The sequence below is a fragment of the Schistocerca piceifrons genome, unplaced genomic scaffold (assembly GCF_021461385.2).
Source record: "Schistocerca piceifrons isolate TAMUIC-IGC-003096 unplaced genomic scaffold, iqSchPice1.1 HiC_scaffold_576, whole genome shotgun sequence".
Taxonomy (NCBI): Eukaryota; Metazoa; Arthropoda; class Insecta; order Orthoptera; family Acrididae; genus Schistocerca; species Schistocerca piceifrons.
This window is the reverse complement of record NW_025728817.1, coordinates 1-72,089: the sequence shown is the minus strand read 5'-3', so window position 1 is coordinate 72,089 and position 72,089 is coordinate 1. Positions and strand designations below refer to the sequence as shown.

General features: G+C 39.8%; 1 long non-coding RNA gene across 2 annotated transcripts; it reads left to right on the top strand.

Moving 5' to 3' along the window:
* The first annotated feature begins 33,215 nt into the window (after positions 1-33,215).
* Positions 33,216-72,000, top strand: LOC124761248. 2 transcript variants are annotated; one of them, XR_007012399.1, is made up of 5 exons: positions 33,392-34,338; positions 42,088-42,139; positions 58,170-58,285; positions 68,275-68,306; positions 71,903-72,000. It is a non-coding gene; the product is annotated as an uncharacterized LOC124761248 (long non-coding RNA). The 2 variants fall into 2 exon arrangements; XR_007012400.1 differs by lacking the exons at positions 33,392-34,338; positions 58,170-58,285 and adding an exon at positions 33,216-33,370.
* The last annotated feature ends 89 nt before the right edge of the window (positions 72,001-72,089 follow it).

The following is a 72,089-nucleotide window of genomic DNA, read 5'->3' as shown; positions in this document are numbered from 1 at the left end:
TAGTGGTTTGTAAGCAGTGTCTTCTGAAGTTGTTGCACCTTCCTATCATACTCCAACTTGTTTAAGATGACCGTGGAGTTACCCTTATCAGCTGGCAGAACTACAATGCTGTCATCCTCCCGTAGCTGCCTGAGTGCCACCCTCTCCTCACTCGAGATGTTGGATTTGGGGGGCTTCGTCCTGGTGAGTGCCCTGTAGGTCTCCCTGCAGATCTCTTCAGACACGTTGGAAGGTAGTGTGTTGACGACTGGCTCAACCAAACTGATGAAGGCTGCAACAGGTACGCTTCTGGGAGTCGCTGCAAAGTTGAGGCCCTTGCTGAGTGCTTTTGAGGTGGCCTCATTGAGCTGCTTGTCGCTCAGGTTGACCACTGTCCGTGTGTCCCCATCCTGTTGTACATTCTTGTTAAGGTGCTCAAACTTGGCCTGTTGACATGCTGTTGATTTCCTCATGGTGCATTCAGCCAAGGACCAGGAGGCACCATCAGCCTGGTCCCAGTCTTCACGGGTCAGGGTGGCTGCTATGGAAAGGTGGAGATACAGCAAATCCTTGGACGTGACATCTAGGTGGTGGCGCATGTCATGCACTCTTTCTCTTACCAGCGCAAGGCTGGTTCGGTGTTTGATTCTGTTCGCCATTCTGGTGTTAACATGATGCTTGAACCTGGAGAAGACAGGAACTACATCCCCCTCTCGGAATCTCAGAAGGAAACTGAGAGAACTCAGCATCCTCCTTTAACATTTTTTAAATGATAAGGATAATAAGTTGTCGTCTCTTCATCAAAGAATAGATGATGAATGCAGCTAGCCGCTAACTTTGTGTAATGTGTTGTCTGTATAGACGTGTATCTGTTGCCTTTAAGATCCCTTCACCTTTACACATAAATCTATACAGTAAAGTAAGGACCTCCCATTTGTTGGCTGACTTGCTGTAAGAGATCTTTACATTTATTATTACTGTTAAACACTGTATTCAGTCGGGAGAATCAATCGTGTGGACAATTTGTTCCTTTTATGAAAGATTGCGAATTCCGGATGTGTATGAAGCCTTTTTGGACGATTTAACACAGACTCAGTGATTGCAGGCTCTCTTTGACACAGCTGAAACTTCCCCACTAATTACAGGGCCAACGTGATCATCAAATTATTCAGAAAAAACTCATTCGTTCATGCACTCCAGAACAAAAAAGTCACAAACCTTATTTATGAAGGAAATTGTGTATTCAATCCATCTTCATTACATGTCCAGATCTCCGGTGATTCCACGTCTTAATTATTTTCCGTTTACAGTCTCTTTCTCTTCAAGCAAACCGCTAGCGGCACAAATGTTGATTGGCTTGCTTTAGCGAGATTAAAGCAGAATATGTATCTCTCAGAAACACGTCAATCCCTCAACAGATACTCCAGAAGCTCTCCTCGTTACCACTCTGACAACCATGGAGAATGCATACATGCATCTCTGTTATTTCAAAGAATAAACGTACTAGAAAATACTTTGGCGTCGACGAGCTGTCGCTGCATATATTACGAGAAAATCAAATCAGATACTTTTCCAAAGTGAATGAATGTGGATGGTTTGATTGACAATGATTAATTTGTGCGTGGTAGAGGGTATTTTCTGTGGGGACATTACAATGCCCCTCGCAGTGAGCGAAGTTTGTGAGCCTAATTTTGATTTACCGAACACACTTCGCGAACTATCTATTAGTGTGGGTAACCCGGAAGTGATGAGTGTCAGTCCTCCGACTGAAAAAAAAATAATTATGTTTAAGACAGACGAAGAAAAGAAACATTTAAAACAGAAGAAATGAAGAGACAGGTACCGCGGCTGTATTGCTTTTACGTGCATCAAGGTGTTATGTTTGCTGTGCACAACCAAGGAAGATGATCTTTCATGAAACTGTTATCAGGGTCTACCCATTCGGGAACTTTCTTAAGCAGGAAAACCTTGGAAAACCTCTTAAACCTAGACCCCCAGCGTACGGTACATAGAAGATAGGAAAGCCTACAGAAGAGAAAAAATAATTTTGAAATTGATCTCTAAAGGAAAGATAGGGATCGATTTATATAACGATTTGGAGAAGAGTGATTTGTGCCTCAAATAAAAAAAAAATTTACAATAAATAACTCGAGTCTTTTTTTTTTTTTTCTACAATCTTGTTCCCAGGACAATATCTTGTGGTGCTGAAACTCCCCCGGATCTTGCATGTCCCCGACGTCCACATTTGTAGTCGGTCTTCTACGTGGCCCACAATGGGAAGAGTAGATGGGACAGGGATACCAGATTTCACATGCAACATTCATTCCAAAAGAATTAGCAATGACCGAAGGGGAAACTCTTCCTGTAAAAGAACTGGTTAGGTTGCACCGTCCAAGATTCTCCTTTTTGAAAACAAAATCCCTATGGCTTCATGCATCCTTTTTCTTGCGATGTACTGCAAGGAATTTAGCCATTGACTTAAAGTTTCCATTTATCCATTGACTAATGCTGTTGCCGAAAACATCATAATATTTACTCTAGTTTGAATTTTCTTTTGGACTTCGCATCACCACTTATGCTTGTAAGTCCAAAAATTCTGACACGTTTTCTGTCAATGATTTACAAAGCATATCTGTGTCGTCTATATCGATTCTAACTCTCGCGCCGACGTCAATTGTTTTGCGCGGGAAATTATCTTTGCGGCGTTAAGCGTCACTCTTGATTCACTGCCTAAACACATCACTTCACACGTTTACACATCTAAGCGTGCACTTGAAATTATATATGAACATTCTCTGGGAACCCCTTTTGATTATGCAGCGTCATTTTCGGGAAACATTTCTTTCTTCTTGAAGGGCATTCAGATCCTTTATAATTCTTGATGACATTAGCGATGCTAAAGTTCCATGTTTACCCAAACACTATCTTCTTTGCAGCACTCGATAGTAATAGTTGGTCACTATTTCTACAATCTGTGTCACTGATTAATTATTTCAGTTTAAAGTTTTCTAACACTAAACACACACAGTTTATTGTTATGTTTTTACGAGCGTTCATCTCTGTCACTCGCAACACCATTCCTCCCTGTCTTCTAATCTTCATTAAATTTTTTCAAGTCGTTATGGGAAAATAACCCTTTAATTTTGTTAGATCCTGGGTATGTCAAAAGATAAGCCCCAGGGTTCGGAATTTGTAGAATGATGTATGGGCCAGTATATAACAACTCCCATTTCTTTATACTCTTCTTTATTAAGGATGATTTGGTATGTCTCTTGACTAGTACCTTCTCTCCAACGTGGTACGCATGTACCCTCATGATTAATTTGTCATATTGTTGTTTTCTCTGATCAGCCTTTTGCGTCATATTTATGATGGCTTGTCTTATTTTTTCTTCCCAAGGCATCTCAGTTTCCTGAGTTTTGGGCATATGTTCAGTCCAGAAGTTTTCTTCTTTTGCCTCGAACATCAATTGATGAGGTGTATATCCAGTGGAGAAGTGGGGCATGTTGTTGTATATCTGCTCAAATTCTTCCACATAATTTGCCCACGCAGTCTGCTTATTATGGCAATAGGTCCTCATAAATCGATTGAACTCTCTAAAAATTCTCTCAACCAAATTACCTTGTGGGTGGTAAAATGATGTTAGTATGTGTTTCACACCGACTTGAGGCAACGCCTGTTTCCATCGGAGTCCCGTGAATATCTTAGCATTGTATGTTATTATCGCCTTAGGTATACCAACATGTGGAAGATAATCCCTTGTCAATCTTAATACAATTACTTTGGCTGTAGCCGCCTTCATCGGGTATAGCTTTACGTATTTCGTACACACATCGAGAAATGCCAACACATACCTAACACCACCTCTTGAAGTAGGTAACGGTCGACACAGATCGCACGAAATTAATTCTTTTGGTTCTCGGACTAATATAGAACATAAAGGGTGCTTACTCCCTTTTGAATCCGGCTTTGCTTTTTGACAGATTATGCATTTCTTCAAGACCTCATGCACTCTGCGCTTTATGCTGGGAAAATAACAGTGCACACTTATCTTGTCTGCACATTTTGTCGCACCAAAATGTCCCCAGGTTAAATGGGTGAACCATACGAGTTTCTCTATTTGCGCCTCAGGTATACAAACACACCAACGGACTTTGTTTGGCCTTCCACAGCGGAAAAATAATACGCCATTTACCAGCTTGTAATAATTTGCCATCTGATCCGAAGGATGCTGTTGTAACCTTTGAATGACACTTCCCCATTGAGCATCTCTTTTCTGTAACTGTGCCATATGCGCACACAAATTGACGTAGTACGTCTTATATGGATTTTCCTGCAGCAGCAATACAGGGAATTCTGAGTTATTATTTACTTCAATCTCTTTGGTCAAACCCTGTGGTGACCTTGATAGAGCGTCAGCAATAATGCTTTGCTGTCCTGAGACATGCACGATCTTAAATTGGTATTGTTGCAGAGCGAGAGTCCATCTAGCTATAGTCTGGGGTGTAACAGTTTACATGTTTGTAAAAACGTTAATGATTGATGATCGCAATATACGATAGTCTTTGACCCATATAGATAATAATGAAATTTTTTAAATCCCCAGATGACCGCAAGGCCTCTAATTCTGTCGTCCTGTAAGTTCGTTCACAGTTGGACAAAACACGACTAGCAAACGCAATAGGACAGAAGGTGAGTTGTCGATTTATCTTGCGTACTTGGAAAAGGCACGCTCCAATACCCACATTCGAAGAATCTGTTGACAAGTAAAATTCTTCTTGCATGTCCGGATGGTACAAAAGCGGAGCATTTACTAATTGCTTCTTTATCTCTTCAAATGCTTCTTGACACTCTAATGTCCAGAGCTAGGGCACATCTTTCTTCAACAGACTATTTAGAGCTGCTGCGTTCATCGCCTGATTTGTTATGAATCTTCTAAAAATGAGGCAAGGCCCATAAACCCTTTTAATTGCCTCCTATTCCTGGGTGTTGGAAACTTACTAATCGCAATGAGCTTCTCCTCGGTTGGTAAAATTCCCTTTTCGTCAATTATATGCCCCAGGAACTTGATTCTGTTTACTGCAAAATGGGATTTCTGTAGGTTAGCAGTTATTCCCATGGTTTTGAACACGTCCAACACTCGGTTCAGTAAGGTAATATGCTCCTCCCAAGTTTTCGATGCAATAAGCAAATCATCAACAAACACTGTTATCCTGCTTCTGAGTTCTGGGCCTAGTGCATAATCTAGAGCTGCTATAAAGATTCCAGCACTAATGTTGAGTCCGAAAGGAACTACAGTAAATTGGTAACTTCTTCCGGAATAAATGAAAGCCATATACTTCCTTGATGACTCATTCTGCTTGACTTGCCAATAAGAGCTCCGCAAATCAATGCTCGTCAAATATTAGACATCCTGGAACCGTTGTATAAGTTAGTCTATGTTTTCCGGATGTGTTCTCACTGGAATTATGATTTTATTTATTTCTCTGGCATCGAGTACCAGTCTAACAGTCCCATTTGCTTTTGGCACGACTAACAATGGGGAGCAGTATGGGCTTGTAGAGGGTTCGATCAAACCCCATTTCAACATGCGATCTATTTCCTTTTGAACTTGAGCCTTTAACCTCCAGGGATAATGATAGAAAGTTCTACAATACGTTTCGTGCGGCTTAACGTAGAGATGGCATATGTATACCTTAATAACTCCTGGCCTTTCATCAAAAACGTTTTCATGCATTAATAATAATTCATTGAGCTGCTTCTTCTGATCTTCGATAATGCAGTTGGATTCATTTAACTTTTCAAACACTAATTGACCGAAATCTTCTTTGACTTGGAACTCATTAATTACATGCTCTTTTGAATTTTGGGCCGTCCTGATTACTTGCACATTGATCCCACAATTATATTTTCTCGTAAGGCTTTTTTTTTCTCAACAACTCCAACTCGATTTCTTGTTTATTAACATTCAACCAAATTTTTCCTGTTTTAAAATCTATTCTGCATCCATATTGACGCGGGCTGTCGACTCCGATAATGCAATCTACCACCAAATTTTTCACAACATGGAATGTGCTTAATATTGCTACATTTCCGAATTATACCAAGTAGTGACTGCACCTTTACATTAGCCGATCGAGCCCCAACGGCGCCTATTATTCTGCAATTTTGAACTGAAAATACTGGTACTCGTCTTATATTTCTGATCCTGTTGAATAGTGCCTCCGAAATAACATTTGTGGTTGCAGCTGTGTCTAAAACCGCTGCTATAGGTATGGTCTCCATAATGACTTGCACTTCGGCTACTGCCACCTGTTCCTTATCCTCATCTTGTGGTTCTAAGTCCTCGGTCAGTTCATCTGCCAGTAAACGTCCATCATTATACGTTAGCATGGGTACACATATCCTGTTGCCCCTCAACCAATTGTTGACCGCTCCTCCGGGGCACGAGTAGGTCCTTACAAGTTTGTTGGATTTTGATTTGTCTGCTGATTGACATCATCCATCACTTCGGTAATTACCGGTTGATTCGGAGATGTCCATCCCCACTGATGTTGGCTATTTGAATTCATTCCTCCCGGTTGATTCCACTTTCTATTATCGTTATTATTCCAGGCTTGGGGTCTGAAATTTCTTTCGTTCCCCCACACGGGATTGTATCTTTTCCCGTTTCTGTTGGTCCTTGAATAGCCCCTCACAAGACCATTGCCAGGATTACTATTGAGATTTTGAGGGGTTTCTCCATTATTTAACGATCTCTGTTCATTCCCTTTAAGTGTCGATTGATCACCATTGGTATAACACATACTTCCACCTTGCCTACCGTTTGGTGGAGGTTCTATCTCCCTATATTGGAATCTGTTATTACGGGCTTTCTGGTTGTTCTCTTCGATAATATCTATATGGTCTAACGTCGTGAGGAACGACTCCAAGTCTTTGTCGTTGCCGTAAATCAATTGATTCCGGATGCTAGTTGGTAGTCCTGCCTTAAGTATGTTTATTATGTCTGGCAAGGGCATAGGTCTGTCCCAGTATCTCGTTTTATTTATATATTTTTCGAAATACTTTCTAAGGCTTCCTTTCGAAAAGGAGAAAGGCTCTGGGTAGAGCACCTCCTGCCTTAGGCGTTCCTGTACCCCTTCTGACCAGAACTTTGCTAAAAACGCCTTCTCAAAATCGTCATATGTCGGGCAAACAGAAGTCATGTCCGAGGCCCAGATCGCCCCCGAACCTTGTATATATCCTGTAACAAAACTGATCTTCTGCCACTCCGACCAATTTCTGGGTAGCACTCCTCTGAAACTTCGAATAAAAACAATTGGATGGACCCCCCTTTTGTCAGGGTTAAAAATCTGGAATTGCCGATGCTTTATCATTTTTTCTTTGGCATGGCAAAGGCTTTCGTAATCTCCGTTAGATAAGAATTCACGCGAACAACCAGCTTGTGGCAATTTAATGTTTGAATTACTTGCACAAGTCGGTATTGTGTGCGAATGGGCAGTAACTGGCTCTATAGTCGCTGCCAACTTCTGCTGCTGCCCTGTATTCATTTGTTCTGAGCTTTGTTGTGAAGCGCGCATCGACTCTTCTATCGTTTGTTTCCAATGCTCCAAATCAGCACCTAACTGCTGTCTCACCTCCTCAAGTCCTTTCTCCTTTCGCAAACAAATTCTCTTCCTGTTTGCCAGATAAACTCTGGAATGCTGCCTTAACATTTTGCTCAACGTTTTCACACATTAGCCTTTTGTTTTCTAATGTGATTTCGGATAATTTACCCGTTAATACGTTAATTTGGTGGTCTATAACGTCTTGACGCTCTGTCAGATGTTCAACGCTTTCCTTTAGGTTAGTCTGTGTACATGCCAATTCAGGAAGTTGCGCAATTGCGCATGACATGGCGTCTTGCTTTTGTACTAATTGCGGAACCATTTCCACTTGTTCCCGTACAGTATCTATCTTAATAGCCACATACTCCTTCATTTCGACACGTACGCGGTGAGTAGATTCCTCACATTGTGCTTTCACCAATTCTATCTGTGCAGTTAGTTTTCGTTCCGTCTCTTCGGCCTGATCTTTGAGTTCCTTGGTCTTCGCCTCTATCCGCTGCTCTAATTCGGAAAAACTATCTTGTAACTGCTGCTTAATCTCAGTCTGGACTAATTTCATTTCTTCTTGAGTTTGAGTGACTGTCACTAATTGTGCTTTAATATCGGTTTTCAGATTTTCCTGCCCTTCAGTAACTGAGGCTAATTTCGCGTTAATGTCGGTTTTCAAAGTATTCATGCTCTCGGTTATCATCTGCATCTGTCTCATGATAATTACCAATGGATCTAATCCCTGCTGCGTACTTGCTGTTACACCTCCAGCCGTGTCTACAGGGCGTTCTATTGCGCTATCTGTAGCCATCGGTCCTAGAACACTTCTCACTGCATCATTATTATCAGTGCTAACAGCTGAAGGCTGTTGCGTGCTGCTTTGCTCTGCTTGACTCATCCTAAACATTGCCCTAGTTAAAACCATATAAATGTTCTGCTGTCACTATATATAACTCCCTTCTACTGTCACTAGACGTAACTCCGTTCAAATAAGAGTGCTTCTGTGTCTACTTTCTTAATGTACACATACAGATAAATGCAACAGGGACAGGCCAATCAAAACACATCAAACATGAACACAATTAATCAATGTTCAAATATCAAATAACACTAAACACAAAAGCGTATACTTCAACTATACTAACAAGCTTTAATAATAAAATATGTAGATCTGGCCTTAACTCTGCGCCCAGCGTGCTGTCTTTCGGCTTTATTTGTAGATCCAATTATATCACCTGCGAGTCTTTCCTCTCTTTTCCAAGCGTCAGTTAGGTTAGCTCGTCGTAGTTGACATGAAACAGAGAACAAAATTATTTTAGCAACGTCCAAAAACGTGTCCTGTCACGGATTGGCCATTTTAACATTTTTTAAATGATAAGGATAAGAAGTTGCCGTCTCTTCATCAAAGAATAGATGATGAATGCAGCTAGCCGCTAACTTTGTGTAATGTGTTGTCTGTATAGACGTGTATCTGTTGCCTTTAAGATCCCTTCACCTTTACACATAAATCTATAGTAAAGTAAGGACCTCCCATTTGTTGGCTGACTTGCGGTAAGAGATCTTTACATTTATTATTACTGTTAAACACTGTATTCAGTCGGGAGAATCAATCGTGTGGACAATTTGTTCCTTTTACGAAAGATTGCGAATTCCAGATGTGTACGAAGCCTTTTTGGACGATTTAACACAGACTCAGTGATTGCAGGCTCTCTTCGACACAGCTGAAACTTCCCCACTAATTACAGGGCCAACGTGATCATCAAATTATTCAGAAAAAACTCATTCGTTCATGCACTCCAGAACAAAAAAGTCACAAACCTTATTTATGAAGGAAATTGTGTATTCAATCCATCTTCATTACATGTCCAGATCTCCGGTGATTCCACGTCTTAATTATTTTCCGTTTACAGTCTCTTTCTCTTCAAGCAAACCGATAGCGGCACAAATGTTAATTGGCTCGCTTTAGCGAGGTTAAAGCAGAATATGTATCTCTCAGAAACACGTCAATCCCTCAACAGATACTCCAGAAGCTCTCCTCGTTACCACTCTGACAACCATGGAGAATGCATATATGCATCTCTGTTATTTCAAAGAATAAACGTACTAGAAAATACTTTGGCGTCGATGAGCTGTCGCCCCATATATTACGAGAAAATCAAATCAGATACTTTTCCAATGTGAATGAATGTGGATGGTTTGATTGACAACGATGGCGTCGACGAGCTGTCGCCGCATATATTACGAGAAAATCAAATCAGATACTTTTCTAAAGTGAATGAATGTGGATGGTTTGATTGACAACGATTAATTGGTGCGTGGTAGAGGGTATTTTCTGTGGGGACATTACACTCCCCTTTCTCTGTTGAAGCTTATCCAGCTTCTTGATATTAAGGTACATCCCCTCCCCGTAGAGTCTTCTGATGTAACTCTTTCGGTTTTCCCGGCGAGATCATGACATGTGGAATAATCGAGTCTACTGCCGGATGTTTGTGTCGCTCTGGCACAATATTTCGGCCACGTAACCCGTTGTCTTCTGCAGGTGCTACCTGAGACTGCAGTGTTGGAGGATCTTGTGCAGTATTTATGCCCAGAGGGCGCTGGGTGCTCTCTTTGCCATCTGCGCCCGCCTGGCGCTGCTTGTAATGTGTTGTCTCTTCCCCGGTGCTCATTCAGACGTCCGCGCCCGACTTCTGCGCCATTTCTCCGAGGCCCGTCCTGTGTCGGGCATTCCGTTCGTGGTCCGCGCTCACCAGGTGCTGCTCCTGAGGTTTTGGCCCCTCCCTGGTGCTCTCACAGACGTCCGCGCCCGGCACGTCCATCATCTCTGGTCGTGGCAGCTGTCTGGTTCCGGACCCGCGTTTGGCGTTCTGTTCGTGGTCTGCGACCACCAGATGCTGCTCCTGAGGGTTTGGCCCCTCCCTGGTTCTCCCACGTACATCCGCGCGCGGCTCGACCACCATCTGTGGTCGTGGCAGCTGTCTGGGGCCGGACCCGCATTTGGCGTTCCGTTCATGGTCTGCGCCCGTTTGACGCTGTTCCTGAGGTGTTGGTACTTCCCTGGTGCTCTGACGGTCGTCCGTGCTCGGCTCGTCCATCATCTGCGGTCATGGCGGCTGCCCGAGGCACGTCCTGCGACGGGAGTTGCGTTCTCAGTCTGCGCCCGCCTGGCGCTGTTCCTGTGGTGTTACTACTTCTTGAGGAGTTTCTTGGTTCATTTCGTTGGAGGTCACTTTTATGAGCAAACGGAAGGAGTTGCAATGGGCAGCCCTTTATCACCACTGGTAGCCAACCTTTTCATGGAAAGGTATGAAGAGGAGGCACTTGCATCAGCCACTTACCAACCCAAGTGTTTTCTTAGGTATGTTGATGACACTTTTGTCATTTGGCCCCATGGTAGGGAGAAGCTAGATGACTTTTTGGAACATCTAAATTCACGCCACCCAAGTATAAAATTTACTATGGAGCTAGAGGAGGATGGACAGCTCCCATTCTTGGATGTCCTGGTCAAGAGGAAGGCAGATGGCACTCTGGGGCACAGTGTGTATCAAAAGCCCACCCACACTGACTTATACCTTCAAGCCAGTAGCTGCCACCGCCCGGCACAGAAGAATGGAGTCTTGAAAACATCAATTCACAGGGCTTGAGCTCTGTCGGATATGGAAAGTCTGGCCACAGAGATAGAGCTTCTACAGCTGGTGTTCAGCAGAAATGGAGACTCCTCCACAGACATCCAGAGGGCACTTCGTACTACGAGCCAACCACAGGGTACACAAGAGGGGCCAGAGGAGGCGAAGAAGATGGCATACCTGCCATATGCTGGACCTATATCTGCAAAGATCAGCAGAATTCTTTCAAAATATGATATAAATAGTAATTTCTGTCCACCCTCCAAAATTGGGACAATGCTAGGGAGTGTGAAGGGCGACCTTCAGCTACGTAAACCAGGCATTTACAACATCCCGTGCCAATGTGGAAAGTCATACATTGGCCAGACAACCAGGACGGTGGACGTTAGGTTCGAAGGACACCAGATGCACACCAGACTTGGACAGACAACAAAATCTGCCATAGCAGAGCACTGTCTGGAGCTCAGCCACTCAATGGACTACAACAACACCAAAATTGTGACACAGACACCAAGATTTTGGGACAGTGTCATAAAGGAGGCCATCGAGATTTAGGGTCACAGACAACCTAATAAACCGAGACAGCGGTTTCCGGCTCTGGAGCTTATCAGGGCCAACAAAATGAACCAAGAAATCCTCAAGAAGTATTAACACCACAGGAGCAGCGCCAGGCGGGTGCAGACCGCAAACGCAACTCCCGACGCAGGACAGGACTCTGACAGCCGCCACGACCACAGATGATGGACGAGCCGAGCATGGACGACCGTCGGAGCACCAGGGAAATGCCAACACCTCAGGAGCAACGCCAAGTGGGCGCGGACCACGAACGGAACTCCAAACATGAGTCCGGCCCCAGACAGCTACCACGACCACAGATGGTGGACGAGCTGGGCGCGGACGTCTGTGGGAGCACCAGGGAGGGTCCAAAACCTCAGGAGCAGCACCTGGCGGGTGCGGACTGCGAACAGAACGCCCAACACAGGACAGGCCTCAGAGAGCTGCCACAGATGGTGCAGAAGTCGGGCGCGGACGTCTGAGGGAGCACCGGGGAAGAGAGAACACATTACAAGCAGCGCCAGGCGGATGCGGACGGCTAAGAGAGCACCCAGCGCCCTCTGGGCATAAATACTGGACACGATCCTCCAACACCGCAGTCTCAGGTAGCACCTGAAGAAGGCAACGAGTTACATGGCCGAAATATTGTGCCAGAGCGACACAAACATCCGGCAGTAGACCAGATTATTCCACCTGTCAACAACTGTATGTTTTGTCACTGGTAGTAACAAAATACCAACTAATTCTCCCAGTAATTGCTCTCTGGCAGTGGAATGTTGTGAATAGCAATGGTTTGAGTAAGGTGACCTGACATGGTCTGAAGAATGTATCTTTTTTTCTGTTGTGCAGAATTCCACTCCTCACCTCACTATTAATACATCATCTTTTGGCCTTCCTTTAAATCCTGCCGATTGCCTTCTGATATATTGTAGTGGTGTCAGATGCCAGGAGGTGCCCGACACCAAATGTATCAGGATGACCAAATGTAGCAGGAAGAGGTAGAAGGCACTGTATTAAGTCTCGTCCGAGCTTTCCAAATGATTTATTTGTTTCCACTACAGTTCCCTGTTCACCTTGGTCCACGTCACAGGGTCTCGCAATGCTGGGGCCACCACCCCAGCGACCCAGTGCAATGCGCTGCTGTGTGTCGGCCTTGTAGGACCGCGCCATCAGAGCTGTACCAGCAGCCGGCTCAGTGATCTTCTTCCCCATTGACTCAGCACTGCGCCTCTGGGAACCGCTGAGCGGCCCACTGCTTCCTTCCTTGCAGTTGTAGCAGAGATCACGGCAACCTCAAGCGCCCGCGATCCAGCATCCGAATCCACGGCCCTCGCCTCGGGATGCCTCTGGCATGTGTTGGAAGCCAGGACGACTGCCCGCAGTAGCGAGCCATGGAGTGGCCGGCTGCTTACTGGCTGGCTACAGACACTGCGTCTGCCTCAGAGGGTCGAACTAGCGATCCACCATGGACTGAATGCTGGCACCCCATCTGCTAGTGCATGTAGCTGGTGGTGTAACACGCCCCACCATCCAGGAGAGCTGCCACACTTGAATGACTCTCGTTAGAAAATGGCACCTATTTATACTTGGGTGTGCACCCCTGTTTTGCTAACGCATGGCTCGAGTCACATACTCGGTTACGCCAGTGGGCCCCTTCTGCCTGTAGCTTGCACCATGCAAACTGCTGCATTTATGCTTTTCAGTGGTTTGACGGCCCTATGGCCTCCATTCTACTTCGCAACCGCTGGTATGTGTAACTCACAGCAATCCAGCCTGCACCTGGCTGTAACTTGTGCTCAGAATATTGCACAAAAACTAACTTTTCCTTTCCTATATAGTGGTGTTGCTACATTATTCCCCTCTTCGGAAAGACCTGGTTCCCAGGTCGACCCTAAACTAGCTCTTAACTTGTTTGGGTCAGCACCTATGGCATATTTCCTTACTATTAGAAAAGTTAAATGTGCTCTAGTGCCCCTTAAAACCATTACCTGAAACAAAACTTAAAAATTCCGTAGTGGACGACCACCACTTGATCAACCCCTTACCTCCTTATCTCATGTCCTCGGTATCCAATCCAATGGGACTTGACTATCCTTGGTTCCCTCTTGGAATTAGCTCTCTGCCTGATCAGAAAGAAAACAACACATAGACTGAGTGAGGTGGTGCAGTGGTTAGACACTGGACTCGCATTCGGGAGGACGACAGTTCAATCCCGCGTCCGGCCATCCTGATTTAGGTTTTCCGAGATTTCCCTAAATCGCTCCAGGCAAATGCCGGGATGGTTCCTTTCAAAGGGCACGGCCGACTTCCTTCCCCGTCCTTCCCTAATCCGATGAGACCGATGACCTCGCTGTCTGGTCTCCTTCCCCAAAAACCAACCAACCAACCAAAACAACACATAACAAAGTTAAGGCTGTGATGACACTTGGCAGAGAGGTGCTCAAAATTATCATTATTTTCCGTTGCCTTTCCCAATCCTGAGGGACATGTTGCACGAGCTGTTCGGCTGATATGTGCCCCTCTTGCACTATAATGAACTGGTTTACGGATCTCAACAGACCTGACTCCAGAGTTTGATTTAACAAGGACAGATTCTGTCTTGGCAAAAACTCTAAAGTGGCTTCTGGCCTCTACAGCAGTGGCTGTGTAACATTCAGTTGCTTGACTTCTGAAATTGACGCTGGCAGATCGAAGGTTGGTCCTATTATGTTATACTTAGTTCCAGTGATTAAAATTCCGCTCCCCTCGAGCTCTATACGTTTTGCTTCTGCAAATACTCCCCGCTCAAAACAACTTGCTACTACAACCAAATTCTCATAGGTGGAGAAAATCCAATGCATCCCAACCCATTGCAAGCTCAATTTTGGCTCCATGATGTCCCTTGGACGGTCTATTCCTTCACCCAAGCTAAAAATAACTGCACCGTGCATGTGTCCCATATGTGTAGCTTCACAGATTTTTCTCCAACATTTACTATTTTTGATCCAAACTCAACATCGATTTTATGACTACTTTCATCCTTAATTTTACATTATATGAACTGGTGCAATAAACACGACTTACCTGAGCCAGCACAGTCGATAACTAAACATTTAAACAGGAAATCCTATGACTCTGACATCGTTCAACACAATTTATTACGGCTTTGCCGCAAAATTTACTCCGAAGCATTTATTTCTCCAGAAATGCATTTGATTTCTCCTCCAACAACACTCCACATACCCTTCTTCAGAAGGACTGCTGCCCCAGCAGGTTCACAATACTCGAAAACACACATAAAATACAATGCCTAATTAATCTATGCAAACCCAATGACACATCACCAGAAAAACTACAAATACTCTACTACTTTCTGGATCACAAAGCTTAAGGTACTTCATGCTGTATTCTATCTTCCTGGTTTTCTCTGCACTGAACACCTCTCTTCACTCTCTCTTTCTTCCTCTTTCCTTCCTGTGACATGCCTGGAATCACATATGGGCAACCCTTAAATGGCCATAACTGCCCAATGTGTACTATTGTCATTCTAGTTGGCAGCTGAAGCTTAACATTAATGAGAAATGTTGTTTCAACAACTTGGTATGGCCCTTGATACCTCGTGAGGAACTTCTTCGTTTTCCCTTTTTGCTTGCAGGGGCTGGACAGCATTACCCATTGCCTCACTCTATACCGCAGTAAACTTCCTTTCCACTTCCCTGTATCTTCCTGCCTTTCCAAAGCCTTCATATTTGCCTTTTATACCCATATCCAAACATCTCAAATTGTCCTTGCAAATTGACATACAGATTCACCAGTCCTTCCTTTCTGCAGTTTCACTAAATCAAATGGTGACGGCATTTTTCACCTGTACACTACCTCATATGGAGACAAACTGGTATTTGTATAGACTTTTGCATTGTCTGCACATACAATATGCTTCAAATACTCGTTCCATTGATGGTGATGAGAATCCACTTAAAACTCAGCATCTTCCCAATTGTTCTGTGTACTCGTTCTGTCCTTCCGTATGCCTGTGGATGCAACACGCTCATCCTCAACTTCTTTACATTCAACAATTTACACAGTTTCTTCATTAAATCCGACATGAAGTTGGTTCCTTGGTCAGTAATTATTGTCTCTGGTACACCAAACTTCAAAACCCAGTTGTTTACTAACCCTTGCACAACAATTGCTGCTTGTTGATTAGCATAGCCACCATCTCCACATACCTCGAAAAATGGTCTATTATTGTGAGAATGAATCTGTTCCCCAATGGTGTTTGCCTAAAAGGTCCTAAGACATTGATCCCCAGCAAAGAGAATGGACTTGTTGCTACCTGTAATCATTGTAGCTGTATATGTTTCCGACTTGAATCTGCTCTCTGCGAACATGGTATACAATTCTTGACATAGTGATCCACATCTGCTTTCCTACCTCTCCACCAATACTTCTCCACCACTCTCCTATTTGTCGCTCTACACCCTTCATGACCAGATAACAGGTGATCATGTGCTTCCTTTAAAACCCCATCCCTCAACTTCTCTGGCACTACTACCCATGGCCCTAACTTCATTTCCCTGCACAGAAGACCATCATACATATTAAATTGTGGCTGTGCCTGATACAATTTACAATCATTGTCTGCGGCCTGTAATTCTTGCCATACTGCTAGATCATAAACTACGCCTTCTACTTTTGCCACCTTCCTATTTAGTGCATCCACATTACTGTGCTTCTTCCCAGTCTTGTGCACCACATCGTAGTCGAATTCACTAAGCCCAATAGCCCATCGAGCGAGTCTAGTGGATGGATCCTTCAAACCCAACAACCACTTCAATGCAGCATGATCTGTCACTACCCAAAATCTTCTCCCATATAAATAACATTTAAAATATGTGATTCCATAGATTATGCTAAGCATCTCCCTGTCTGTTGTTGAGTGATTCCTTTTTGCTGCATTCAACTGCCTAGATGCCTAGGCTACAGGATGTTCTTTCCCATAAAATTCCTGACTAAGAACACACCCCAATGCTTGATTTGATGCATCACATGCTAGTATAAACTCATTTTCAAAATCCAGAAACACAAGAACTGAAATTGATGTTAACACTTCTTTCAGTTTGTCAAATGCTTTCTGACACTCTTCTGTCCACTCAAATTTCACACCCTTCCATAACAATTGCATCAATGGCTGTGCTAAATCTGCAATACCCTTCACGAACTTTCGATAGAAATTACAAATTCCAATGAACAACTGCACTTCCTTAACTGTTTTTGGTTTCCAAAAAACCCTTACAGCCTGTACCAACCTCAGATCTGTTCGCACTCCAACCTTACTGATAATATGACCCACATATTTTACTTCTTCTAATGCAAAATGACATGAGCTGCTCTTAACATTGTAAAGACCTCCCTTAACTGCTGTCTATGTTGCTCCATGCTACTCAAAAACACTATAATGTCATCCAAATAGACCAGACACTGCTGTGGTTTCAAACCGCTCAAGACACTGTCTAACAACCTCTGAAGTGTTGCCGGAGCGTTTTTCAAACTGAATGGCATTCTAATGTACTGGTAATGGCCTGCAGGAGTAGAGAAAGCAGTTTTTGGATGATCCTCTGGAGCCATCTCTAACTGATGATAACCACTTGCCAAATCCATCATAGAAAAGTACTGGCCCTGTCCTAAGTGATCCAAAGTCTCCGATACATTTGGAATGGGGTGTGTGTCCATTACTGTCTTATTATTGAGGTATCAGTAGTCACAATAGAACCCGTATTTCTTAGTTCCATCCATAGATTTTTTAGGCACAACGACAATGCCCGCTCCCCAGCAGCTATTACTATGCTCTACAATACCGTCTGCAAGCTGTTGATCAATGAAATCCTCCGCAATCGGCTGCAAATACCTCGGTATTCTGTATGGTTTATGGTAAACAGGTGATTCATTTCCTGTTGGTATCCTATGTTGAACTAATTGAGTTGCTGGTAACAGCCCTTGTGGAAAAAACAAATCCTTAAATTCCCAAAATAATTTTTCCATATGCTCTCTTTCTCCTCCTTTCAAATGCTTAATTTTATCACACAATGTAGTTTTATTGGCAGTTAGTGGTTGATCGCACCTACCTTTTGAACACCAGTCTTTATCATCTGGCACATCCAAATTTGCTACTAAAACTCCTTTCCGCAAATTCACATCTACAGCACTAAAATTATCCATGTTCACAGGAACTACTCGCCTGTCGTTCCCCTCCTGTACGCATACAACACTATGTTTCACAAAACAACCCAGTGAATCCAAAACTTCATTAGCCTCCAATGGTTCAATAACACATACTGTACCACATACAGGTAGATTTGACTCCACACTTACCCAAAGCGACTTCCTGGTGCCACTAGACACACACTCATTTGAATTAAGCATTAATGCTAATGCATGTGGTTTAATTGGTTTGTTCATTACATTGAATGCCCCTCGCAACGGCTCTGCATTGACAGAAGTTTCCCCTAGAGGAAATAACATTCCATCAAGTTCCACAGTTCGTTGTCCAAGGTCAATTTTGGCATGATGTTGATGCAAGAAATCTACTCCTAGGATCATGTCATTGCTCTCGCTTACCCATGGTACTATCTCCATGCATGCATGCATTACATCGGACTTTCTGTATTTGAAAGTCAACTGTCACACGACCCCAAAGGCGTGACCTCCTTATCCCCCACTCCACACAACCTATAACGTGGTGGGTCTAACTTCCTTCGTCCCATTATATCCCTAGTAGCCACTGACACTTGCACCCCTGTGTCCAATTAAATCTTAAATGTTTTAGTTCTTATGGATCCTACCACTGAACATTCCACCTCTGCATACATATTTGTAGCACTGAAATTAAACGGGAGCGCTCTTAGGTGGGTCTTGGACCCCCACTGCAGTTTAATGCTTGTCCACCTCCCCTATCTCCACTTCTCCGTCCTCCCCACTGCTGATTTCCACCGTTCCTCTATTCTTTGGTGACTGGGTACGTAGCCTCTGCACACATCCCGTACAACCACACTTAAAACATTTCACACCCACTGAAACACTGTTTGCCTCTTGTATATCCCTGTTGCCACGTCTATCTCCTCACATTGAATTGCCAGCTGAATGGCCAAATACAAATCTTTCGGAGTCCCTTCATGCACTTTCCGTGACATATGCACCGGTAACCCTCTCAAAAATACATAAAGTGCCCTTTGCTCAGCCTCCTGCAACAGAACACTATTAGCTTCATTGCTCTGACCCAGCTCGTAAGTATACTCATTAAATTCCCTTATCCTGCCCGCAAATTTCTCCATCGTCTCCCCCTGTCTCTATGTCATTGTACTTAACCTCTCTCCAAAGTACCGAGCACTATTTTGTTTCTTGTACCTTTATAAAAGCCCCTCCTTCAATTGCTTAAACAGTCCTGCCTTCCTTAAGGCCTCAGAACACCTTACATATGTCTCCGCCTCACCCCTTAATCTAATCTTGGCTATATGTAACAACTGTTCATCAGACCAACCATTCATCACCACTGAAGTCTCCAAGTCCTCCACAAACGAACACAAATCCTCAGATGCCTTGACAGAAAATGGAATAATCAAACTCACGGCAGCTAGATCAGTCTCCTGCTGCAGCATCCTAGGCAACAATGACTGATCCGATGCAGTTTCCCACTCACTTCTAGATGTTAATTCACTTCTTAACTGCATATTGTATGCTATCTTTTTCAGCAAAATCCGCACCGCTTCTGGTTCTGACACACCTTGCATCCCTGACCCTGCCTTTGTGTTGCTTTCATTCCCAGTTAGTCCCAAAAGAAAACATTTAAGTACAAGGATAACCTGACTCCCTACACCTCAGTATCATCCCAATCGGTAACATCATATACAAACCAATACAAAAGTAATTAAATGCCACAAAAAAATAATAAACCTTACTGCCCCAAATACACTAACACTTATACAGGAAAAAAAAAAAAAAAATTATGCCTACGCAAAAAACAAAAAAAAAAGGCAAGAAAACGTCTAATACTCATAAGAAAAGTGGTCAAAACTCACCACATCTAGTGGATGTAATGCGGGCGGTGGGCTTAAACGTCGTACTGGACAGACAACGTCTGCTATTCTGACACCAAATGTAGTGGAATGAGGTAGAAGGCACCATATTAAGACTCATCCGAGTTTTCCAAATGATTTATTTGTTTCCACTACAGTGCCCCTTTCACCTCGGTCCACATCACAGGGTCCTGCAATGCTGAGGCAACCCCCCAGCGACCCATTGCAACACGCTGCTGTGTGTTGGCCTTGTAGGACTTCGGCATCAGGGCTGCGCCAGCAGCCGGCTCAGCGGTCTTTTTCCCTGTTGACTCAGCGCTGCTCTGCTGGGAGCCACCGAGCGGCCTGCTGCTTCCTTCCTCACTGGCGAAGCTGAGATTGCAGCGACCTCAAGCACACGCGATCTGGTGTCCGAATCTGCGGCCCTCGCCTCGGGATGCCTCCAGCGTGTGTTGGAAGCCAGGACATCTGTCCACAGTAGTGAGCCATAGAGTGGCCCACTGCTGGCTGGCTGGCTATGGACCCCGCATCAGCTTCAGAAGGTCAAACCAGCGACCCGCCGTGGCCTGGAACGCTGGTGCCCCATCTGCTGCTGTGTGTAGCTGTGACATGCCCCACCATCCAGGAGAGCTGCCACACTTGAATGACTCTCGTTAGAAAACGGCACCTATTTATACTCGTCTGTGTGCCTCTGTTTTGCTAATGCGCCGCTCCGAGTCATGTACTCAGTTGCACCAGTGGGCCCCTCCTGCCTGTAGCTTGCACCATGCAAACTGCTGTATTTATGCTTTTCAGTGGTTCGATGACCCTGTGGCCTCCATTCTACTTCACAACTGTTTGTATGCATAACTCACTGCAATCCGGCCTGCACCTGGCTGTTACTTGTGCTTAGAATATTGCACAAAACTAACCTTCCCTATCCTAAATGGCGGTGCCACTACAATATAAATTGGTTTGATGGAACTACTAATTAAGTTTAGAAGCTGTTACCACCCAAAAAGACTACAAAGTACTAAAAAAATGCTGCTAGTATTTTCCTTGATCTAAGCAAAGCATGTGACATCTTGGACCTCAAAATCCTATTGGAAAGCTCCAAAAGTACAGCAGTAGAGGCACTGCATTAAAATGGTTCTCTTCATACTTAATAAATCAGAAACAGAAAGTAATAACAATACATGAACTGAATGATAGCACTAGAACATATTTTTCAGATCCAGGAAGAATAAGAAGTCGAGCTCACAAGGATCAATTCTTGGGCCTATCCTTTTCCTTCTGTACATAAATGATCTAGATCGAAGCACATAATATCAAATAAATACCTTGTTTGCAGATGACACTAGCATCCTTACAGGGAAAACCCCAAGACCACTCCAAGAAAACATAAATAAAGCTACAGACCAGCTACATGACTGGTTTGAAGGAAATGAACTAATAATAAATACATTAAAAACAACTTTTCTAAACTTCTGTTCAAAAGAGGAGGCCTCCAAACAACTCTGTGTCAATAAGCTCCAGTGGAATTATACCAACTCTGGAAACAAAATTTTTGAGCATATGCCTTCAACATTAATTTAAATGGTGCATGCACGCGACGCGCACGCACGAGCGCCCCCCCCCCCCCCCCACACACACACACAACAAAAACGAATGCAACACTGAAAGAAGTATGCTATAGCCTGCATTTATTTGAGCATTCTACAGTATGGGATTGTATTCTGGGGTAGCCCAAACTGCAGTGTGAGTCATTTTCTTAACTAAAAAAAAAGGGCTATAAGAACATTGCACCATACATGACAAAGAGGTACCTGTGGGCCCCTCTTTCAAAGGATTTCAGTTCTCCTGTTTCCCTGCATTTTTATTCTAGAAACACACAAATGTGAGAGAGAGAATTTAAGAGAGATAAATAAAAAATAATGTACATGAACATGATAGCAGGCAAGAATGCAAACTCCATGTCCAGGCAGCAAGGATACCAGCCTTTAAAACTACTACTACAATAATGCTACAAAAATGTAAAATGGTCTACAACATAAAATAAAAGTTGTTTCCTCATTTTCATTGTTTTATAAATCTGGGCGTTCTTATTAGATCACTCACTGCTTCTGCTCTGTGGCAGAATTTTTAGACATTGTGAAAATCAACAGACTTGAAGCAGGACTATGTAAAAACTGCTATTCCTCTTAAAGCAGGACTAACAGTGTTAATTTATTGCACTATTGCAATATACTTTGATGTTATATGTAACTTGTGTGTGTGTGTGTGGGGGGGGGGGGGGGGGTGCAAGCATGTGTGTACACTCATGTGCAAATGGCTTCCTATAATCTGTAGAGATTTACCGGGTGAACAAAGAATATGAACACACATTATGCATTTAGGCCTCCTTCTCACTGGAGTGCAAATTATGTACCCTTCCACACTTCCCCCAGAGTTGATCATGGCCCTTTAGTTCTGTGACGAGTGGAAGGGCTGAACCAGAGACTTTAAAGGTTCTGTGACTAGCTAGGCTGAGACTTCCTGAACATGTGCCATAGGGTTGAGATCCCTTAATGGGTCAGGTGTGTACTACACATCAGAGGCTGTTACTCAAGTAGCTGCTGACTGTGTGTGGCGTGCAAACAACTGTTTTTTAGATTAGGCAACTCTCCACCCAATCCAGATAATGATAGCTGTCAGAAACCCAGAAGTATCGGTGCAAGATCAAAACAAATGCCTCCCACAGGTGATGGTATTCAAATCCTAATGATAAACTGCTGAAGCATTCACAACAAATTGCCAGAGTTTGAAGCGCTCATCAAGAGCAATGAAGCTCATATAATATTAGATACAGAAAACTGGCTGCTGAAATTGATAGCAGTGAGGTTTTTGGGGAAAATTTAAGAGCATATTGAAAAGATAGGCAATTGGGAAATGGGAGGTGGTGTATTTGTTACAGCAGACAAGAGCTCAGATCCACTGAGATAGAAACTGAAGCTGCATGTGAGATTGTTTGGTTAGACTTGGTATCAGGGGTGGGCATAAAATAACTGGATTATTCAATTGCCCACGAGACTCATCTTTTGATGTAAGCAAAAACTTTAGAGAAAACCTCAGTTCCTTAGTACTAAGTTCCCCAATCATACTGTAATCATTGGTGAAGACTTAAATCATACAACAATTAATTGAGAAAATTGCTGTTTTGTTAGTGGCAGCCATGTGAGTCATTCTGAGAAGCTTTACTAAATGCCTTATATCAAAACTACCTATAAAAAATAGTTAGGAACACCACTCGTGATGGAAATATATTGAATCTAATGGCAACAAATAGACCTGACCTCTCTAAAGATGTCCACATCGAAACTGGTGTTGGTGACCATGACACAGTTGTGGCAACAGTGATTACCAAACTACAAAGGACAACTGAATTAAGCAGAAATACATTTGTATGTGTTCAATAAACTAGATAAAAAAACCATTATTGTCGTATCTCAGTGAGGAAGTTGAAACTTTCAGCACAGGGCAGGAGCATGTACAGGAACTATGCCTCAAGTTTAAAAGAATAGTTGCCCATGCAATGAATAGATATGTGCTCAGTAGAACAGTTAATAATAAGAGGGGACCTCTTTGGTATACAATCACTGTAAAGAAACTTTTAAAGAAATGGACACTATTACATATTAGGTATAAAATAAAGCACAGGACTGTAGACAGGGAGATGCTGAATGTAAAAAATTTGGCTATCAAGAGAGCAATGCATGATGCCTTCAATGGCTACCATAGCAGAATATTGTTGCGTGAACTTTCAGAGAAGCCAAAGAAATTCTGGTTGTATGTAAAGGCTGTTATTGGCACCAAAGTTAGTATCCAGTCCCTGGTGATTGAGAGAGGAATTGAAATTGAGGGTAGCAAAGCAAAAGCTGAAGTGCATACTCCATTTTTAAATGTTCCTTTTAAAAAACAAACTCCAGAGAATTGCCTCAATTTAATCCCTGTACCACTGACAAGATGAATGAAGTGAGTATTAGTATCAGTGGTGTTGAGGAAGAGCTGAAATTGTTAGAACTGAATGAAGCTCCAGATAAGCTGATGGAATCCCTATACTGAATCTGCAACTGAGTTAGATCCTCTCTTAACTAGATTCTATTGTAGAGTGCTTGAAAAACTTTTCTAACTGTAATCGATCATAGACCCTTCGATCCAAAAATTGTGCCCAGTTCTTGGAAACAGGCTTAAGTCACATCATCTACAAGAAGGGCAGTAGAAGTGATCCACAAAACTTCGGTCCCATATCTCTGACATTGATTTGCTGTACGATCTAAAAACGTATTCCGAGATCAAATATAATGAGGTATCTCAAACATAATGACCACCTCAATGCCAACCAGTGTGGATTTTGAAAACTCTCACTTTTCTCACATGACATACTGAAAGGTTTGGATCAAGGCAAACAGGAAATGCCATATTTCTTGATTTCTGAAAAGGATTTGTCTCAATACCACACCAATGCTTATTGTAAAAAGTAGTATCATATAGGGTGTCAAATGAAATTTGTGATTGGATTGGGGACTTTTGGTAGGGAGGACACAGCATGTTATCTTGGGTGGAGAGTCATTGTCAGACGTAGAAGTAACTTCGACTGTGGCCAAGGAAGCGTATTGGGTCTGTTGCTTTTCATGTTGTGTATTAATGACCTTGCATACAATATTAACAGAAAAATGCAGATTGTGCTTTTATCTACAATGAGGTACTGTCTGGCAGAAGCTCCATACATGTTCCTCAGAACTTGACAAGATTTCAATGTGGTACAGAGATTGAAAACTTGCTCTAAATGTTCAGAAATGTAAAATTTTGCACTTCACAAAACAAAAAAGGGTAGTGTCCTATGACTACAATATCAGTGAGTCACTGCTGAAATCATCCAAATGATAGAAATACGTGGGTGTAACACTTTTTAGGGATATGAAATGGAATGATCACATAGGTTCAGTCTTGGGTAAAGTAGGTGGTAGACTTGAAGTTATTGGCAGAATACTGGGGAAGTGCAACCAGTCTACAAAGGAAATTGCTAACAAAACACTCGTGAGATCACTTCTAGAATACTGCTCAAGTGTGTGGGACCCGTACCAGATAGCATTAACAGAGAGTATTGAACATATACAGAAACAGGTAGCACATATGCTCACAGGCTTGTTTAATCTGTAGGAGAGCGTCACAGAGATACTGAGGGAACAGAAATGGAAGACTCTTGAAGATAGATGTAAACTACTCTGAGACAGTTTATTAACAAAGTGTCAAGAGCCGGCTTTAAATGATTGCTCTAGGAATATACTTCAATCCCCTATGTATTGCTCACACAGGGATCATGAGGATAAGATTAGAATAATTACTGCATGCACAGAGGCATTCAAACACTCATTCTACCTGTGATCCATAGGTGAATGGAACAGGAAGAAACCCTCTGCCATGCACCTCACGATGGTTTGCAGGGTACAGATGTACATGTAGAGGAGAGAGTACTAGAGTAGGAGAACATAAAAGAATATTCATGCCATAAAACAATACCACAGCATACTTAAAAAGGATGCTCTACTTTATGTTTAGAAGACATAAACCTGTCAACAATTTTGTTATTATCCACTTGTTCTTTGGTGGATTAGATTAGATTAATACTAGTTCCATGGATCATGAATACGATATTTCGTAATGATGTGGAACAAGTCAAATTTTCCAATACATGACATAATTAAGTTAATTTAACAACATACTTAAGTTAATATAACAACTTTTTTTATGTTTTTTTTATTTTATTTTTTTAAATTTTTTTTTCTTAATTTATATCTAAAAATTCCTCTATGGAGTAGGAGTTGTCATTCAGAAATTCTTTTAATTTCTTCTTAAATACTTGTTGGTTATCTGCCAGTATTTTGATACTATTTGGTAAGTGACCAAAGACTTTAGTAGCAGTATAATTCACCCCTTTCTGTGCCAAAGTTAGATTTAATCTTGAATAGTGAAGATCATCCTTTCTCCTAGTATTGTAGTTATGAACACTGCTATTACTTTTGAATTGGGTTTGGTTGTTAATAACAAATTTCATAAGAGAGTATACATACTGAGAAGCTACTGTAAATATCCCTAGATCCTTAAATAAATGTCTGCAGGATGATCTTGGGTGGACTCCAGCTATTATTCTGATTACACACTTTTGTGCAATAAACACTTTATTTCTCAGTGATGAATTACCCCAAAATATGATACCATATGAAAGCAATGAGTGAAAATAGACGTAGTAAGCTAATTTACTAAGATGTTTATCAACAAAATTTGCAATGACCCTTATTGCATAAGTAGCTGAACTCAAACGTATCAGCAGATCATCAATGTGTTTCTTCCAATTTAATCTCTCATCAATGGACACACATAAAAATTTGGAATATTCTACCTTAGCTATATGCTTCTGATTAAGATCTATATTTATTAATGGTGTCATACCATTTACTGTATGGAACTGTATGTACTGCGTCTTATCAAAATTCAGTGAGAGTCCGTTTACAAGGAACCACTTAGTAATTTTCTGAAAGACATTATTGACAATTTCATGAGTTAATTCTTGTTTGTCAGGTGTGATTACTATACTTGTATCATCAGCAAAGAGAACTAACTTTGCCTCTTCATGAATATAGAATGGTAAGTTATTAATATATATTAAGAACAACAAAGGACCCAAGACTGACCCTTGTGGAACCTCATTCTTGATAGTTCCCCAGTTTGAGGAATGTGCAGATCTTTGCATATTATGAGAACTGCTTATTTCAACTTTCTGCACTCGTCCAGTTAGGTACGAATTGAACCATTCATGCCACAATATTTGAGCTTGTCTAACAGAATTTCATGATTTGCACAATCAAAAGCCTTTGAGAGATCACAAAAAATCCCAATGGGTGGTGTTCGGTTATTCAGATCATTCAAAATTTGATTGGTGAAAGCATATATGGCATTTTCTGTTGAAAAACATTTCTGGAAACCAAACCGACATTTTGTTAGTACTTCATTTTTACAGATATGTGAAGCTACTCTTGAATACATTACTTTCTCAAAAATTTTGGATAAATCTGTTAAAAGGGAGATTGGATGGTAATTGTTGACATCAGATATATCCCACTTTTTATGCAAAGGTATCACAATAGCATATTTCAGTCTATCAGGGAAAATGCCCTGTTCCAGAGAGCTATTACACAGGTGGCTGAGAATCTTACTTATCTGTTGAGAACAAGCTTTTAGTATTTTGCTGGAAATGCCATCAATTCCATGTAAGTGTTTGCTTTTAAGCAAGTTTATTATTTTCCTAATTTCAGAGGGAGAAGTGGGTGAGATTTCAATTGTATCAAATTGCAAAGGTATGGACTCTTCCATTAACAGCCTAGCATCTTCTAATGAACACCTGGATCCTACTATATCCACAACATTTAGAAAATGATTATTAAAAATATTTTCAACTTCTGACTTTTTGTTCGTAAAGTTTTCATTCAATTTGATGGTAATACTGTCTTCCTGTGCTCTTGGTTGACCTGTTTCTCTTTTAATAATATTCCAAATTGTTTTAATTTTATTATCAGAGTTGCTGATTTCAGACATGATACACATACTTCCGGATTTTTTAATAACTTTTCTTAATATAACACAGTAGTTTTTATAATGTTTGATAGTTTCTGGGTCACTACTCTTTCTTGCTGTCAGATACATTTCCCTTTTCCGGTTACAAGATATTTTTATACCCTTAGTAAGCCATGGTTTGTTTCAAGGTTTCTTACGAGTATATTTAACTATTTTCTTGGGGAAGCAGTTTTCAAATGCATTTACAAAAATGTCATGAAATAAATTATATTTTAAATTGGCATCAGGTTCACGGTACACCTCATCCCAGTCTAACTGCAGTAGGCTTTCCCTGAAAATTGCAATTGTTAAATCGTTGACTGAACGTACTACTTTGGAGGACTGTTTAGTATTGCTGAATGGAGCTATGTCATATATTCCCAGATAGCACAGTAAGCCGGTTTCAAACTTGTTTCCAGATGTAAAGTTCAAGTATATAAGCTTGAATATTCAGGCCTGTTAGTTGGATTCAAGCTTGAAACAAACATCAAAGTTGGCAGAGTTAAAGCTATATTTCAAGCTTGATTTATCAAGTTTGGCTCCAGCTGTATCTACACACGTGGAATACAGCCTGGTATTTACAGCCTGTTTTAAGCTACATAATTATTAATCTGAATTTATTGAACCTAATTAATTAAATAAATATCACAATGGAAATGGTGCGAAAAAAATTATCAAGACATGTATGTTTAAAATTTTTTATTTTCAAAGTGTTTAAAATTGTTTTATTTTAAAATTTAATTATTCTGAAGCCCCTCCAGCCCCAGCACACAGACCAGAGCAGGATCAAGTATCGCTGACTTCTGCTGGTATAATGATCCTGTAACAGGTAAAAGAAAATGTTAGCCATACCTAAACATAAAAAATGTAAAAAGTTGAAACTGATCAACCTAAATATAATTTATGCCCCAGATAAGCAAAAAACTTCAAACTCACTGACGTAGTAAGAATCATTAACTAGTATAAATGTCACTGAGCAAGCAGCTGCTTCTGGTGACTTCATTCCAAAGAGTTTTTAAAGTAATTTGAAATAACTTTTTGTTTGAAATTTTTAAAGTGAAGGTGACATTTGCGTAATTTTGCGATGACTTCATGAAGAAGCCACACATCACTATTTCTAACAGTTTCAGGGCCATTTAATCTGAATTATAAAGAAACAATTACTTGAAATCATATACACCTCATACTGTAAGCTTATAAGGAAACTACCGTTTAGAAAAATGTAGACTTTTATTCTACCCACAATTACTTTTGGTGTGTAAAACTGAATCAAAATTAAATAAAAGATCAAATCAAAATGAATTTAAGAAATTACCAGTTCAGTGGAACTGAAATGTAAAAGAACAAAAAATGTCCTCCTTGTCATATTTTAATATTGCCTTTTATTAGATTTCAGCCACATTACAAATAACAATAAAAGTAAGACATACCAGTAGGCCTTGCAGTATTATTTCACCCAGGAAACAACAAAATTAAGAGCAATTGGAGACCAGCCAAAGCTACGCAAATAAAAAAGACTGACACCTATGTAGTGACTGGTTCTTGATGCACTTTTTCCCATTCACCGTGCCATTACTATTTGCATTCGCAAAGAAACTTTTCACACTTCATGATTATTCATTCATGGTGTGACACGCGCGAGTATTTACAATTAAACAAATGTAATAGGGCGATATATATAAAAAGGCGAGATTTTAAAAAGGTAAAATAACATTAAGTTTTAATTTATTGGTGCCACGTACTAGAGTGTTAGTTTAAAATGACCTCTTTTTGCTGAACAACTTGTAATATGTTTTCTTAGCTGGTAATCCATTTCACTTTCTTTACGTTACGTAATAATATTTAACATTTGTAATATTAACGTACCACTAGAGAAAAATGCACCCGCGTACCTGTAATACACCATATATCTTCTTCAGACCCGGTGTAGCAGTAAGGCAGGGGATGCCACACACTTTCCGAACTATTTTCCAGTATAAAACAAACTTCACAACAGTCAACAATCATTAACGCACGTCACAAAAATAAAATGGCCGTAAACCTAGCAGAGTCAGTGCAAGGCTTATAAACGCTTGTGGCACTTCCCGTGCACGTCTATGGGAGCTATGCTGCGCGCGCGTATGCTGTACAGCCTTCCAGGGAAATTACAGTTTATTTCAAGCTTGGGAAAATTATTTTAATTCAAGCTAAATTTTTACAGCTTGATGTAAACTGTGTAACAGGTTGATTTTTCAATCTTGAATTTTCAACTGAACCTAAACTCAATATCCACCTTGAAATAAGCTGTGTAACAGGTTGATTTTTCAATCTTGAATTTTCAACTGAACCTAAACTCAATATCCACCTTGAAATAAGCTTGAGTGCCAGCTGGGTTGTAACTAGCTGTGCACCATGATCAGAAAGACCATTCTCAACAGGCTGAGCATTTATCTGGTTAAACTTATCTTGGTCTATAAAGAAGTTATCTATCAGTGAGCTGCTATCCTTTACCACCCAAGTAGGAAAATCAATAACGGGTGTCAAATTGAAAGAACCGAGTAATACTTCAAGGTCATTTTTCCTATTACCCTCTTTCAGAGAATCTACATTGAAGTCCCCATAAATAATAATTTGCTTCCCCCTGTCTGAGATGAAAATTTCCTGATGGGGACCTATATACAGTTACAATTATAAATGTGCCTTTATTTAATTTAAGCTCACAGGCACATGCTTCAATATGTTTCTCTACACAAAACTTTTTTGTTTCTATACTTTTTGCACAATGATAACTTTTGACATATATGGCAACTCCTCCTTTCTCCAATGGTTATAATGGGTTTTCCGTGGGCCTAATTGAATGAACTTGTGATTCGAGGTGTGTGTACATTTGCCAGCAAATTACTTCTGTGCCGTTAGTGTTTGTCTGTGCCAGAGAGCAAGGTGCAATGTCTTTTGGACTCCACGTTAGCCCGGTCCAAACGCAACGATCTGTCTGCGCAGACATCGGCGCAGATGTCTGTACATGCAAAAGATCGCTGCAAATGTGGTGTGTTCACACGACACAAACCCCAATCTACTACTCGCCCGCCATCTGTCGGTGTAGAAAAGAAATATCAGTGGCAAGCGACTACGCTCCCCGAAAACGTCAAAATTTAATTCAGTTATTTTGAAAAATAGAAATGGAGGAAGTTCTGTTGTGGTCTGTGTTTGCAACTTGTGTTGCAAAAAACATTCAGACCAACCGCAGGAAACAGAGAAAGCGGTCAAAATGGTGCAGACAGTGGCTGCTAAAGCGAAAGCAGTTTTGTCACGTAAATTTACTGCGAGAGTTGCAGGGCGAACCTGTTTTGTTTTACATAACCTCGTGTTCCATTTCCTCGCACATTGGCACTCCAATTTCATCTTCAGTTGTACTCCTGCTTGGTCTTGGCGTTTCTTGATCACGAAGAAAGCCAAGTAGATCAAAATACCATAACGTTGGCTGGTATACTTGATCTACTCCTACACCAGATCTTCTAGATTTCTGAACTTTGGATAACTCTTTTCGGTAAACAGTTCGCTGACAGACTAATTTACTTGACTTGCCTTCATGAACTCATCCTTCAGGAAAGCGTAAATAGCTTCACATGTGTTGGGTATTATTTCACTCAACGCTTGTTTCGATATTGCAGATGAAAATTCCAAATCATTGTAGCTCCTTCCTGTTGCTAGAAATCTTAATGTTACTGCCAGGCGTTCATGAGGAGAAATTTCCCTTCTCATACAAGTATTTTTCTCATAATATGAGGGGTTACATGCTTTAAGAGATAATTATAAGTTTCGACATCCATCCGCAAATAATTTCGCCAGTTCGCAACGAAATTATTTTTTTATTACCGTTTCTCTCTTTGACGAGGCTCCAACTGCCCGCAATTTTTCAATTAGAGCATTGTATGCTGCTGTCTTTTTGTCTCGGTCACTATATTCTTTACTTTTAATCTTCCACAAACATGGGTGGTTTCTGTATATTTCAATGAATTCACTTACAAACTCTCGAGAACTCTGACGAGTATCAGCCATTTTAATGCCCTGTGCACACAAATACAAACACTAGATTGAGCAAACAGCTGTTTCGCGCCAGATTTGCGACGATCTCCTGTCCACACGCTCCAACTTGTCTGCGCAGATGTGGTCTGAACCGACAGATTTGAGAGGTTTCGCTCAAACCTCCAACTCCAACTTCCAGGTTTGCACACACCTCAGGTTGGTGCAAATCTTCTGTTCACACGCAACGATCTGTCTGCGCAGATGTGATGTGCGCAGACATTTGCGCAGACAGATCGTTGCGTGTGGACTGGCCGTACCCAGTAACCTGCTGGACGATTCTCTGGTCTGAAGAAGGCAATTAATACCATGTTTAGGGCAGCTCTACAGTTTTCTGTTGGATGACTTACTGTGTTTTTTTGTGGTTTTTCCACAATATAATTGAGCACTATGCGTGAAGTATAAATGATATGTTCTGAGTCTTATTAAAGCCCGGTCCACACGCAACGATCTGTCTGCGCAGACATCGGCGCAGATGTCTGTACATGCAAAAGATCGCTGCAAATGTGGTGTGTTCACACGACACAAACCCCAATCTACTACTCGCCCGCCATCTGCCGGTGTAGAAAAGAAATATCAGTGGCAAGCGACTACGCTCCCCGTAAACCTCAAAAATTTAATTCAGTTATTTTGAAATATAGAAATGGAGGAAGTTCTGTTGTGATCTGTGTTCGCAGCTTGTGTTGCAAAAAACATTCAGATGAACCGCAGGAAACAGAGAAAGCGGGCAAAATGGTGTAGACAGTGGCTGCTAAAGCGAAAGCAGTTTTCTTACGTAAATTTACTGCGAGAGTTGCAGGGCGAACCTAACGACTGGTAAAATTATTTGCGGATGGATGTCGAAACTTATAATTATCTCTTAATGCCTGTAACCCTTCATATTATGAGAAAAAATACTTGTATGAGAAGGGCAATTTCCCCTCATGAACGGCTGGCGGTAACATAGACACTCCAATTTCATCTTCAATTGTACTCCTGCTTGGTCTTGGCGTTTCTTGATCACTAAGAAAGCCAAGCAGATCAAAATACCATAACATTGGCTGGTATACTTGATCTACTCCTACACCAGATCTTCTAGATTTCTGAACTTTGGATAACTCTTTTCGGTAAACAGTTCGCAAGGATTTTTTTTATTACTGCTTCTCTGTTTGCCGAGGCGTCAACTGCACGCAATTTTTTTCAATTAGAGCATTGTGTGCTGCTGTCTTTTTGTCTCGGTCGCCGGTCACTATATTCTTTACTTTTAATCTTCTACAAACATTGGTGGTTTCTACATATTTCAATGAATTCACTTACAAACTTTCGAGAACACTGACGAGTATCAGCCATTTTAATGCCCTGTGCGCACAAATACAAACACTAGACTGAGCAAACAGCTGTTTCGCGCCAGATTTGCGGCGATCTCCTGTCCACACGCTCCAACTTGTCTGCGCAGATGTGGTTTGAACCGACAGATTTGAGAGGTTTCGCTCAAACCTCCAACTCCAACTTCCAGGTTTGCACACACCTCAGGTTGATGCAAATCTTCTGTCCACACGCAACGATCTGTCTGCGCAGATGTGATGTGCGCAGACAGATCGTTGCGTGTGGACGGGCCTTAAAAAGACTATATCAAGTAGGAGAAATTCCTTAAGCGGCAGTTGTTGAAACAAAAGTCCGCTTGTTTAATGTACCGGAACGCACTTTAAATTACACGATAAATTTGCACTAAAGGAGTTGTCACAGCTCTAGCGGCACGTAAAAATACGCTATCTTCGTATACGACACATGATTTTCTCATAACAATAAATTTAAAGACTCAGATACATTGTCATCTGCGCGGTTACGTATGTCGACTACGGAGAGAGGCAAGAAAATTTTCGCGGAATCAAAGGTAAAGTCCAGTTAAAACATAGAAGATGCGGAAGGCAAACAAATACAAAGGGTACAGCAAGTAACAACAGAGTGGCAGATCCGCAAAGCGCAAACGTGAAGAGACAGGGAGAGTGGGAAGATAGAGTCGCTGGAACGGCTGGGCAAAACATTGGTTATGCTGCGGGTAGCGATTGTCAACATGTCCAACATGTGTGCCTGGTTTCAGGTTATGTTTTGAGGAATAAAAGTTAATAAAAGGTTCCATGATTTCTTTTTCCATGTTGTTAAAAAGAACGGTTACGTCCAGCTGCATAAGTCAGCCTGGCGTATCATGGGAACTTGCTTCGGAAAATGCCCGAGTACGGAAAGTTCGAAAAGGTATACAAACCTTCTTGAGTTTTTACCTTAGTATTATTATTAAATGTTGACGAGAAGTCATCAGTTGATTCTGTTGGTTTATTTTGGAGTATCAGTCGAACATTATATTTATCTTTAAGATTGTAAATGCCACTCTATTAACGGCATTATTGGGCAGTTATTACCCGCAAAGCGAAAACATTGAATAAGCATATTATAGATGTGTGGTTGTATTATGTCGAATTTTGAAAGAACTGTAGATAAAAATGGTGTATTGTCAGTGAAAGTGTGTTGTTGAACATTTGATACAGCCTTCAAACACATTTCATTTTAGTAAGAATAGCTGTAACATCACAAGCCCAAACTGTTGTGGATAGTCACTGAAGCATTTTGGATTAAGACAAAACATTCACCACCAACTAAAGAGAAAACAAATAACATAGAAGTGCAATAAATATACTGTCAAAATTACCATAGATAGACAGTTTTAACATTATACAGAGTTCACACTGCAAAACACTGAGTATCATTAAATGTAGTTTGTCAAGCAGACTACAGTGTTTTCTTTTTCTCCACCAGTTGTCAAAACAATCTGCTTACTGTATACAGTCGTAGTACAACAATGAAGAGGTAAATATGATTTTGTTTGTTTTTGTGTTATTCGCAGGTATACTTAATACTTTGTTATTAAATGGTTTAAAGTGCTCAAGGACGTTTATCAAAACATGAATTTTACAGGTTGTGAATCAATTTTGTGAACTTTTGATCGTTATCTCAAATATATGTATAGGACTACCCAGAATAACTCATGACACAAAGATTATCAAAAAGACATATTTTAGATGTTCAATGGGTCATTGCTTTTGTGTGTTTGTTGTATCATTTAGAGCAAAAAGCTGTGTTCATTGAATCTTTTAGTAAATGCTATCAGCATGAAAAATGTGACTGTGGACATAGCATTATTAAATGGAGATGTCATGGAAATTGAAGCAATAAAGAGGCCTTAGATAAGCAAGAATATGGCAGATGTTCTGAAGGGACTGAGAAATACTGCGAGGCATCTCGGCTCATGTCAGAAATGAGTGAAAAGGCTGAAATAAAAGATACAATTGTTGTGTATTTATTACAAGTTGTTGTTCACGCATATTCACATCCACCATGCACACATGAATGGTAGGCATGATGGAGTCACTGTGAAAGGTGAAGTCTCCAATTAAGTTGTATTGATCTGGCTGCAAGTAACTTTTTATAAACTGCAACAAATTTATTTTACGGGTACTACCCTTAGCTGATGGATTGAAAAACTGTGGGTATTCAGATATCTAGATGTGTGTTCATTCAAGAGCCACTGGCAGAACTGCATGTGTGCGATTTGATCTCGAACCTTTAACTTGTGCACAACAAAAAATTTGTAGTGATGAAGATCTTTGGCCATTTTAGCAGTGTACTTACATGACTATCTTTTCATTCCCACATGCACAACTAACCAGTGTTATTATTTTATCAAACTTTTCTGCAAGCTGTCTTTCACTTGAATTGTGGTCTCTGGTCTTTGAACTCTTTTTCAGATAGTTTACTAATGATCTCTCTAATGTTGAGGTTACATTGCCTTGAAATACCAAAAACAGGTAGTTCTTTATTTGTGCTTAAACCATTTACAAAATTATATCAGCTATGTCATCTTAACTGAAAAAGGAAACTTTTTAAAATTAACTAATTCTTGCATACAATAATATTATTTTGTGTAGATCTATGTGAACATGATACTTTTTTTCTGACTAGTTTAGATATGTCAACCCAATATAATCGAGATGCTTTGGGATAAAATTCTAATTCCAGTTGAAGACTTGGGCAGAAGAAACTACTATGTGGGTTTGTGTGTACTGAGCAGAATTTTATATGTGTACTTCTGCCTTTGTGAAACACAAATCTGTGCAATTTTTTTTTTTGGGGTGCCCAGAACTTGATTTAACATGGTTGTTTCATTCTCATTGGGTGTTTTCTGTGTATTATTCTAATAGTTCTTGTGGTGGTGTGCATGTTATAAAACAGGTATGGTTGAAGTCTAAATAATTTTATTTGTGTCCTTATGTTTCTTTAGAGCATTCAATTCTCTGATTGCACTTCCTTGCCTTTTCTCCGACCAATTTTAAGTGATAGGAGTAAGCTGCTACTGTTCGTCAAAGAATTACAACTGCAATTGATGTATTTCACACACGATAAGTTTGTGAATAATTATGTGCTCCCTCCTCCCGCATTTGCTTTTAGCTGGGTGTTGAAGCATAAAGCTTAAGGTACTTCTATGTGAATATAATTACAATTTTGTAAATTTTGTTATGGTAGAAAACCCTGATTTTTCAGTATTGTGACCTTAAGTTTGATTATTGTGCTGTTGATTGTCAATAATTATCTTAGGTATTAAGAATATTGCAATTGTTCTTTGTTTACTGCTGTCTATCATATGCAATAGCTGCATTTATTGTAAACAGTAACATAGTTTAAAGACAATGAATATGACTATGAGAAAAGAGCGAACACCCAAACAAGATTTTTTCCAAGTCTCGGTGAATCTTTGTCAGACGTTGCTCCAGCCACACAATCACCTTTTTTCTTTCCTTCTTTTTTTTCTGCAAGGGATAACTACATTAGAAACAGTCTTTTTCTTTCAAATATCTTGAGTGCATTACATTAAACAAAGCTATAATATTGAAAACTATTTAATAAAATTGAGAAAACTTTACATTTGTTCAGCCAGATGAACAAACTCAAATGTATGGCAAATGGTGGTACCCCTTAGGGAAATGGCAGCAAGGGCCAGGAATGGACACTAGATGCACTCTGTGTGTATGCCTGGAGGCCTCATTCAACGTGTTGAAGAGGCTATTGTAGTGGGTATTGATGGAGCAGGGTGCAGCCAGCTGTAGATTGTGGTACATTTTGGAACAAATGATGCCTCTCGTCTGGGCTCCGAGGTTATCCCAGTGGCTGGAAGAGAAGGTTGACAAGGCCAATCTTATAGACTGAGTTTCAACGAAGTGCACAATTTGCAGACTTGTTCCCAGAACTGATCGTTTACCTTTGGTTCTCAGTGGAGTGGAAAGATTGAACCAGAGACTTTGAAGGTAGTGTGACAAGCTAGGCTGAGATTTCCTGGACTTGGCCATTATGCTAGAAATCTTAATCGAGCACTGTAATACGAATAACTCAATAGGAGATTTCCAACATGGCTTTAGAAGTGGTCGGAGCACCATATCTGCAGCAGTACAGTTTGTACACAGTCTGATGTAGAAAATAAATGAGGGTCACAAAACGGCAGGAGTGTTTTTAGATCTTTCCAAAGCATTTGACAGAGTCCCTCATGGCTCTCTTTTAAGTAAACTTGCTTGTAATGGTGTCATTGGGAAACTATTGCTTTTAATAGAATCTTACCTTAAAGATAGACAACAATGCACAGAAGTTGTATATGATAATGGAGAAGTAATCGAAAAAAGAAGATCAAAGATAAGAAATATAAATTTTAGTGTGCCACAAGGCTCTATCTTGGGCCCCTTCTTGTTTATTTGCTACGTGAATGATTTCTCAAAAGTATTAGACACCAGTCATTGTATTACTATGTATGCTGATGACACCTCTGGGGTTTGCTGGGCATGTAGTAATGATGGCCTAAATTCAGTTATACAGAATTTTGTTGAAAAAGCCCAAACACATTTTGAAAAAGAAAACCTGAGGGTCAATATTAACAAAACTAATTTAATTTATTTTAAGACAAGTGGCTCAAATAAAAATTCTGTTGTAAATGAGGACATTCAGGAAAATACCTGTTCCCCATCTATCTTATGGAATTGTATTGTAGGGTGGATGTAGCCAATACAATATAAGAAGGGTATTTGTATTGCAGAAAAGAGTAATAAGAACTATGACAAAAGTAAGACCTAGAACTTCATGCAAAAACCTGTTTATTAATTTTAATATTATGACTATCGATGCAGTATATATGTTTAATCAATATTATTAAAGAAAAAAAGACAAAAAAGTGACAAACAGGAATATGTAAATCCATGATTACGATACAAGACACAAATCAGACTTTCATATGGTGAGCAGAAGATTGAATCTCACAACAAATACCCCATTCATTAAGGGAGCAATATTTTATAACTCTTTGCCAAACAACCTGAAACAGCTTTCTGGTAGAATTTAAAAATGAATTAAAAAATGGCTTATATTGAAGTGCCCATACAGTATGGTGCTGACATTATTTGATCTCAGGAATGCTATGTTAAATATACTTAAATGATCTTTTACTTAAGAGCATGTAATCTATTGTGTATCAATAATCTAAATGTAGTTTCTGTAACATTGCCCATGCATGTTAAATACACGTTTTGAGCTGTAAGATAAATAAATAAATAAACAAAGGACATGTAAAACGGGCAGAAAGGTATATATGTTCAGTTAACTAGATGAAAAATTACTAGTGTCTTATTTCAGTGAGGGAGTTGAAACTTTCAGCACAGGGCAGGAGCTTGTAGAGGAACTCTGGCTCAAGTTTAAAAGAATAGTTGGCCATGCATTAGATATACAGGGTGTACATTTTAAGTTAACAAACCAGAATCACTCGAAAAATAAACTTCACACGAAAAAATGTGTAGAATCCAAAGTTGATTATTTTCGGGGGGGGGGGGGGGGGGCGGGCATCTGCTGGTGCTATAATTAGCCCGCCACCCCAACCCCCTGGGGGTGGGGTGGGAGGCAACTTTAAAATTTCAAATGGGAACCCCCATTTTTTATTGCAGAATCAGATTCTACATAAAAAACTACTTACATTTTGTCTTAAACATTTGTTTTGATTCTTGGTAGTTGGCACTGTAATTCAAGAAAATCCATGTCCTCATTTTTGCGTGGAAAATGGTTACGGGTGAATAAAAAATACTTATTTACTTCGTAAATTTTGATTCACTAGAACTAAAACTCTCCGTCTCTCCCCATAGAGTGGGGTTTGACAGAGAGGAATTAGAGTTTTACAAATGTTGAGCCAAATATTAATTTTTTCCGCAGATTCAGATTGGGTCAACATTTGTAAAACTCTAATTCCTCTCTCTCAAACCCCACACTATGGGAGAGAGAGGGAGAGTTTTAGTTTTAGCGAATCAAAATTTACAATGTAAATAACTATTTTTTGTTCATCCATAACCATTTTCCATGCAAAATTGAGAACATGGATTTTCTTAAATTACAGCGCCAACTACCAAGAATCAAAACAAATGTTTAAGACAAAATGTACATAGTTTTTATGTAGAATCTGATTCTGCAATAAAAAATGGGGATTCCCATTTTAAATTTTTAAGTTGCTTCCCGCCCCATCCCCCAAGGGGCTGGGGTGGCCGTCTAATTTTAGCACCAGCAGATGACCCACTCGAAAATAATCAACTGTGGATTCTACACATTTTTTCGTGTGAAGCTTATTTTTCGAGTTATTCTGGTTTGTTAACTTAAAATTTACGCCCTGTATATGTACCCAGTAGGAAAGTTCATAACGGTAGGGACCTCCATGGTATACAGTCACTGTAAAGAAACGGACGCTACTGCATAATAGGTATAAAACAAATCATGAGACTATAGAGAGAGAGAGAGAGAGAGAGAGAGAGAGAGATACTGAATGAAATGAATTTGGCTATCAAGAGAGTGATGCATCATGCCTTCAATGATTACCGTGGCAGAATTTTGTCACATGATATTTCACAAAATCCAAAGAAATTTTGGTCATTTTAAAAGGCTATTAGTGGAACCAGAGTTAATATCCAAAACCTGGTTAATGAGAGAGGAACTGAAATTGAGGGCAAAGCAAATGCTGAAATGCTTAACTTCATTTTCAAATGTTCCTTTACAAAGGAAAACCCAGGAGAATTGCCCCAATTTAATCCTTGTAGCACTAACAAGATGAATGAAGTAAGTATTAGTATCCGTGGCATTGAGAAACAGCTGAAATTGTTAAAATTGAACAAAGCTTCAGGGTGTGATGGAATCCGTCAGATTCTTTACTGGATTTACAGCTGAGTTAGTCCCTCTTTTAACTATAACCTATCATTGATCCCCCAAAGAAAAAAACTATGGCCAGTTCTTCGAAAAAAGCACAGGTCACAACTGTCTTCAAGAAGGGTAGTAAAAGTGATCCTCAAAACTACCATCCAGTATCCTTGACATCAGTTTGTTGTCAAATTTTCGCCAGCCGGAGTGGCCGAGCGGTTCTAGGCGCTACAGTCTGGAACCGCGCGACCGCTAAGGTCATAGATTCGAAGGTTCGAATCCTGCCTCGGGAATGGATGTGTGTGATGTCCTTAGGTTAGTTAGTTTTAAGTAGTTCTAAGTTCTAGGGGACTCATGACCTCAGAAGTTAAGTCCTATAGTGCTCGGAGCCATTTGAACCATTTTTTTTTTGTTGTCAAATTTTGTAACACATTCTGAGCTCAAACATAATGAGTTACCTTGAACAGAATGACTTTCTCATGTCAACCAGCATAGACTCTGAAACATCGATCATGTGAAACCCAACGTGCACTTTTCTCACATGACATACTGAAAGGTTTGGATCAAGGCAGTCAGGTACAGGCAGTAATTCTTGATTTCCGAACAGCATTTGATACAATACCACACCTAGGCTTATTATCAAAATGAGGATTATATCAAGTAAAAGTGAAATTTGTGACTGGATTGAGAATATTTTGATAGGGAGCATACAGCCCGTTATTTTGGATGGAGGGAAGTGTGTTGGGACCCTTGCTGTGCATGTTGTGTATTAATGACATTGCAGACAATATGCATAGTAACCCCAGACTTTTTGTAAATGATACAGTTGATAAGATTTCAAAGTGGTGCAAAGATTGATGACTTGCTTTAAATGTTCTGAAATGTACAATTGTGCACTTCACAAAACGAAAAATCATAATATCCTAAGACTACACTATCAATGAGTCACTATTGGAATCGGCCACCTCAAACAAATATCTGGATTTAACGCTTTGTAGGGATAAGGAATGGAGTTATCACATAGGCTCAGGCATGGGTACAGCAGGTGGTAGACTATGGTTTATTGGTATTATACTGTGGAAGTGCAATCAGTCTACAGAGGAGATTGCTTACAGGTAACTTGTGTGACCAGTTCGAGAATATTGCTCAGGTGTGTGGGACCCGTAACAAATAGGAGCAACGGGGAATAGTGAACTTATACAGAGAAGGGCAGCACAAATGGTCACAGGTTTGCTTGATCCGTGAGAGTGTGACTCGTGAAGACAGATGTAAACTATCCCGAGAAAGTGTGTGAACAAAGTTTCAAGAACTGGCTTTAAATGATGACACTAGGATATATTACAATCCCCTACATGTCACTCAAATAAGGATTGTGAGGGTAAGATTAGAGTAATTACTGCACACACAAAGGCATTCAAACAATTATTCTTCCCTCGCTATATATATGAATGGAACAGGAATAAACCCTAAAAATTGATACAGTGGGATGTACCCTCTGCCATGCAGCTCATGGTGGTTTGTGGATTAAAGATGTAGATGTTAATGTTGACCACCAAATGGCTCCAAAGTGTTAACTTTATTGTGTATATGATGTACCAGTTTTCACTTATGATACAAGCAGCAATAACCTTGTAGGAGAAGACAGAAGAAAAATCAAGATAGGAGAGAAATAAATTCAACAACACACTAAAATGAGAGGCAGAATAAAATTGCATTGTAGCTTCCCTAATCAGAGAAATTGTACATAATAGTCAAAGAACCATTTCATTCACTCTGCAGTGGAGTGTGCGCTAATATGAAACTTCTTGGCAGATTAAAACTGTGTGCCAGACTCGAACTCGGGACCTTTGCCTTTCACGGGCAAGTTCTACATCATCTGAGCTCCCAAAGCGCAACTCACGACCCATCCTCACACCTTCAATTCTGCCAGTACCTTGTCCCCTACCTTGCAAACTTTGCAGAAGCTCTCCTGCGAAACTTGCAGAAGTAGCACTCGTGGAAGGAAGGATATTGCGGAAACATGGCTTTGCCACAGCCTGAGGGATGTTTCCAGAATGAAATTTTCACTCTGGACCGGAGTGTGTGCTGATATGAAACTTCCTGGAAGAGTCTTGATCCAGCACACAGTTTTAATCTGCCGGGAACTTTTAGTCTACAATTTATTGCTTTTGTTTTTATATATACCCTAAAAAGTCTAATTTATTAAATAAAATATTGTGCTTCATTCTTCTGCCTTAGATATTAGTGAAACTGAAAATGTTGCACATACATTTCTTTGCAGATTTAAGACGATAAGCCGCACATTTTTGTTTTTACGTAATATCAGATGTTTAATGTGATATTTTTTTCCAGAGCATATCAGATTGAAAGGTCAAAATACAGCAAGGCAGAAGGGAATGTTGAGGTGAGTATATACTTCAAGCTAACGTAACAGTTGTCACAGTGTATTTGTTGTGCCATACAGGCACTCCTCTGTTTTATATTATCCTCTTTCATAGAAGCAGTTGTGTTACAGTCATGTGATTACCTACACTACAGATAATTTTTTGTGGAAAGTGATAAGGTGCAAACATTTGAAATCTATCATTTGTTGATTTCTATTTAACTGGAAAATATTTCACCTGGAATTTGTGGTGGTTGTTCGTTGGACTTCAGTGTGGAGACGGATTTGATGTTGCTCTCCACATTAACACATCCTATGTAACCCTCTTCATCTCTGCATTACTACCATGACGTGCACCCATTTGAACCTGTTTATTGTAATCAAGCCTTGGCCCCCCTCTACAATTTTACACCACACACTTTCCTCCAATACCAAACTGATGATTCTTTGACGTGTCTTTCAACCGAGCCCTTCTTTTTGTGAAATTGTGCCATAAATTTATTTTATCTTCAGTTCGGCTCTGTAGGTTACCACCTCTTTAGTTATCCTATCTACCCATCTTCAGCATGCACCAGTAGAGCCACATTTCAAAAGCTTCTACTCTCCTTGTGTAGACTGTTTGTTGTCCACCCAAATACATTCACAATAGACTTCCTAATGTTTAAATTTATTTTAGCAATTTTATCTTTCTCATGATATATATATATATATATATATATATATATATATATATATATATATATATATATATATATATATATATATATATGTGTGTGTGTGTGTGTGTGTGTGTGGATGGCTATGTGTGTGTGTGCGAGTGTATACTCGTCCTTTTTTCCCCCTAAGGTAAGTCTTTCCGCTCCCGGGATTGGAATGACTCCTTACCCTCTCCCTTAAAACCCACATCCTTTCGTCTTTCCCTCTCCTTCCCTCTTTCCTGATGAGGCAACAGTTTGTTGCGAAAGCTTGAATTTTGTGTGTCTGTTTGTGTTTGTTTGTGTGTCTGTCGACCTGCCAGCACTTTCATTTGGTAAGTCACATCATCTTTGTTTTTAGATATAGTTTTCCTACGTGGAATGTTTCCCTCTATTTTATATATATATATATATATATAATTCTCTCTCTGTACTTTAATTCCATTTCCAAATTTGTTATTGATTTCCTTCACTGCTTGCTCAGTGTACAGATTGAATTACATCAGTGATATGCTACAAATTCTTTCCCAAGTACTGCTTCCCTCTTTCATGTCCTTTGGCTCTTCACATTGCATCTGGCTTCTGTAAAAGTTGTAGAAAGCCTTTCACTCCCACATATTTTATCCCTACTCTCTTCAGAGAGAGTATTCCAGTCAGCATTGTCAAAAACTTTCTCTGAATTTATGAATACCAAAATGTGGATTTGTAATGTTATTGGATAGATAAAAAGATCTACGTACCAAGTGGCAGCAGGAGAACACACATATAGAAGGTATTATTATGCGTGCAAGCTTTCAGAGCATGTGGCTTCTTCTTCTGACAGAATGGTTGAAGATGAAGGAGGAGTTGTGAAGGGAAAGGATTGGTGAGCTTCAGCAAAATGGGTTGAGTTCGGAAATGTCACCCAGAACCCAAGGTCAGGGGACACTTAATGCCCAGGAAGAGAAGGAAAGACTGATTGTTGGGGACTGCACCAGACAAGATGTGAAAACCTGAGAGCTTAAAGGTGGAAGATTGGGTAATATGCAAGAGTGAGATTACTGCTAAAACATTGTGCATGAGTTAGTAAGAGTGAAAAGCTAAGTGCATTGTATGTGATAGAGTTGGGAGAGGGACGGTGAAAAATAGACAGTACTAGTCATCAAGATGTTGAATATTGTTTTCCATATTGACTTTTTCTTGCTTCATGTCATTGCTTCAAACTTGGAGATTTGAATCTTTTGTGCATAGTTCACAGTTTTTACCTAGATGATGTCATGTTACATGCAATATTACATGCAGTGAGTGACTCCTGAATTCTTGCTTTTAATACGGCTGTCTCTTTGTGGTAGAAAATACTCTGATCCCAGATGTTAGCCATCTTTCTCTTTTAGTTACACTTTACATATGTTATTTGGGGCTCGCAGTATCTAGGTTATTAGTGCCCATACGTAAACTGTGTGTGTATCTTAAACATTGTAGCAAGTACTGAATTCACTGTATTGTAAGAATATTTTTAGGAAAAACTTAAATTTCTTATCTACTGTATCTCATTGATAAAATTTTCCCCATTGTTCATATTGCGAATTCTCTCTGAATACTGTAATTGAGTTAGCATTTATGATTCGGCAATTAGTATGTCTTCCTTTTTAATTATAAGTGATTGCTGGAGATGCTTTGCTGTTACTACTTGATTATCGTTGTCAGATAAACCATTTATTATGAGGTTCATACACTATGTGATCAAAAGTATGTGGACACCCCAAAAACATAAGTTTTTCATATTAGGTGCATTGTGCTGCCACCTATTGCCAGGTACTCCATATCAGTGACATCAGTAGTCATTAGACACTGTGAGTGAGAAGAATGGGGCACTCCGCAAAACTCACGGACTTTGAACGTGGTCAGGTGACTGGATGTCACTTCTGTCATAAGTCTGTTTGCGAGATTTCCGCACTCCTAAACATCCCTAGGTCTACTGTTTCCGAAGTGATAGTGAAGTGGAAATGTGAAGGGACACATACAGCACAAAAGCATTCAGGGCAATCTTATCTGTTGACTGACACAGACTGCTGACAGTTGAAGAGGGTTGTAATGTGTAATGGGCAGACATCTATCCAGACCATCACACAGGAATTCCAAACTGCATCAGGATCCACTGCAAGTACTATGACAGCTAGGCGGACAGTGAGAAAACTTGGATTTCACTGTCGAGCGGCTGCTCATAAGCCACACATCATGCCAGTAAATGCCAAATGACGCCTCACTTGGCATAAGGAGTGTAAACATTGGATGACTGAACAGTGGAAAAACATTGTATGGAGTGACAAATCGCAGTTCACAGTGTGTTGATCTGATGGCAGGGTGTGGGTATGGCGAACGCCATTTGCCAGTATGTGTAGTGCCAGCAGTAAAATTCGGAGGTGGTGGTGGTATGGTCTGGTCGTGTTTTTCATGGAGGGAGCTTGCGCCCTTTGCTGTTTTGTGTGACACTATCACAACACAGACCTACATTGATGTTTTAAGCACCTTCTTGCTTCCCACTGTTAAAGAGCAATTCGGGGATGGCGATTGCATCTTTCAACACGATCGAGCACCTGTTCATAATGCACGGCCTGTGGCGGTGTGGTTACACAACAGTAACATCCCTGTAATGGACTGGCCTGCACAGAGTCCTGACCTGAATTCTATACGACACCTTTAGGATATTTTGGAACGTCAACTTTGTGCCAGGCCTCACTGATTGCCATCGATACCTCTCCTCAGTGTGGAACTCCGTGAAGAATGGGTTGCCATTCCCCAAGAAACCTTTCAGCACTCGACTGAATGTATACCTGCGAGAGTGGAAGCTGTCATCTGCCAACACCATATTGAATTCCAGCATTACAGTGGAGGGTGCCACGATCTTGTAAGTCATTTTCAGCTAGGTGGCTGGATACTTTTGATCACATAGTGTATCTATTTGAGGAAAACAGTTGGCATTATAAATAAACTGTCAGTTGCTGGTGCTGTATTTTTTACTGTGGGGGTCAGATCAAAGCTGGACATTACAACTGTTAAAGTACCATTGATCAGAAGTACCCTTGATGAAATCGATTTTTGAATCTCTGTGTACAATCACTTCCTAGTTATTTTTACTAAATTGTATTAGTAGCCTCTCTAATTGCTTGGTCAAATTTAAAACATTTGCTGTTGTGGGCATGTTGAGGGAAAATTGTTGATGCTCACTATGGAGCGTTTAAAAACTTTGTTTCATGATTACTTTTTTACAGTTAGAAGTCATCTTCCTATATTGTAAACAATATTTGTCGTATGAATATGAAATAGATTATATATAAAAACAAAGATGAGGTGACTTACCGAACAAAAGCGCTGGCAGGTCGATAGACACACAAACAAACACAAACACACACACAAAATTCAAGCTTTCGCAACAAACTGTTGCCTCATCAGGAAAGAGGGAAGGAGAGGGGAAGACGAAAGGAAGTGGGTTTTAAGAGAGAGGGTAAGGAGTCATTCCAATCCCGGGAGCGGAAAGACTTACCTTAGGGGGAAAAAAGGACAGGTATACACTCGCACACACGCACATATCCATCCACACATACAGACACAAGCATGTCTGCTTGCAACTCATGTCTGCTTGTGTCTGTATGTGTGGATGGATATGTGCGTGTGTGCGAGTGTATACCTGTCCTTTTTTCCCCCTAAGGTAAGTCTTTCCGCTCCCGGGATTGGAATGACTCCTTACCCTCTCCCTTAAAACCCACTTCCTTTCGTCTTCCCCTCTCCTTCCCTCTTTCCTGATGAGGCAACAGTTTGTTGCGAAAGCTTGAATTTTGTGTGTGTGTTTGTGTTTGTTTGTGTGTCTATCGACCTGCCAGCGCTTTTGTTCGGTAAGTCACCTCATCTTTGTTTTTATATATAATTTTTTCCCACGTGGAATGTTTCCTTCCATTATATGAAATAGATTAGTTACTTTTGCCTTTCAAATTTGAATTTCAACTGTAAGCTTCTCCAGACTAGTGGAATAATATAATTCTCTGCAGTTTCTCTTGCCCTCATTTTCCTGTAATGTCTCATTACATTTTTATATATCTATTTGAAGACTTAATATTTGGTCTTCTCATTACATAAGTTCTTAATATCAGTCAAGCACTGATTGCTTCTGTTGCTATCCGCTCTTTTTATTTTCATGAGTTAGAGTTTGAAAGGTTTTTGTTTCTAACCTTGCTGTGAGTTGCAAGATTGCACAACTGTTGTGAGAAACACAAGTTGAAGAATCAGATAACTTAAGCAGTATTGCAGTAGGCAAATGTTCCATTCCTTAAACATTTGTGTGTTAATAATTTTCTAGTCATGTCACAGTAGACATTTTTGTTAGGCTCTGTAAAAATCCAAATAGCTGGTGCATTTCTAGAAATGATGTTATTTTTAGGTTGTAATATTGCAGTTAACTTTAAAGGGAAGAAAAATCTCTCTTACCAGACAATAATTTGTATTCCTGTTGAGCTCATTATAATTTGTAGTTTCTCCTAGAAACACAGGTTCATAAATTTTGTAGTTAATTATACGCAGTACAAGCCATGTCATGTTGTGCCATAATACTTTATCTCTGTTACATGTAATGGGTATTTTTATGCCATAGGAAATAAATTAATATTTCTTTTTTCTCGTAGTTTGACTTTCTTGTGGATGAGAGAAAGGTAAGAACCAGTGCCTCACTTTGGAAGGCATTACTGAGAAATTTTTTACTAATTAGTCTTTCATATAATAATGTGGAAATAAAGTTGCTATTTAATTTCTTCTTTTATATAACTTGCTTCAATATACAACCACATTTTGCAACAAAATTTAGTTATGACATATAAATCGAGGTCTAATATTAAATACAGCATATTTTATACTATGTTTTGATTCAGTAATTGTTTCCTTGATTTTGTTTGATTTTCTTGTTTCATGTGTATCCTACATTTCTCAAATTAGGAAAGATATTGAATTTGTGTCTGGTTGCTGACAAAATATAAAATATTCCACAAAGTATTCGCTTTTATACATATACTGAATAGTGTATGAATACACAATATTCATAGATTTTAACTCTTGTGACTGTTCATCTTTATTTGAAAATCTTCTCTTTTAATTTGACAATGTGTGCATCATACTACTGAAGCAACTAGAATTTAAAATATGATTATATATTCAGTTGTCATTGGAAAAGTGGTTCTCCCCATGTTTCCCATTACTTATTATTTTTGAATTTTACAGTGTCATATTGTGATACTTTTGAATTTTATTGCTTTCCATGCTGATTTCTATAGATTTCTTGCACTACATGTTTTGATTCCAGATGACATGTGAGATTTCAATGATTTCTTAAAATCTATTTCAAATAATGTAGGGAATAAAGGTAACTATGCACAGTATGGATGAGGCATTGAGCAGTTGTCAGGCACATTGATGAGATTGGTACACTGATAAGCCAAAACATTATGATCACTGTCCACCATGACATTGGATGCCATGTGGTGGCGTTGTGAGCAAGTGACTTGGTTGCAATAGAATGTAAGCAGAGCAGACACACACGGGGGATCACCATAGCGAAGATATGGGTTGCAAATCCATCGAGATAAGCGACTTTGACAAAGGGTAGATTATTATTATGCAGAGCCTGTTAACAAGTTCTCAAAAGCAGCTGAGCTGGTTGAATTTTCATGTGCTACTGTCATCAGTGTCTATGGAAAGAGGCAGGAGGACATCCAAACTACCACTAGGCACTAAATGGTTGGACATTGATGAGTCTTCACAGAACATGGGGATTGGAGGCTTGTTTGCTCTGTAAAGTAGCCAAAAGAGCACAATACTGGTGCAAGCACAAGGGTCTTGGAGCACACTATCCATTGTACATTGTTGAACATGAAGCTTCGCACCAGACCAAACCTACATGTTCACTTGTTGAGTCTACGACATTGTCAATTATGATTGCAGTGGGCATGGGACCATTGGGAATTGATCATAGATCAATGGCAACGTGTTGGCTTTTTTGAGTGAATCACATTTTTGCTACACTAGATCAGTGGTCATCTCCACAAATGCTGTAATTGAGGTACAAGGTGACTCAAAACATGCCCTGCGCCATGGTTGGAGGCTGATGGGAGCAGTAGTATGCTATGGGAAATGTTCTCCAGTGCTTGCATGGGACTTATGGTAGTAATCGAAGACGTGGTGACAGCTGTGAACCACCTGCATCCCTTCAGGCTTGATGTCTTCCCCACTGGTGATGTTTTCTTTCAGGAGTTTAATTTTCCATGTCTTGGAGCCATAACTGTGCTACGGTAGTTTGAGGAGCATTATAGAGATCTCATGTTGATGTCTCGGTGACCAAATTCACCTGATATAAATCCTGTGGAACCCATATTGGTCGCTATCAGGTGTCATCAGCGCATAAGCAAATCAGTAGCCCATTATTTACACAAATTACATAACCTTTGCTTAGACATCTAATGCCACACAACTCCACAAACCTACCAGTAAACTGTTAGACCCCTGATGTATTTCATTTCAAATATGGACACATATGCTATTAAGCAACTGCTCACAGTGTTTTGGTTCATCAGTGTATAAACAAAAAGCAAATAATGTGTATAGTCTACAGAATTAATCTATTTAGTTGAGTGGTTTTCGGCTTACAGAGCTATCATCAAATAGTAACTGACTAGGAGTAAAATAAAATTAGTACTTGCCAAGAGCACTGAACATTAGCATGAAGAGGTATTATGTATGGAAAGTGATACAGAAACAGACTAAAATATAGAATTGACAGTTGTAACAACAGAATATATGGAACACATAGACATTTGAAATGAAATAAATAAATACAGAAAATAAAAGGGGAAATAGAATGCAACACAGCATGGAAAGCATTGGAAAACCATTAGGATTAAGGGAAATTAAGAAGAGGGGGATTATTGACTTGTGCTAGGTAATTTAATAATAAATCTGGACTGTGGGTCGGATGTTTGTGCTTCCGAAAGGTCAAGTTTTTGGCTTTTCATTGCTAAGTGAAGGCCAAGGGACTGTGACTGGTAGCTGTGGGCCTTACTCACTATAAGCACAGCAAATGTGAATTCATAATTCTAGAACCTCCAGCTGCCTTTGTTTCCAGTCATTACGTTTTTGGATGGATGCATGCATAAGTGTGTGTATGCCTTCATGTCAGTGAATTTGCTCTGGTGCAGACAGGAGAAATTATGTATGGTATGTAATGAAATTGGAGGCATGGTTTGCAGTGCTGGGACAATGAAGCTTCTTGCATAAAATCCTTTTTGGCTGTTAAGCTGCATAATTATGTAACATTAAAGTAACTAGTTATTTTAGTGTTTCATAATGATGCAGTATAACACCCAAAATGATTTTATTCAAATTGGTGCTGGCCTTGGAAGGCTTTGAACTTTGAATCTTGTTTATGTGGTTGTTGCCTTTCCACATGCTCACTGGCCTTTGTTGTTATAAGGCTTGTTACATCTTTGATCTGTAAAGATTTAGCAACCTTCTACGACAGGTTAGTAAGTAAAAAAGTATGTGGTAATTGGAGTCACATTCATGAAATATATCCAGATGTATCGACTATTTCTTAAAACGCTTGTAACATTGTTGCAAAAGGTTATTGTTACGTTATGGAGACATTTTATTTTTCTTTTACATTTTCAAGTTATGTTGGAAGTGCAAACTGCTTTAATTTTTATTAAGTGCACAGAATTTATAACTGAAAATACATATTCAATAATTGCGTACTCCTTTTTGTTGCACCATATATTAAGATTTCCTTCAATATGTTTGCATAATTATGAACTGCCATTAGCCTGATCTTATTTCGCAATCCTCTTGGAAGTATTTCCTAGGTGACTTAAGAATAATGCTAATTCTTACTTCCTTACTAATAACAACAATATAAGGAAGAGAGAGATTGCCACTTACCATAAAGATGACACATTAAGTTGCAGACAGGTGTAACTAAAAGAAACTTACACATCAGATTTTGGCTACGACCATTTTCAGTAAAAGAAACGCACGCACACACACACACACACACACACACACACACACACACACACACATTTATTCACAGAAGCAGGCACACCTCACAAGAAAAGGAAGGGGTGACAGGACAGGGGGTGGAGACTGTTGGAGGGAGGGTGTGGGTACTGTATGTTACCTTAAGTTGAGGCTGGAATAAGTTTGGGAGTGGAGAATAGCTTCTGAGGATAACTCCTATCTGCACTGTGCAGTAAAGCTGGTGGTGGAGAGGAGGATCCAGATGGCTTTGGTAGTGAAGCAGCCATTGAAACAGACTGTTATGTTCAGCCGCATGTTGTACCGCAGGGTGGTCTACTTAGCTCTTGGCCCCATTTGCTTGTGGCCATTCATCCTGATGAATGAATGAATGCAGCAGAGCTGGTATACGACATAGCTGCTTTTCCAGGCAGTCCGGCCTCTCTGATGGGGTAGGATAAGCCTTTGACAGGACTGGAATAGGAAGTGCTGGGTGAGTGAATGGTCAAGTCTTGCACCTAGGTCTTCCACAAGGATATGATCCTTGTGACAAGGAGCTAAGATTGGGAATAATGTAGGGATGGACTAGGATGTTGTGAGGGTTGGGTGAGAGATGGAACACCACTATATATGGGGTGGGTAGCATCTTGGGTAGGATGTCCCTCATTTCAGGGCATGATGATAGGTAATGAAAGCCCTGGCGAATGGTATGATTCAGTTGTTCCGGTCTGGGATGATACTGGGTGACGAAGGGGGCACTACTTTGTGTTGTACTTTTTGGCTGGTTCTTGGGTGGAGGTGGGGAATGGCATGTGAGATATGTTTGCGGTTACAAAACAGTTGGTCCAGTAATTATCGGTACTGATAAACCTACATGTACATTGGTATTTTACAATCAATCCATCGTGCTGTATTTGACAGAGAATACTTCTTGTACTGCTATCATTTCTCCCTTGTTTTGTTCCATTTGCAAATCATATACACGCTGAACAACTGCTAGTAAACCTCCAAAGAAGTTCAAATTTGTCCAATTTTATGGTTGAACTCTTTTTGTAACATGCATTCTCAGAATTTTAAGAGTAAAACTTTCCATGACATGCACCCAGCACCTGTCTTGTAGTGTCTGCCACTGGAGTTGGTTGAGTATTTCTGAGATGTTTGTGGGTTTACGAAACAAGTCCACATTTTGCCCTTCAATCAGTTTTCTGTATCTTCTCTGTTACTTATACTTGATAAGAATCAGAGGTTGACAAACAAAAATTATAAGTCAAACTAGTGTTTTGTGAGCAACGTCGTTCTCGAATTAACACATTTCTTGGCATCTCTCTTTCCTGCAACTAGTTTTCTGTGGCTGTTTCTCTTTAAATTGTTTTGGATGAATATTCCATTTGATGGTTTTCATTGTTTCCAGTGATTGATTATCATTATATATCAAACATTAGTGGTTTTTATGCTCATTTATATGCAGTATGTTGCATTTATTTGTGCTTGAGGTCAACTGTTAGCTATCACACGAAGTGTTGATGTTCTTCAGCTATTCTTTCATTTTGCTATAATTTTGTCATGTTATGACCTCCGTATATGCAACAGCATCTTCCATGAACAGCTTCATGGAGTTTCCAGCATTATACATGAGATCATTTATATGCACTGATGACCCATTATATCCATTGCCCATTATGAGATTAAATGCTGTTGTTGATTTTTTTTTTTTTTTATGTCGATGCCTCATCACAGAATGTGGAGGTCAGAGGTTACCCTGCTCAGTAAAGCAGAATGGGTGGTAATCTGTGGCAGATCTGACAAAGACTAAAATTATGGTGCAGGTACAAGTGTTTCAAAGCACATCTTTCATTACATATTGATAAACTTTGGGCTCTGTGGCAGATGACCCCCGTGTGTATCTATGTTGACCCAATGACATTGTCAATTACAATTTCAGTGAGGATGAAATCATTGAAACTGGACCGTGGATCTATGGAATTGTGTTGCCTGGTCGGATGAATCTTGTATGTATTTTGCCTGAATACATTGACATCCAAGAAAATGGCTGCACGAAATATGCTCTGTGCTGTGGATGCAACCTGGTGGGCTGCAAAATAAATGACATTTGGCAATTGCAGACTGATAAAAGCAAGAAAAGTATATCTGAAAAAGATGAGTTTCCTAACATCAAATGTAAATTTAAGTGTTGCAGAGTCTTTCCGAAGGTATTTTTGTAGAGTGTAGCCTTGTACAGAAATGAATGAGAAACAGTTCGGACAGGAAGAGAATAGTAGTTTTCAAATGTGACATAACTGAAGAATGCTTAAGATTAGATAGATAACTAATGAGGTGCTCACATTGGAGAAATTTATTGCACAGCTTGACTAAAAGAAGGCATCAATTAGTTGGACATATTCTAAGGCATCAAGGAATAGTTAATTTGGTGATGGAAGGAAATGAAGAGAGGAAAACATTGTAGGGGGAGACCAAGAATTGACTGTAGTAAGCAGATGCAAATAGATGTAGGCTGCAGCGTCTATGCAGGGAAGGAGAGACTTTCTGAGGATAGAGTAGAATGGAGAGCTTCATCAAATCAGTCTTTGGACTGAAAACCGTATTAATAACAGCAACAACCATCCTACAACACCCTCTTGTGGTATTCCTCAAATTTCTTTCCATCTGACAATTTCTCCCTGTTTAGAATAACATGTTGAGTCAGTCTCCCAGGAAGTCTCCAAGACAATTGCAATTGTGGTCCAGTTATTTTAGAAGCTTGTATTTTGTTCAGTAGGTGACATTCAGAACTGTACCAGATGCTTCCGGAAGTAAGGAACATGGCATCAACATAACCCATTGCCATCTGCTGCCTTCAGGATCTCACAAATATACTGAACAAAGGCAATTTTTGGTCCTAAGAAGTTCAGAATATGCAAGCAGTTATATAACAAATTGGCAACAGTGATACAGGCATATAGTTATACACTTCCATCTGTTGACCCTCCAGTACCTTTGTCGAGTCACTTCAAATGCTTCATTGTTCTAATGACCAACAATAAACTGCTGCTAGTTCCTTCAGACAATGTGAACACATTGGGTTGGTGCATAAGCTTGTAGCGTTTTTGCACAAGTGTAAACGAAACAAAAGTACACATAACAGAGATGTTAGTCATCAATAATATATTCTCCTTCACTTTTTACAACAGTCTGCCAATGCTGGGGTAACATTTTGATTCTGTGATTGTAGAAATCTCTTGATTTTAAGGAAAGAACTTGCTGAGCCATGTTCTGAGTGCATTTTTATCTAGAAAGGAAGTTCCTTGAAGATTATTCGATAGAGTGGAAAAAGTGAAAATCTGAGGGCACAAAATCAGGTGAATAAGGTGGGTGTGGATTGACTTTCCAACCCAACCCTTTTATAGTGTTTTTTGTCAGTCTAGCAGACTGCAGACATGTGTTATCACTTCACACGGTCTTCCTGATTGTTTTTCTTGGATTGTGTCTTCAAGGCACCTCAATTGTTGACAGTAAATTAAGGCAGTGATGGTTACACCTCAAGGAAGCAGTTCATAGTACACTACACCATTGCTGTTCCACAAGTGCATAATATTATCTTTCAATGGATGTGCCCAGGTCTTTGTATGCGGAGTTGCTGCTTTGTTTGGACTCAACCACTCCTTTGTTTTCCTTACCTTAGCCTGAAGACACCATTTCTGTTCACCAGTAATGATACAAGATAGGAATGGTCAGTGTTGTCTACGTACGGTCATCTGCTGATCTTTGTGATTTTGGCTTAGGGCATGCTGTATCCATACACCCAATTTTTGATCTTCCCCATTGCATGCAAATGTCACACGATTGTGGAATGATCGTTATTCATCACTTATGCCAGTCGTCAAGTACAATGATGTGGATCATTGCAGATTGTTGCACTTAAATGATTGTCATCCCCAATCACAAATCCTGTCCAAGTCATCTTGTATCCTCCTACAGTCACTCAATGACGACACCTTCCGGTACACCACAGCATCATCAGCAAACAGCCACACATTGCTATCCACCCTATCCAAAAGATCATTTATGTAGATAGAAAACAACAGCAGAATTACCACACTTCCCTGGGGCACTCCAGATGATACCCTCACCTCCGATGAACACTCACCATCGAGGACAATGTACTGGGTTCTATTACCTAAGAAGTCAGGAATGGTCGGTGTTGTCTACGTATGGTCATCTGCTTATCTTTGTGATTTTGGCTTAGGGCATGCTGTACCCATACACCAGGATCCATACATCAGGATCCCAAAGGTTTTCCTGAACATGGAGAGACCCTAATGTTAAAACGATCCTCCTCAAAACAAGAAAACCATTTTCTTACTGTGCTCTGTCTAGTGCCATTATCTCCATATAAGGTGCAAATGTCTCTCACTGCCTCCAATGCTCTCAACCCTCTGTTGAACTCAGACACAAGAATAGCTCAGAAATGTTCTGGTTTCTCCAATTGCCACTCGGTTTTGTAGCGTTCAAATCCCACTCACTGTCCCCGAATGACAAAATGACAATGTGTAAATTCAAATAGCAACAATGAACTACAAATAAAAAATGGCTATCTATAAATAAACCCATAGTAACCAGAATATCAAAATACAAAACACAGCATTCACGTGACAATTAATATAAAAAAGAGCTATAATTTCTCATTATCTGAGTCATCTGCTTCAGTTTCTTATGCTTTTTTTTTTTTTTTTTTTTTTGCTATGTTCAGCTCGAGTTTGACACAAAGCCTTCACCGTATTTAAATACACTATACGATCGAAAGTATCCGGGCACCCCCAAAAACATGTTTTTCATGTTAGGTGCATTGTGCTGCCCCCTACTGCCAGGTACTCCAAATCAGCAACCCCAGTAGTCATTAGACATCATGACAGAGTGGAATGGGGCACTCCGCAGAACTCACGGACTTCGAACATGATCAGGTGATTGAGTGTCACTTGTGTCATACGCCTGTATGCGAGATTTCCACACACCTAAACATCCCTAGGTCCACTGTTCCTGATGTGATAGTGAAGTGGAAATGTGAAGGGCACGTACAGCACAAAAGTGTACAGGCTGATCTCCTCTGTTGACTAAAACAGACCACCGACAGTTGAAGAGGGTTGTAGTGTGTAATAGGCAGACATCTATCAAGACCATCACACAGGAATTCCAAACTGCACCAGGATCCACTGCAAGTACTGTGACATTTAGGTGAGAGGTGAGGAAACTTGGATTTCATAGTCGAGTGGCTGATCGTTAGCCACACATCACGCCGGTAAATGCCAAATGAGGCCTTGCTTGGTGTAAGGAGGGTAAACATTGGGTGATTGAACAGTGGAAAAACATTGTATGGAGTGATGCATCCCGGTACACAGTGTGGCAATCCAATGGCAGGGTGTGGCTATGGCAAATGCCCAGTGAACGACATCTGCCAGTGTGTGTAGTGCCAACAGTAAAATTCGGAGGCGGTGGTGTTATGTTTTCCATGGAGGGCGCGTGCACCCCTTGTTGTTTTGGTTGGCACTATCATAGCACAGACCTACATTGATGTTTTAAGCATCTTCTTGCTTCCCACTGTTGAAGAGCAATTCGGGGATGGCGACTGCGTCTTTCAACACAGTTGAGCACCTATTCATAATGCACATCCTGTGGCAGAGTGGTTACATGATAATAATATCCCTGTAATGGACTGGCCTGCACAGAGTCCTGACCTGAATCCTATCGAACACCTTTAGGATGTTTTGGAATGCCGACTTCGTGCCAGGCCTCACCGACCGCCATTGTTACCTCTCCTCAGTGCAGCACGTCGTGAAGAATGGGCTGTCATTCCCCAAGAAACCTTCCAGCACCTGACTGAACGTATGACTGTGAGAGTGGAAGCTGTCATCAGGGCTAAGGGTGGGCCAACACTGTATTGAATTCCAGTGTTACCAATGGAGGGCACCACGAATTTGTAAGGCAGTTTCAGCCAGGTGTCCAGATACATTGATCATATAGTGCGTATGACAAAGCTCTCTTAGCTTTGTAGAAATTTCCTAACAAGAATATTGAACCTCAACAGATCGTTTGCATCCCTCATAATCTTGCATGGCACATACATATCTCAGTCAAATTGTACAACACTGTTGAATTTGATCAAATAATACTTTCCATATTCAGCCTAGGTAATTTGTTGTCTGTGTCTTGTCATATTTGCTTAAGCAGAAATATTTTCTCTTATTTCTTGACATTTATTTCAACACCTGCAGTAACTGATGCTGTAACATGAGTCCTGTGCCCACCAATATCCTCCTTTATATTAACTGAATCAAAAAGTTAGGGATTGTTAGTCAGCTTCACAGGCTGGTTGTCTAACTGTCCAAGATAATTTTCAAAAAAATATTTAAAGCAGCCTCACATGATTCCCTGACTCTGGCATCTGTTTTAAGCATGAGAGCCTCCTAGCTGTTAAGTTGGAATCCCCCCCCCCCCAATTACTGTAGCATGATCAGGAAATGTATCTACTGTAATCTTACACATTTTCTATGAAGCATGCTGCCACTGCACATTGAAGCAGATTATCTTTACATAGATTATTTCACATTCAGAATATGTAAAACCTTGTTAGATCATAATGCAGGTTTTCTCAGTTTATCAGCTGAGTTGTGGCATTGTATCGTCATTGTTACTGTGGCAATACAGACAACAGCATGACACAATGACTTGGCTGATAATCTGAGAAGACTTTATCGACCTCATTAGGTGGTATTGAGTTCTTTGTGATGATAAATATGCCACCATCATTAACATCCAATCTATTATTGTTGGAAATATACCAATTAGAATTTATATTTAACTGCTATTCAGTGCTGATTTCAGCTGGCTTTCTGTTCTAAGTGTTATATTGGCATTTAATATCAGTAACGAGTGAGATTAATTATGATACTTTACCCTGGATGCTTATGCAGTTAACTAACAACACATTAATTCTTTCCTGTTCTGCCAAAAAAGTGTGAGTGGTTTCTCTGTACATAATGTGCCCAAAATACTCCCCTTTGTGAATATCAAGTGAAATTGATAGACCTAAGATTTGTTGGATCTGCACCTTAAACTTCTTTGAGTGGTTGTAAATGACTTCTCACTCAAAGAAAACATGAAATAAGCTCACCTAATTGTTATAAGTTTACCCAACATTATCATGTGTCACATCTTTTTTCAGCATCTGTGCTTTCTGTAAACTTCTTTTCCTTCCTACTACGCCTTTAAATTGTTTGTGGCATCTTTTGTTTACCCTATATTTGAGACCCCACTTATGAGTGTTTGTGTTTCAGATTGAAAGAGTTTCTGATGAAAGACGTGTATTCAAAAGGTTGCCCAGCATTTCAATTTTTGAAAAATAGTAAGAGGGGCAGATATGTTCCACTGGACATCAAATGGTCCATTATATGTAAGAGTTTTCTGGAAATTTGTATTAGCTGATTGACAGTAAATATTTAAATGAAATCATTTCCACTTTTGGCTGTTTAAACTTTTTCGTATGATTGGAATTTTGACATGTTGTCATTTTAAGCATTGTGGGAAACTGAACCCACTCAGTAGTATATAGCTGTGCTACATTTGCATGAAGTGTTGTAAATTTATCAGCTGTTCCATATACAACATAGAGCTGATGAAATGATGATGTAAACACTGAAGTTTAATTTTATTCCCTTTCTGCCAAAAAGTGTGAATGGTTTCCTCTGTACGTAATGTGTCCGAGATGCTCCTCTTTCACCGGATCTATAACATATATGGTATATGGAACAGCTGATAAACTTACAACACCTCATGGAAATTTTCTTGCATAGCATGGCACAGCTTTTTATTTTTGAATGGGTTACAACATTAAACAATAGTTGAAAATGATGACATGTCAAAATTGCAATTGCAGAAAATAATGTTTTACAGCCTAAAGCAGAAATTATTTCGTTTCAAAATTTCACAAAGTTTATGAACCCAATTATCATCAAACTTCTGACAGTAAATAATTTTTAATCATTGCTGGTAATCTGTAAATATAAACAATACTTCATTGACAAAATTTGTTTACTGTTTTGACAATATTGTAAAGTGCCCATTTATTGCCTCAATTGCTTTCCAGTTGAGTACCATCCCCCATCATTATATCCTCAAAGTAAGTGAAACCTTGCCTTCATGCATTTCAGCCAACTTCTTTTGCCATTGAGGCAAGTTTTTACTTTGTAGCTTCTGCCTTTGAAATGCTAATACTTCTTTACTAGCAGTCTTCAGCCTCATTGTAAGCCTAAAAGCTCGTCTGATGTTTGTTTATTGCTTTCGTCCTTAACTTGTGTTCATTTCCAGAAAGAGAGGAAAATTACTCAGGAATATTATTATCTCTCTGGTGATTCATTTGTATTGGAAATCTTAACTGCTTATAGAATGAAATTTTCATTCTACAGCGGAGTGTGCGCTTATATGAAACTTCCTGGCAGATTAAAACTGTGTGCCGGACTGAGTTTGAGTCTCGGTCTGGCACACAGTTTTAATCTGCCAGGAAGTTTCATATCAGCGCACACTCTGCTGTAGAGTGAAAATTTCATTCTAGAAACATCCCCTAGGCCGTGGCTAAGCCGTGTGTCTGCAATATCCTTTCTTCCAGGAGTGCTAGTTCTGCAAGGTTCGCAGGAGAGCTTCTTTGAAGTTTGGAAGGTAGGAGACGAGGTACTGGCGGAATTAAAACTGTGAGGACGGGGTGTGAGTCATGCTTGCGTAGCTCAGTTGGTAGAGCACTTGCCCGCGGGAAAGGCAAAGGTCCCGAGTTCAAGTCTCGGTCCGGCACACAGTTTTAATCTGCCAAGAAGTTTCTTAACTGCTTACTTATGTGGTGGTGATCTGACAGAAGTAGAAGTATACCATAATAGTTTGTACAGAAATATTTTAACAGTTTACACATAGACATAGTGAAGAACAAAATTTTGTTTGATACTGTAAGACACTATTTTCAAATTATTATATTAAAAAATTAAAAAAGAACTATGAGTAAATCAGTCACAAAAAATAATCAAATGAAACACCAATATATGTTCATCTCTGTTATTTCATGAAAAAATTATGAAAACTCATTGTAAGGAGCACTGTTTAAGTATGTCAGTTCAAACCAGTCCTCTGGCACAAGCAGTTGAGGTCCAGTTGTAACTCACAATGATGAGATGCTTTGTGTGATTTGTGGTCCAACTTTGATAGTTTAATTTTTCTGTATCCAAGATCCCAAAATCCAGAATGAATGCTAGCAGAATGTGGGACATTGTTTAGAAGTGGCAGTGTTCAGGGTGACGGATCTACTGTAAGGTGCAGCATTTGTAAAATTTCAATCATAATTGATGAAAAGCACCAACATCTTCAGATGACGTGTGGAAAGCACACCAACAATAAGAAACAGTAATGTGGCAACATTATGGTGAGTCAGTGATTTATTTGTGAGACTCTAGCATGTACAAGTTGAGACAGAAGAAACTAACGTTTTTGTGACAGTGGCAGCATTTCTACCAGACTCATCTCCTGATGTAACCGAAAACTTCAGAGAAAACCTCAAATCACTTGTACATAAGTTCCCCAATCATACTGTAATCATTGATGGAGACTTTAATCATCCAACAATCAGTTGGGAAAAATACAATTTTGTTAGTGGTTGATGTGATAAGACATCCTGTGAAACATTACTAAATGCCTTATCTAAAAACTGCCTAGAACAGATAGTTAGGAATCCCACTCATGATCGAAATATATTGGATTTAATGGCAACAAATAGACCTGATGTCTTGAGGATGTCCACGTTGAAAATGGTATCAGCAACCACGATGTCTTTGTGGCAACACCAAATACCAGAGTACAAAAGGCAAGTAAAAAAAAAGTAGAAAGATATATGTGTTCAGTATAAGCAGAAAGATATATATGATCTGTAAATTAGATAAAAAAAAATAGTGTCATATCTCAGTGAGGAACTTGAAACTTTCAACACAGGAAAGTAGCATGTAGAGGTACTATGGCTCACGTTTAAAAGAATAGTTGACCAGGCACTGGATAGATATGTACCCAGTAGAACACTTCCTAATGAGAGGGAACCTCCATGGTATACAGTCACTGTAAATAAACTTCTAAAGAAATGGAGACTATTACAAAATAGGTATAATAGAAAGCATAGAACTATAGGTAGATAGATGCTGAATGAAACGCATTTGGCTGCTGAGAGAGTGATGCGTGATGCCTTCAATGACTACCATAGCAGAATATAGTCAAGTTACATTTCACAAAATCCAAAGAAACTCTGGTTGTTTGTAAAGGCTGTTAGTGGCACCAAGGGTAGTGTCCAGTCCCTAGTGAACGAGGCAGGAACTTAAATTGAGGGTAGCAAAGCAAAAGCTGAAATCCTTAACCCCATTTTCAAATGTTCCTTTACAAAGGAAAACCCAGGAGAATTGGCCCAGTTTAATCTTCGTACCACTGAAAAGATGAATGAAGTAAGTGTTAGTGTCAGTGGTGTTGAGAAACAGATGCAGTCATTAAAATTGAACAAAACTCGAGGGCTTGATGGAATCCCTGTCACATTCTATACTGAATTTACAGCTGAGTTAGTTCCTCTTTTAACTATAATATATCGTAGGTTCCAAAAAAAAAAAAAAAAAAAAAAAAAAACTGTTACCATTTTTTGGAAAAAAGCACAGTTAACACTTGTCTACAAGAAGGTTATTACAAGTGATCCACAAACTACTGACCGATTTCCTTGACATCAATTTGTTGTCGAATCTTAGAACGTACTCTGAGCTCAAACATAATGAGTTTCCTTAAACAGAATGATCTCCTCATGGCATCGATCATACGAAACCCAACCTTCATTTTTCTCACGACACATATTGAAAGCTTTGGATCAAGGCAGTCAGGTAGATGCAGTATTTCTTGATTTTCTAAAAGCATTTGACTCAGTACGACACCTAAGCTTAGTGTCAAAAGTAAGTGAAATTTGTGATTTGATTTAGGGCTTTTTGGTAGGGACGACACAGCATGTTATCTTGGATGAAGGGTCATTGTCAGATGTTGAAGTAACTTCAGCTGTACCCCAGGGAAGTGTGTTGGGACCCTTGCTATTCATGTTGTATATTAATGACCTAGCAGAAATACTCTCCTCCACAATTGAGACACAGCACCCAATGCCATTTGCACTTCCAGAAGCTGTCTTGGTACACCTCTTGCAGGATCGCATGAAGTGCCATCTGCAAATGTTCTTTTATCTCATTGGGGTTTTCAACACTGGAAATAAAAAAATAAATAAAAAAGTCCGCAGGAGACAGGTCTGGAGAGTACAGAGGGTGAGGCAGCACAGTGATTTCATTTTTTGTACAATAGTCACGCACCAAAGGGATGAATGTGCAGTTGCATTATCATGATGCTAGAGCCATGAATTGTCTTGCCACATTTCAGGCCATTTCCTTCCCACATTTTCATGACATGATCCAATTGGAATGTTACCTTCTTCTGCAATCTCAGAGAGTCAGTCTTCAATTGGAATGCACAGTTTAATTTCCGTTTCTGATGTGAGTGACATCAGTAGATGTCAAAAGGCATCGTGAATGAGGATCATCTTTAACTTCTGTCTGGCAATTTTTAAACCACATGAACCATTCATAACACCGAGTACAGCTTAAGCATTCATCACCGTAGGCTTCCTGCATCATTTGTTGTGTCTCTGTAAAGATTTTCTTGATTTTCGTGTAAAATTTAATTCAGGCGCATTGCTCCTCTAACTCTGCCGTCTCGAAATTCGCAAACTGTGTGACATAATGTTCTCCTCAATACAGCACTGAATAATAACTAACAGACGTACAACAATGAAACTTCTGGCAGTTACACATTAAACAAAGATGTGTGCAGGGATGCCAACTGCATTTGCTCCAACACACCATCGGTGAGAAATTATGAATGCTCTGGAATTTTTTGAAAAGTCTCTGTATACCCATCGTTCTCCTTCCGTGGAGTACCTCCTGGATTAGTCTGTGTTCTAGTAAGGATTTTATGAAGTCTAACACAACCAGCTGTACCTTCCACTTCCTCACGGAATACTTTCCAGGAAGATAGCTTCACTTGTTTGATTGCAAGGTTGCGTTTTACAAGGGCCTCCTGATATTTTAACCATTGTTCTTTCTTCTTTGCAAGGTTGAACAATCTTTTTACTTGCTTCCTTTGCACTTCCAAATTGTTGTTCCACCCAGGTGTATTTCTGTTTATGCACTTCTTTGCGATTGGACAGTTTTCTAAATATGAGGTTGGAAAATTCCTTTTGTAACATAATGGCATGTTATGGAGTTCTTTAGATTTCTGGCATGAACCAACTTACCTCCTGTTCCTCCAAGGCCTGAAATGCCCACTTTATGTGAATAGGGTTCCTGGATGGTGGCCACATACACCTACTGTCTTCCTAGAAGATTAACTCAAGATAGCAGTTGCCCCATTGCTGTGTTGTGGGTTTACCTGAAACACTTGCAGCCTCTGGCTTGCGCCATGGTCTTTTCTGATGTCTTTGATTATCCTGATGGCACACTTTGAAAACCCTAAGTCAATTTGAGGTTGTATTCTCTCACATTGCCATCAGGGATTTTTCACCAGTTTCCACCAAAATGTTTGACTGTCTGGTAAAACATTTTGGTTGATTACTCTCCAATCCACTGTTGAGATCTTCTGCCCCCTTATTTCCCCTTATTTTCTTGAACAGAGTCTTTGGAGGTCATCCGTAAGAAGTATTGGTACCCAAATTGATATCTTTGAAGTCTTGAAGAGCCCATCTGCTGCCATGAGCAGCAGCTTTATCTCATTCCACAGAGATGCCTTGGACACCATCTCCTGAGCCACTCCCCTTTTCCCATCCCCTCACAGCCAAAGATAACAGCACCTTTGTCCATATAGACTTTCTTGAATTTGGATCAGATCCTGCACTTGTGTCTCTCCCCTCCCCCCCCCCCCCCCCCTCCCCCTCCTCCCCCACTGCCCTTCTTCTCAAAGAGAGGCCTCTGAATGAGCTCCACCTGCTGTAAAGTTATTTTGACCGCAGTGGATATCCCTGTTGCGTAACCGAGAGTGCCTTACTACACTTGTTTCCCTATTTACTGCCTTGGCTTTTTGTGGGACCGTTTGTCCTGAGAAGTGGGAGTATTAGACTCTTCTCTTGCTCCCTCTTTTCTTGTCCTAGAGGTAGAAGGGGCCTGATTATCCTTCTTACCCCATTCACCCTGAGTCAGTCCTTTCTCTCTCTCTCTCTCTCTCTCTCTCTCTCTCTCTCTTTCTTTTTTTCTTTCTTTCTTTAAAAAGAAAAAAGGTTCAAGACCTTTTAGTTACCTCCATTTGTGTTTAGGAAGCCATTCTTTACCTTCCTTTTATTTTTGTTCTTTGAGATGTTTCCTTCACTGAAACACAGACAAGAATTTGATCGTGACCTGATCCAACTTCTCATTAACAGTTTCCATTTCTTGGATTGTTCTATTGCCAGATCCAATTACAGAAACAGCTCCTCTTGGTTCCAACCCCGATTCTTAGATGTTTGAGCTCACTTCCGTCTCTCAGTTTTTGTTTTCTTTTCTGTGTTCTCCATTTTGGTCCCATGAGAGTTGGGAACCTATTCAGTTGATACCATGGAACCCCACATGGTGCAAGGCTAATTATTCAGGGTGAGCACCATGTATCCCTGAAGCTAAATTAAAGACATACATTCCCACTTGCCGCATGCCCCTTGGCATGTATTGCACCACATCTTGGGTTGTGTATCTCGGGAATTGGGAAAGGAATATGGGATTGGTTATGGGAGAGATGGGCTGTTGTGAGACACTCTTCATGTGGTTCACTCGCTGAGGCCTGTCCAGTTTGGAAGACGCTGCCAGTAACTGCACTACAGCTTGCATAGCCCTCAGATTCATGGAAACACACAAGCCTCTTCTTCTACGCAGCACATATTTTGACAAGACGGTGTCTGATGGAGAGGTGACATATGGTTAAAAAGAATACAGCTGTTACAGAGAAGAGCAAGAAGACTTGCACGTGGGATGGGGGATAGAGATTCATGTATGAAGTGTTTGTGCTGCACAAATACCTTACAATATATTCTCTATACATATTTAAATTAGTTACATTTTTATGAATCGATCAATGGAAGTTATCAAGTGCAGTGACGTACATGTTCTCAACACTAAAGTGCGCGTCATATATCTTGGCGGCCGAGTTTAGGTTCGTTCTGCGCATCTGACGTCACAAAACACAGTCAGCCAATGAACAGAGAACGACGTTGCCAGATCTCGACAGCAGTGCAGAGCACTGACAAGTGTCTTCAGTTTTAAAAACGTTCAGTCATAAATAAAGTAATAGAACAAAAGCAATGTCTTGATAGCAGACTTTCTTTTACAGAAAGTTTGGAAAAAACATTCTTTATACCAATTGCTTCATATTCTATTAATTAATTAAACCAAACGAGCAATAAGACTCCTAATTCAGGCGATAGCAAGGAAAGATGTTTGTTTCAATCTCACGAACTGCTTTTTCGCAATAAAGAACAGCGGTAATTGTTTATTTCCTATTGTACTTCTACGAAGCGTGAGTAATTCATAGTCATACCAACAGTGTTTATAAGTAGTTGCGTGAGGTGTTAGAGTCCTTATAGAGTTACTCTGTTCAGTGAGCTGAGATAGTGGAACGGTTAAGGTGTTGGGCTGTCAAGTGAAAGGTTATGAGTTCAAACCTTGTGCGGTGTTTAATATTTTCTTTATTTAAAAACAATATTGGAGTGCCTTACTTCACGAATTTTATTCGTTTGAATGAAATTTCTAGTGCTTTGCCTCTTCATTAACTTTTTCGCTGCTGCAGACACGTACTCCCCGCATTCCGCGCTGTGCGCGATTTTGTCATCACTGCACTTCTCGCCTGTGCAGACACATGGTGCTCCCACTGCTTTGACACACTTATCATTCGATTTCACAAAAACTATTTGGCCAAAAAATTTGATTTTTACACGTCTTCTTGCCTGATACCTTTCCCCCATAAATGACTTAATCTTGTTTTGATGTGCAGCATTAAATGTAGTAAACCATTGCACGAAATTTTGAAGAGTTTGCAGAGGTAAAAGTCCATAGCGTATACTTTCCGTATGGTCGATTTTAGTTGCCACAATGTTGAGAATGAAATGTGGACAAGATACCTAAATTTCATATAATATTTACTGTATAACAATATCTCATTTAATTTAAGAACCACATAGGTGTCGTATGTAATATTGAGAAATATTCCGTCTTTCGCGACTGTAATAAAAGTTTTATATACACACGGCGCGTTTGGCTTTATTTTCAAGCACTTCCATCGGTGAAAGGTATGCCACATACACAATGGTATTCATGTTCTATTTCCTGTTTTTGTTCCACAGTCGCAGTTTTACCAATGGTATTGAAATATATCCCTCTTCTGCAACTGTAATAAGCGACTTATTTAGACCAGACGCGTTTCTCTCTTTTGAAGCATCATAAGAGGACTGTATTTTGTGTCCTCCATTGCCAAGTAACCTTTCGTAGTTTTGTGCTGCGGTAGCACAATATTCTACATTTGTGTTGGCTCATCAGTGTTTTAGCAAATAAATGCTGTTTGTGTGTGCCACACACAAAATTATATTTGACATAGCTCTGAGCACTTCACTGACAAACAGTATATTCATGTCCTAATGTTTTTGTAAGTCCACAGTTTTGTTTAATGTATTTTGTCTACTTCCTTTTGATTGATTGAAGTGCTTTAAAATAAAGCCAGACGTGCCCAGTGTAAGTAAAACTTTTGTTACAGTCGCGAAAGGTGGAATATTTCTCAATATTACATACGACATTTATGTGGTACTTAAATTAAATGAAATATATAGGTATCTTGTCCACATTTCATTCTCAACATTGTGGCAACTAAAATCGACCATACGGAAAGTATACTCTATGGACTTTTACCTCTGCAAACTCTTCAAAATTTCGTGCAAAGGTTTACTATATTTAATGCTGCATAATAACTGCGTTGAACATTGAAACAAAATTAAGTCATTTATGGGGGGAAGGTATCAGTCAAGAAGATAGGTAAAAATCTAATTTTTGAGCCAAATAGTTTTTGTGGAATCGAATGATAAAGAGTGTCAAAGCAGTCGGAACACAATGTGTCTGCACAGGCGAGCAGTGCAGTGACAAAATCGCCCACAGCGCGGAATGCAGGGAGCACGTCTTTGTAGCAGCGAAAGGGTTAATGCGGCCGTGGTGGCCTTACTTCACGAACTGCGCGCTCCCCCCTACACGTAAGCTTGCGAACTATGCAATAGTATGGCGCTGCTCCTATTGGCGCGTGCGTCGTGTGCAACTGGCAACGCAGCAATCTCCAGCGTCTGGGCGGGCATGCGCGAGCCGCCAAGATAAAAGAATTGAACTATAGGACAAAATCTAACTATTTCCAGAAAACAACATCAGAAAATGACAGCTAGAAGCCCATAGGCTACATCAGTGATTTGATTTGGCTTAACAAACACTCTAGGAACATATATGGGGAATAATTTTAAAACAAAATTAAAATCTTTTCTAATAAAAAAAGTGTTTATATTCCCTCAACAAATTTTGAAGTACTGATGGTTACATGAACCAGTGGAACATCAACTGTAATGTAATAAATATATAAAATAGGTATAAGATGCAACAATTTCTGTATTTAACATACTCATATTTTGTTATTTAACATACTCATATTTTGTGAGTTTAATTATTGTCATACTATCATTTCTGACATTTGCGAAGGTCATCATTATGATTGCTTCATGCAAAGAAAAAGTAAATAAAAATATATAGAACATTAGTTTAAGAAACCTTGGGAAGACCTTTAGAGGTGGTGAGATCCATTGTGGAGAGACTAAATTGATGTAAAAGGCCTGAGCCACAATTTATATGACTGTAATTAAACTAACTACTGAGCCCTTTAATCTAATTTTGGAGCAGTGCTTGCGAAAGATATACAAACCTATGAGATAAAAAAAAGATCATCTTCATGTGATATTGCTGCAATCTGTGGGCTTCGTTTCTGATCAGTATCTTCTCATCACAAGTCTTCCCCTTCCTCATACCATCTTCAGCATTGACATTGCCCTTCTTTTGGTCTGTGCATGCCTTTTTGAACATCTGGTTAGTGATGGTTATATCTTTGTGGTTATGGATTTATTTAATTTGTTTATCTTTTTGTAGTTGATTACTGATTGACACTTGCTTGCCAAAACTTGATCACAAGTTTCTTTTTGGTAGTAGGGAATCCATTTCCCTCTATTTTGATGTTTGGGTTTTCCCTCTTTCTTTTTTAGAAATTTTCTGCTTCATATGAAGAATGTCATTGCTTTTTATGTTCCAGGATCACCGAGAGGAAGCTAAGTGGCCACACTGGTAAGTGTAGCCATTTTCATTGTTATTAACTTGTTGCCAATTGAATGTTTGTGTTAACGCTGTTAAACTACTAACAGTTCCTGTAACCTGTGCCAAGTGAATCCTAAACATTGTTTCATGCACTGTGTAAAGAAACGTGAATGTCTGAGATAGTGAATTTGGGAATGAAAAGAGAATGTAGTAGGAAGGTGAAGCATTAAATGAAGATGTGGCAGAACAGGTGTTGAGAAATAGAAACTAATAAAATTATATAAGAAAGACTGCGCAAAGAGAGAATAAAATAACACTGCACAAAGAGAGAATAAAATAACAAAGAGAATTAGTCCTTTTACTGTTTTTTGGTGAATAGTACCATACTCGTGTGTAATAGGAGGCAGAATCTGGAAAGGATGATGACTGTAGCATATTTTGTAAATTCATACAGCTCACTGGTATTGTGGGATCCATGTATGATCATTGAATGTACTGTCTTAATCTAATGGAACCAAAGTCAGGATTACAGTTGTCCATAGATGTATATAATTGACTGAACTTCAGGGATCATTCTAACAAGTGATCGTATGATGAAGTGGACGAATGTGTTATGTGGCACATAATCAGAAGATAAGTGCAAAATACAGTCTGTAATATTCTGCTGCACATTTTTTTTTTAAAGGGGATGGAATGGCAGCTGTTTAAATAACTGATACTGTGTACTAAAAAACAGTGAATGGTAGCTACTACTCAATAAAAAAAAGTTTGTATAATGCCCTTTACTGGACACTGGTCCCAAAATTAGATTTGGCATCAAAATCTTAATATCAGAATTTTGTCGGGTGCTTGAACAGTTGATTGATTTTCAGATTTTATTTCTCTGCTATTATCTCACAACATTTTAAGTTTCCTTTCTTTCATGCTAACATGGATGCAGTATTTCCTGCTTACTTCCTCTAAGAAGAAAGAAGGTTTGTATATATTAAACTTTTGAGTATGTGAAGATGTACTTGAACCAGAGACCTTATTTGAATACGCAAAACTGGTTCTGTTTCAGTACTACTATGACTTGTTAGTTTATGTTGAATATTAATTAGCAGTTCAGTAATTATTACTTTTTCTCCACACACTGCATACTTGTAGTAAAATATAAGCTCATTTTTTCTTTATAAATCTTAACATAGGGAAATAAATCTGGCTTCAGCTGCCAGATACTGTGGTCATGTGTGTGCAAGTTGCATTTACAAGTGTGTGGGTGGGTGGGTGGGTGGGTGTGCGCGCGGTCGTGTGATTGTGTGTTGTCTTTGACAAAGGCCTTGTTGACCAAAAGCTCTTTTTGTGACAGTCTTTTTGTTGTACCTATCTGCGACTTAGCATCTCCACTATATGGTGAGTAGCAACTATCCTTTTCATAATGTTGTTAACATATGGAAATGATTATTCCTTTTAGACTGAAACATGTAAATATTAGGTTGCTGCAAAAGTTCATAGCATTTTTATTTTGCATATCAGTATTCCAATTGCTATTTTTTATCAATTGTCATTTATTATTTGTAGTTTACTGTTGCTATTTGAGTTTACATATTGTCATTTTGTCATTTGAAGTTGTTAGCTGAGCTGTGGACACTAAAAAACGGAGAAATTGGTACATTTCTGACATGTTCATCTGTTTGCGTTCAATAGAGGGGTGACAGCAGTTGAGGCAGCCAGAAACATGTACTGTGTATGAGGACAATGCCATTGGACAGAGATTGTTTTAAGGGAGATCGTTTCGATGTTAGTGACTCTCCACATCCAGGTAGCCCTTTGGGGTTTGATGAAGATCATTTAAACACATTAATCCACAATGATCCATGTCATTGTACTCAACAACTGGCAGATTTGATGAACTGTGAGCATTCAACCATCATGTGACATTTCCATTTAGGGGGAAGATTCAAAAATCAGGTGTATGGGTACCGCATGCTCTAAATCAAAATCACAGAAATCAGCAGGTGTCCCATCCTGTATCGTAACTGGTGAACGAAATGGTGTCTTTACACTAACATAAGGAAAATAAAGGAAAGGCTGAGCCCAAACAAAGCAGCAACTCCCCATAAACAGAATTGCCCACATCCGCAAAAGATAATCTTATGCACCTGGTGGAACAAAGACAGTGTGGTGTACTATAAAATTGCTTCCCCAAGGTGTAACTATCACTGCTGACATTTATTGTCAACAACTGAGATGTCTTGCAGACACAATTCAATAATGATGACCAGAAAGACTGCGTGAAGTGATGCTGCTCAATGATAACACCCACTTGCATTCTGCTAGACTGACTACACAGGAGTTAGGTTAGGAAGTCATTCCGCAACCACCTTATTCACTTATCCTGCACCCTCACATTTACACCTTTTCCACACTCTATGGCACAACCTTCAAAACCACGTGATTGATACAATCACAGAGACAAAAAGTTACTCCAACATTTTCATTTTCACTCTGTTGTGAATAATGAAGGAGAAAATATTATTGTTGACCGAAGTCTCTGTTATATGTATCTGTTGTGTTTATTAAACTTATGGAAAAACACTTCAAACTTATGCACCAAGCTAATAATTTATCAATGTGACAGAAAGGCATAAATATGCTATTGTGTTTGAACATTCCTGTGAGCCCACTATGAATTAGATTGCTTGATTTGTTGACATATCAGTGGGAACTGTCCACTGTGTCTACAACGAATGGTGTACCGCTTGCAGCCATCTAATATGGTGTAATTACTCTGGTATTAAAAATATTCTGACAGGGACCTGTTAGTGACTGCAAATCCATCTCAATCGTTTTCCAAGCAAGCATTACAAAGGGAACTGCATGCAATGGACATTTGGGGTTGAGTACATCACAAAAGAGGATTGCTCACAGCAACACATAATGTTGCATACCTTCAATGGACCAAAAAGCACACAAATTGAACGGCACAGACTGGAAATGTGTAACGTGCATGTTTTCTAATGATGCAAGGTGTCAGATTCACTCATGGCCCAATTGGACATTTAACCTGTTGTGGGTGTGGTGGGTGTTTAGGCTGGAAGTTGTTCTGTTATATTTTGGGGATTGTTTTGTTCCATGATTTGAGCTCACTCATTCAAGTTACCGTGAACATGAACCAGGATCTTAATTTCAATATTCTCAGTGGGCAAGTGTTATCCTTCCTTTTACACCTTCATTATGAGTATCCTGTGAAAACTTCCATGTTCCAAGGGCAAAAGAACCATGTTCACAGGGTTTCATGTACACACTTCTGGTCCGATGAACACTTACATGCCCTGTTACATTATTGCACCTCAACTGCTGAAATAATGCCTGATCTTTATTCTACAGAAAAGTATTTGAAACAGCAGGTAAAACATTATCTATGCCCTGCTATTTGGTAGCTTATTGTGACCTGATCATTGGGTAACTCCAGCTGGATATGGTATACCTGAGAAATCTTGACACACTTCTTTGATGAATTGAAGTCATTCTCAAGGCTAGGTGCAATGTTACAAAATGTTAGTGTGGTGTCCCCAGAGGGTGATAAATTTTTGTTCTATGTTTATTTGCCAAATAGTATTAGAAAGATTTTTCTTTGTTTTTAGGTCAGCAAGCAGGTTATTCTTGAGTTAACTGATGATACATGGACAAGAGCAGATGAATATCAGAGAAGTGAAGAATCTGGACGAACAAGTGGTGTAAGGTTAGTGTACAGAGGGAACTATATTGTTAAAATTACTCCGTTTTTTTGTTGTTTCTGTCTTTTATTTCTTGTTTTCATGTACAGAGCAG